This window comes from Rutidosis leptorrhynchoides, chromosome 7 (assembly GCF_046630445.1).
Source record: "Rutidosis leptorrhynchoides isolate AG116_Rl617_1_P2 chromosome 7, CSIRO_AGI_Rlap_v1, whole genome shotgun sequence".
Classification (NCBI taxonomy): domain Eukaryota; kingdom Viridiplantae; phylum Streptophyta; class Magnoliopsida; order Asterales; family Asteraceae; genus Rutidosis; species Rutidosis leptorrhynchoides.
Genome location: NC_092339.1, coordinates 292,038,863 through 292,110,951, shown reverse-complemented (window position 1 = coordinate 292,110,951; position 72,089 = coordinate 292,038,863). Strand labels below are relative to the sequence as shown.

Here is a 72,089-nt window from a genome sequence, read left to right as displayed (position 1 = left end):
TATCGTTATTTACTTTACGCTTTAATTTAAGTCTTGTATTTATTTTTAATATTTTACATTTGGTTTTAACTGCGACTAAAGTTTTAAAATCGACAAACCGGTCATTAAACGGTAAAAACCCCCTTTATAATAATAATATTACTTATATATATATTTGTATTTTTATAAAAGTAAACTAATATAGCGTTAAGCTTTGTTTAAAGATTTTCCCTGTGGAACGAACCGGACTTACTAAAAACTACACTACTGTACGATTAGGTACACTGCCTATAAGTGTTGTAGCAAGGTTTAAGTATATCCATTCTCTAAATAAATAAATATCTTGTGTAAAATTGTATCGTATGTAATAGTATTTCGTAGTAAATATATAACTATTTTGTACCCCTTTGCTTTAACATCATGTACACTCCGTACCTCCTAACCCATTTACAAGTGCAGATTAAATCCCTCAATTACACTAACTTTCCAACATGAGATTCCCCAATTTAGTGCAATTCGTTTCATGAGAATTAAACAAATTAAAACAAAAACTCATGCATAAATGAAAATATCTTGAAGATTGAATTTTCACCTTAGTACATTACACATTCCAAATATTCGAGAATCAGGGTGTTCTAAGAATTGAACCCTTCAACCCATTTGAATAACTGAAAATAATATACACATAAGTTTTCAAATACTCTAAAGCTATCCTGACACTTTACAAGCCATGTGTCCATATCCTTTCATGAATGTATCCAAAGCTAAAAGTCCAAGCTTTGTTGAAGCGGCAAAACTTCACATTCACATAGGTAGTTCACTTCAGTCATGCACCTGCTCTTGCACTTTTTCAAATGAACTGTTAAGAAGCTAGACTTCAACCTTACCTTCAGCAGGTCCAAGTACATACCTTACCTTGGGATGATATAAAATTTATGTACTCCAAATTTCTAAGTATAAGCCTTCTGCATTGAATTCAACTTCTAATTTTCATTGAAAGGGAATTGGGTATCTTATAATTAGACATTTATGTGGACTTTAAACCCATCCCCACAGCAGACTTGTCAACCAAGTCTCTTGCCAATCCCTTCGTCAAGTGATCAGCGAAATTCTGTTGTGACATCACGAACACTATAGAAATCACCCCATTCATGATGAGTTCACGAATCATGCTATGTCTGACACCTAAGTGTCTAGACTTTCCATTGTACATCTGGCTATAAGCCTTTGCCAATGTCACAGTACTATCACAATGGATAGACATGGGTGCTATAGGTTTAGGCCATAATGGTATCTCATGGATCAAGTTTCTAAGCCATTCTGCTTCTTTACCAGCAGCAGCTAAAGCAACAAACTCAGATTCCATCATTGAGTTGGTAATACATGTCTGCTTCTTAGAAGCCCATGAAATAGCACCTCCCCTAAGCAAGAACACCCAACCACTCGTTGAAGAATGATCTTCAATATTGGTTATCCAACTCGCATCAGAATATCCTTCTATTACTGAAGGAAACCCATTATAAGATAAACTATAGTCCATAGTTTTCTTCAAGTACTTCAGTACCCGCCTAATTGCTTGCCAGTGATGAGTACTAGGATTACTAGTATATCTACTCAGTTTTTCCATAGCAAAAGCAATATCCGGCCTTGTACAAGTCATGGCGTACATCAAACAGCCAATCACCTGAGAATACTCAAGTTGTGATACAGCTTCACCTTGATTAGGCATAAGCTTCTCACTTGGATCAACATGGGTACTCACAGGAGTACATTCAAAGTAATTGAACTTTTTCAACACCTTCTCAACATAATGAGATTGACAAATCGAAATTCCTTTGCTTTCACGTTTGATCCTAATGCCAAGGATAACGTCAGCCTCCCCCATATCTTTCATGGAGAATTTTGATGACAAAAATTCTTTTGTTAAATCAACCTGACTTTGGTCAGTCCCAAAGATTAACATGTCATCAACATATAGACAAATTATAACTCCTTTACCAGAATCACAAATTTGCTATATACATATTTATCTGCTTGGTTTAATTTAAAACCACTAGATAAAACCACTTCATCAAATTTCTGATGCCATTGCTTAGGTGCTTGTTTCAAACCATATAAGGACTTCACAAGTTTGTACACCTTGCCTTCATTACCTGGCATGACAAAGCCTTGAGGTTGGTTCATATAAACCTCCTCATCCAATTCACCATTCAAGAATGCTGTCTTCACATCCATCTGGTGAATAACCAGATTGTGAATTGTAGCCAAAGCAATCAACAGTCTAATGGTAGTGATACGTGCCACGGGAGCATAAGTATCAAAATAGTCAATTCCAGACTTTTGTCTAAAGCCTTGAATGACTAACCTTGCCTTGAACTTTTCAATAGTTCAATCTACCTTCATCTTCTTTTTGAAGATCCATTTGCAACCCAAAGGTTTGCAACCAGGAGGTAGATCAGCTAACACCCAAGTGTTATTGCCCATGATAGAATCCATCTCATCATTAATTGCCTCTTTCCAGAATGCAACATCCTGAGACCTCATTGCTTCATCATATGTTTTAGGATCATCATCAACATTGAAACAATACGAATATTGGGTAGAAACATCATCCCTAGAACCTTCAATTAAGTATAACTGAAAATCAGGTCCAAATGATTTAGGTTTCCCTTTTCTTTTGCTTTTTCGAATCTCAAGTGACTGATCAACAGCCTTTTCAGAGACTTCATCATTACAATCCTTATTGATTCCATTGTTACTTGGAATCATATCCTTTGGTCTAGGTATAGATGAAAATCGATTTTCATCAAAGATTGGATCCCTTGATTCAATCACAGAATTAATTGAGACAAACTCATTAGGCTCTATAACATAGAACCTATACGCCTTGGAATGTTCAACATATTCAATAAATATGCAATCTATACCTCTTTCACCCAAACTTTTCTTCTTGGGATCAGGCAGTCTTACAACAACCCTACAACCCCATACCCGAAGATAGTTCAAGTTAGGTTTTCTTTTATTCCAAAGTTCATAAGGTGTAATCTTGTTCCTTTTGTTAGGAACTCTATTAAGCAAATAACAAGCTGTTAATATAGCTTCTCCCCAAAATCTCTTACTTAAACCCGAATAGGATAACATGGAATTAACCATCTCTTTGAGGACCCTATTCTTCCTCTCAGATATACCATTTTGTTGTGGAGTATAAGGAGTTGTGGTCTCATGGATAATACCAACGGATTGGAAATACAATTGGTCAATGTATTCACCTTCCCTATCCGTTCTAAGTCTTTTAATCAATGCATTTTGTTGTAATTCTACTTCAATTTTAAATATTTTAAATTTATTTAATGTTTCATTCTTAGTATGTAACAAATAAACATAGCAAAACCTAGAAGCATCATCAATAAAAATCACAAAATATTTCTTGTTCCCTAAAGTAGGAGTTGCATACAAATCACATAAATCACTATGTATTAATTCCAAAATCTCAGTATCACGATGTATATTTTGAAAAGGTTTCTTAGTGATCTTTGTCAACATACATGTTTTACACTTTTCATTGTTCATATCAAAGGCCGGTATTAATCCATCTTTAGACATATCTTGCATTCTTTTAAAGTGTACATGTCCTAGTCTAGCATGCGAAAGAATACAAGCAATAATTATTTATGTTAGTAGTAGACATACAAGCAATATCAACACTTACATGTTCAATGTTTAGTCTAAACATTCCATTACTCAAATAACCAAATCCAACAAATAAACCATTTTTAGATAGAACAAACTTGTCAGATTCAATAACTTGCTTGTAACCACAATTATTCAACATACTACTTGAAACCAAATTTTTCCTAATTTGTGGTACATGCAAAACATTAAACAAAGAAACAATCTTTCCAGAGCTAAAACTTAAATCCACACGACCACATCCATGAATAGAGGCTGTTGACTCATTTTCCATATGAAGAATTGATCCATCAGTCACCGACTCGTAAGTCTTAAACCAACATCTATCCTTACATACATGAATAGTAGCTCCAGAGTCAACCCACCACGCAACATCATCATCCTGCACAAAACAAATCTCAGATATATACGAAACATAATAATTCTCAATTGAATTATTATATATATTCTGACCTTTCGGGGCTTGGTTGTTCGAACCATTGCCCGAACCAATTGTGCTAGATCCCTTAGCATTGTTAGTGCCAAAAATAACCTTGCAATCCTTCTTCAAGTGTCCAGATTTACCACACTTCCAACAAGTCAATTTAGACTTCTTATTAGGATCAACTTTGTTATTACCTTGATGTTTACGTTTTCCCTTTTTGTAATTATTACTAGTGAACTTTTTATGTTCCACTATATTGACAACAGACGTACCAGCAACTTCGTTGCTCTTTGGATTATCATTATCCTGCAACCTGAGGGATTCCTCAATACGCAGATGACTACCCAACTCAACAAGAGTTAACTCCTCCTTCTTATGTTTCAAAGAATGTTTAAATTATTTCCAAGATGGAGGTAGTTTATCAATTATGCTTGAGACTTGAATAGACTCATCCATGTTCATCTTATGTTGTGTGAATTGACCAAGTATACGAATGAGCTCATTGTATTGTTCCAAGACCGGTCTAGAATCGACCATCTTGTAATTATTAAAATTACTCACAAGGAACTTTTTACAAGAAGCATCCTCAGACATATACTTGATTTCTAAACAGTCCCATAGTTCTTTAGCAGATTCATCATTTAGGTAAATATCAAAAAGGGAATCAGCCATACCATTGAGGATTAAACCTCTAGCGATGTAGTCATCGTTCTCCCACTTGAACCTTTTCCGAATTTATTCAACAGTGGCATCATCACCATGATCTTCAGGAATTGGTGTGCTGAGTACGTACACCACACTCATGCTGCTCAGAAAGAAGTGCATCTTCTTTTGCCATCTCCTAAAATCAATTCCCTCAAACTTATCAAGTTTAGAGAAATTCGTCGTCATGTGTTTCATCGTAGCCGCCATCGATTATAACAAATAATTACTTTCGATTGTTGGAGGTTTTATTGAAATTTCGTGTAGGGTAAAATAATCGATAGCCGGATAAATCATTGAATCGTGGTATCACTTTCCAAAAGTAATTATTCGACCCTTATTGCCTGGGTTACACGAATATCACTTTGGGATAAGACAGAGATTAGTTCTTGTTATTGGCAGTAAACAAGAACTCTTTTGCATAAGAGTATTAAGGTATTTTTGTATCTATTTTTTCTCATGAATGATAGTCCTTATTTATAGGCACCCAAAAACAAGTATTATTCCACGATGGAGATGTTTCACTAACTAATTTCCTTTTCAAATCTAAAACAAATCCTTTTCATAAAGTTGTTTGTTTTATTTCCAACAACCAAATCAAGGAAATCGATTAAATCCTTTTCATAAAATTCAATTTCCTTTTCAAATCTAAAACAAATCCTTTTCATAAAGTTGTTTATTTTATTTCCAACAACCAAATCAAGGAAATCGATTAAATCCTTTTCATAAAGTTGTTTGTTTTATTTCCACGATGGAGATGTTTCACCTAGTGCAGGAATAATACTTCCGTAATCACTCAAATTTGTGATAATGGAAAACCACTTTCGGGTCCGGGTAATCTATCACTTAATGGGTGTACACTCCGTACCTCCTAACCCATTTACAAGTGTAGATTAAATCCCTCAATTACACTAAATTTCCAACATGAGATTCCCGATCGTATCAAAACAGGGACCTTATCAACCACTTTTAACCCATTCTACTACTTCCAAAAACAACGGTATAGATATAAAAGGCAGTTTTCCAATCTCGATTAAAAATCATGGTAATTAATCGTAACATCCTCATACTGTGATCATGAACTATTATCGTTATCAACCTTATGAATCTAACAAAGTATTTTTTTTTTTTTAATTGCAGCGATCTTAAGACCCAAACTAATTGTTATGACAACTTGCCCAACGCCCCACACTAGCGGAAGCGAGGATATAATTGTTTGAGACAAATTTGCAAAAAATAAAAGAAAGCAAAATAAAGTAACTGATAACACGACGATTTAACGTGGTTCGGCAAAACCCTGCCTACGTCCACCCCAAGAGTTCCCTTTATTCTTATAATATAAAATAACCCGATACAAGAAAAATACACTATGAGTTAAACCCAAACCCAAGCCCCTTAGATTTTAGTTTAAAATCTAAGTTTCCCGTACACTCTTTTACAATCCTTACAAGAATAAACTCTCGGCCTCACAAATAAACACACTCCGTTGATAAACCTATCAACTATGTTTTTCTTTCTCTCTTTGTGATCTTATTTTTGTGGATGTTCTTTCTATCCTTTGCAATATCACATATATATATACTTGAGCATATTCATGCATGCATGGAACTTGGACAAATATCAACCAAAGTCCTAAGATAATTTTACTTTGTCCACTCCTACCTCCATGTGAAAAAAATAAATAAGTCATAGCCACCTTATTTTTCCAATGCAAAAATCAAACTTTTCCTTTTCTTTGAAATTTTCATGTAAATGTAACTAGCAAATTTAACTTTGCTAACAACATGAAAAATTCAATTTGACAACATAAATGTTTTCAACAATTTGGACTCTGTCCAACAATCTCCACCTTGACGAACATTTATCTTCTTCTTCACCAAAAATACTATCACCTAGTACTTTCACCATTGGCCTCCTTATCACCGCTGCACACACCTTGAATCACCTCGGTCCTGAACCCCGATTCAAATAAAATGGCCAATAATCATGTGCAGCTAACCATGTCAACTTACATAGTTGACTCCGGAGAGGAGTCTCGAATCACCTCTCCTTCCGTAGGATTTTCTTTCTCACCATCGTCTAACTTGATCAAACATGTCGTCACATGTTCCCGATCAATTTCCCGTGTGCACACTTTCCAAACCTTCAAGACACGAGTATATTTGGTACTCGCCACCAGACGATATAAACCCTCATACTTCTTTCCCTTCATCGGGACCTTCCTGCCACGTGTGATTTTCATAACTCCACCTATGGCCGAATAGCCATATCCTTGAGAATCCAACTGGCTTAAGGAAATTAGATTCTTTCACATCTTTGGTACGTATGCCACGCCACCAAGAGTGTAAGCAGCTCCGTGAATTAATTTTATTTTCACCATGCCACCACCCTCAACATCACATGTTGAACCATCACCTAAAGTCAGCACCCCCGCTTTCTTTAATATTAGCTTATCAAAATAAGCTTTCGTGGAACACACATGCATCGTACAACCAGAATCTAAAATACATTCATCTTGAACAGAAGTAGAACTTTTGGAGATTGTGAGAACATCTCCTAAATTAACCGACTCATTAACTGCTACTGCAGCTGATGAACCCCCAGATTTATCTTCTCCATTCTTCCAGAGTGGACAATCCTTCTTGTAATGACCCCACTCTTGACATTTGAAGCACTGGACACCCTTCACACCGTCTTTTGATCTGAACCTACTTTTATTACCAGATCTCTTTTCGGCAAACCTTCCCTTTCCATGACCAACCATAGCAAATTCATGCTCAAAACGGTCATCGGATCTTCGTCTCTTATCCTGAGGTAAGAGTGCCGGTACTACCTCATCCATCTTTACAGTAGCTTTTCCGTAAAGAACAGTAGTAACCAAAGTATCATACGAACTAGGAAGAGAGGTAAGAAGAATAAGGGCTTTATCTTCTTGCTCAATTTTAACCTCAACTTTTGCAAGTTGATCCAGTAGACCATTAAACACGTTCATGTGTTCAATGATATTCCCGCCTTCCTCCATCTTCAACCGATAAAGATCACGCTTCAAGTTCAGCTTTGTGGTCATATTCTTCCCGAGATATAACTTCTCGAGGGCTACCCACAACCCCGTTGCGGTTGTCTCGCCACTGACATTATTAATGATCTTATCACTGATGGATAGGCGAATGGTACTGACACATCTTTCTTTGATGTCATTCCAATCGTCATCCGTCATCTTTTCTGGCTTTTCGTCCTTTTTACCCTTCAACGGCTTTGCCAAGCCCTGTTGAACCAGGACATCCTTCACCCTTGCTTGCCACAAGGTGAAATTCCCGGTTCCATCAAATGGCTCCACCTTAAACTGCATACCGCTATTTCCCGCCATCTCAAACCAAAAAATATCCGATAAACCTGGATACGCTCTGATACCACTTGTTATGACAACTTGCCCAACGCACCCACACTAGCGGAAGCGAGGATATAATTGTTTGAGACAAATTTGCGAGAAATAAAAGAAAGCAAAATAAAGTAACTGATAACACGACGATTTAACGTGGTTCGGCAAAACCCTGCCTACGTCCACCCCAAGAGTTCCCTTTATTCTTATAATATAAAAGAACCCGATACAAGAAAAAGTACACTATGAGTTAAACCCAAACCCAAGTCCCTTAGATTTTAGTTTAGAATCTAAGTTTCCCATACACTCTTTTACAATCCTTACAAGAATAAACTCTCGGCCTCACAAATAAACACACTCCGTTGATAAACCTATCAACTATGTTTTTCTTTCTCTCTTTGTGATCTTATTTTTGTGGATGTTCTTTCTATCCTTTGCAATATCACATATATATACTTGAGCATATTCATGCATGCATGGAACTTGGACAAATATCAACCAAGGTCCTAAGATAATTTTACTTTGTCCACTCCTACCTCCATGTGAAAACAAATAAATAAGTCATAGCCACCTTATTTTTCCAATGCAAAAATCAAACTTTTCCTTCTCTTTGAAATTTCCATGTAAATGTAACTAGCAAATTTAACTTTGCTAACAACATGAAAAATTCAATTTGACAACATAAATGTTTGTCAACAATTTGGACTCTGTCCAACAATCTCCACCTTGACGAACATTTATCTTCTTCTTCACCGAAAATACTATCACCTAGTACTTTCACCATTGGCCTCCTTATCACCGCTGCACACACCTTGAATCACCTCGGTCCTGAACCCCGATTCAAATAAAACGGCCAATAATCATGTGCAGTTAACCATGTCAACTTACATAGTTGACTCCGGAGAGGAGTCTCGAATCACCTCTCCTTCCGTAGGATTTTCTTTCTCACCATCGTCTAACTTGATCAAACATGTCGTCACATGTTCCCAATCAATTTCCCGTGTGCACACTTTCCAAACCTTCGAGACACGAGTATATTTGGTACTCGCCACCCGACGATATAAACCCTCATACTTCTTCCCCTTCATCAGGACCTTCTTGCCACGTGTGATTTTCATAACTCCACCTATGGCCGAATAGCCGTATCCTTGAGAATCCAACTGGCTTAAGGAAATTAGATTCTTACACATCTTTGGTACGTATGCCACGCCACCAAGAGTGTAAGCAGCTCTGTGAATTAATTTTATTTTCACCATGCCAACACCCTCAACATCACATGTTGAACCATCCCCTAAAGTCAGCACCCCCGCTTTCTTTAATATTAGCTTATCAAAATAAGCTTTTGTGGAACACACATGGTAATTAATCGTAACTCCTCATACTGTGATCACGAACAATTATCGTTATCAACCTTATGAATCTAACAAAGTATTTTTTTTTTAATTATTTATAGTTACAGCGAGCTTAAGACCCAAACTCATAGAGATCATGAAGAACAAGTTAAGTTACGGTGCCAAAATCCTTCCAATTGCTCGCGAAGGAAGAATCTTTAGTAAAAGGTTTAGTACTTCTGAATCTGAGGAATTGTTGCACGCTACGAAATGTAGTATATACACTACAGCAGGTGCAATTTCAGGAAGCCTATTCGTTTCAACTGAAAGGGTTGGATTTTGCAGCGATAAGTCGCTCAAAACGTATTCTGCAACAGGTGAGATGTTAAAGTTCCAATATAAAGTATCGATTCCGTTGGGAAAGATAAAAGGTGTAGAAGAAAATATGAATATGAAGAAGCCGAATGTTGAGTTTGTGACGGTGGATGATTTCAGCTTCTGGTTTTTGGGCTTTTCAAACTATAAGAAAACTTTGAGATATCTCCGTCAGACAATCGGTCACAACTGCCTGAGCAACTGATAAAGATTGATCGTTTGTTCTAATTTTCATGTAAATAGGTACTGGACAAGAGATAACACTACAACAATATGTTGTACAAAGATCATGTATGTGGTAAAAAAGATGTATATATATATATATTTGTTAATTTAAAAGTTAATTCTAATCTACTCGGTCATCTTGTGTTGAAGCATCACAAAACATTAAAATTTGAAAATTTATGGTGTGTAAAATGTGTTAGTGTGTATATTGTATTAGATAGTCCATTATAATTTGTATAGTCCATTATACTTAAGCCCATGAAGGCCCACAATGTATCTATATATTTGTGTATCGCTAATGAGAAGACAGACACTTCATTCCTTAACATGGTATCAGATGATTAAACTCCTAGACCTTTTCCATCTTTACTCCCTCAAATTTCTCTTCAATTTCACCATTCTTTCCCTTTTATTTTGGTTGACCAAATTTCATCTAAAAATATCCCACCTACTCCGGTCATCGATTGCCAAAAATCACCATCCGTGACCAACTTCCCACTCTCTTTGTTTCTTTCTATTCTAATAAAAAAAAAACAAATATTCTACGATCTTCCATTTTCTTTTCTTCCTTTGTGATATTTTAACATCACCATCTCTATTTTCTTTAATCCTTACGGCCATCCTTTGTGATATTCTAGTCTTGTTTTTGCCACTCATCAACAAATTGGAAAAATCCATATTTCATCTTATTCTCTTCTTTACTCAATTAAATTATTAAAAATACATACCATCTGTTTATCGATATACTTATTTATTTCACTCAATTTCTTCACAACCTATCTATTATCCACCATGAATATAAACCGTACCAACCGTCGTGGTGACTACCAGGATGAATTTCGTCAACCACCCATTGGTCAATATAGACAGGTTTACATCGCACCGCCGCAGGTGTCGCTGCCGTTACAGTCTCCGCCTCCCCAATTGATGTTGTGGCAGTCGCATGCTCCTGGAACTTCAACGCTTACTAATGGATTGTCGAATGCTATTCCTTTAGGCCCTCAAGCTAACTATGTGTCAAAACTCAGTCCAGTACCACAGGCCCAACTGGCCCATGAAGGACTCTTATTCAATTCTGGAAAAATATTTGGGCCTACATCTAATGGACAGCCTACATTATATTTAGTTACAGTTTCAAGCCCAATACTTTTCCTTATTTACGTAATACTATGGCTTCGCAGAAACACGAAAGTTCAGGTTGGATCATGGATACAGGAGCTACAGATCACGTTCACTTAGATGCAGGTATACTTAAGTCCATTTCTAATAATCATGATACTCATTCTATTTATGTTGGTGATGGTTCCTCAATTCCTGTAATGACCGCCGGTAACACCGACCTTCCTAACCCGTATCGCCCATTACATTTACATAACGTACTCATCACACCTCAAATCATTAAAAACCTTATCTCTGTTAGAAAATTTACAACTGATAACCAATGCTCTATTGACTTTGATCCTTTCAGTTTTACTGTGAAGGATTATCGTACCCGTCAACCTCTAATCCGATGTGATAGCACGGGACCCCTTTACCCCGTGACACAATCCTCCTCACAAGTCTTTACTGCATCTAGCTCATCACTTTGGCACTAATGTCTTGGTCATCCTGGTGATCAAGCACTTCAACATTTAATTTCTCGTCAATTTATTTCTTGATATAAAGAAAAGTCTCGTGTTTTGTGTCAACCATGTCAGCTTGGCAAACATGTCCGACTTTCATTTTATACTTCTGATTCTTTTGTGAGTTTCTCATTTAATATTATCCATTCAGATATTTGGACTTCACCTATTGCTAGATTGAGTGGTTTAAAATACTACGTTATCTTTCTTGATCACTTTACTCATTACTTGTGGGTTTATCCATTACGACACAAATATGATGTTTTTCAAAAATATTTACATTTCACGGCCTACGTTCAAAATCAATTTAAATGTACAATAAAGTCTTTTCAATGTGACAATGGCGGTGAATACAATAATATGGAATTTCATGACTTCTTTGCCAAGAATGGTATCCGTTTCTTTTTTTCTTGCCCACACACGTCTCAACAAAATGGTAAATTCGAGAGAATGCTTCACACAATCAACAACACTATCCGTACTCTCTTAGTCCATGCACGTCTTCCTCCTACGTATTGGGTAGAAGCCCTTTTTATGGCAACCCATCTCCTTAACATTCTACCATCCTCAACCATTCAAAACGACCCACCTCACTTTCGACTTTTAAAACAACACCCAACTTATAGCCACTTACGTGTTTTTGGTTGTTTATGTTTTCCTCATCTCACTACCCCTAACAAACTTGCACCACGCTCCACACCCTGTGTATTTCTCGGATATCCGTCAAATCATCGTGGTTTTCGTTGCCTTGACCTTTCGACACATAAGATCATCATCTCACGTCATGTTGTCTTTGACGAAACTGTCTTTCCCTTTGGTTCTGTTACTCCTACACAACCTCCATCATATGACTTTCTTGACTCTATTTCTCCATTATTTCGCCCAGCCTTCCAAACTGCCTCTCCATTGTTGTCCTCAGATGTTGACCACCCATCACCGGGTGATTTACCACACCTACTACTTCACGTTCCGCTACCTCAACATCTGACTCAAACACTACCACCCCAACCACCTCTCCATCACCTCCCCCAACACACCCTATGATGACTCGTAGCAAACACGGCATTACTAAACCCATCACTCGCCTTAACTTACACACTACCTCCACTACCACTTCACCTGTGCCACGGTCATATTTACTGTAGTGACACGAACTTTTCCATGTTTATATATATTAAATGAAATTGATATTTATATGATTAAGTGTTTCCAACATGTTAAGCAATCAAACTTGTTAAGACTTGATTAATTGAAATAGGTTTTATATAGACAATTGACCACCCAAGTTGACCGGTGATTCACGAATGTTAAAACTTGTAAAAACTACATGATGTCATATATATGGATATATATATATATATATATATATATATATATATATATATATATATATATATATATATATATATATATATATATATATATATATATATATATATATATATATATATATATATATATAGTTAACATGGTATTATGATAAGTAAACATATCATTAAGTATATTAACAATGAACTACATATGTAAAAACAAGACTACTAACTTAATGATTTCGAAACGAGACATATATGTAACGATTATCGTTGTAACGACATTTAATTTATATATATCATATTAAGATATATTAATATATCATAATATCATGATAATGTAATAATTTAACATCTCATTTGATATAATAAACAATGGGTTAACAACACTTAACAGGATCGTTAACCTAAAGGCTTCAAAACAACATTTACATGTAACGACTAACGATGACTTAACGACTCAGTTAAAATGTATATACATGTAGTGTTTTAATATGTATTCATACACTTTTAAAAGACTTCAAGACACTTATCAAAATACTTCTACTTAACAAAAATGCTTACAATTACATCCTCGTTCAGTTTCATCAACAATTCTACTCGTATGCACCCGTATTCGTACTCGTACAATACACAGCTTTTAGATGTATGTACTATTGGTATATACACTCCAATGATCAGCTCTTAGCAGCCCATGTGAGTCACCTACCACATGTGGGAACCATCATTTGGCAACTAGCATGAAATATCTCATAAAATTACAAAAATATTAGTAATCATTCATGACTTATTTACATGTAAACAAAATTACACATCCTTTATATCTAATCCATATACCAACGACCAAAAACACCTAAAAATACTTTCATTCTTCAATTTTCTTCATCAAATTGATCTCTCTCAAGTTCTATCTTCAAGTTCTAAGTGTTTTTCATAAATTCTATAAGTTCTAGTTTTATAAAATCAAGAATACTTCCAAGTTTGCTAGCTTACTTCCAATCTTGTAAAGTGATCATCCAACCTCAAGAAATCTTTCTTATTTACAGTAAGATATATTTCTAATACAAGGTAATACTCATATTCAAACTTTGATTCAATTTTTATAACTATAACAATCTTATTTCGAGTAGAAATCTTACTTGAACTTGTTTTCGTGTCATGATTCTGCTTCAAGAACTTTCAAGTCATCCAAGGATCCTTTGAACTATTTTGCTCATTTCCAGTAGGTTTATCCACAAAACCTGAGGTAGTAATGATGTTCATAACATCATTCGATTCATATATATAAAACTACCTTATTCGAAGGTTTAAACTTGAAATCACTAGAATATAGTTTAGTTAATTCTAAACTTGTTCGCAAACAAAAGTTAATCCTTCTAAATTGAATTTTAAAATCAACTAGACACATGTTCTATATCTATATGATATGCTAACTTAATGATTTAAAACCTGAAAACACGAAAAACACCGTAAAACTGGATAAACGCCGTCGTAGTAACACCACGAGCTGTTTTGGGTTAGTTAATTAAAAACTATGTTAAACTTTGATTTAAAAGTTGTTCTTCTGGGAAAATGATTTTTCTTATGAACATGAAACTATATCCAAAAATCATGGTTAAACTCAAAGTGGAAGTATGTTTTCCAAAATGGTCATCTAGACGTCGTTCTTTCGACTGAAATGACTACCTTTACAAAAATGACTTGTAACCTGTATTTTCGACTATAAACCTATACTTTTTCTGTATAGATTCATAAACTTAAGTTCAATATGAAACCATAGCAATTGGATTCACTCAAAACGGATTTAAAACGAAGAAGTTATGGGTAAAACAAGATTGGATATTTTTACTTGTTGTAGCTACGTGAAAATTGGTAACAAATCTATATAGATCATATCCTAGCTAACTTATATTGTATAATACATATATTCTAATATATTATGTAATCTTGGGATACCATAGACACGTATACAAATGTTTTAACATATCATATCGACCCATCTATATATATTATTTGGAACAACCATAGACACTCTATATGCAGTAATGTTGGAGTTAGCTATACAGGGTTGAGGTTGATTTCAAAAATATATATACTTTGAGTTATGATCTAGCCTGAGACGTGTATACATTGGGTCGTGAATTGGGTCAAGATAATATATCAATTTATTTCTGTACATCTAACTATGGACAACTAGTTGTAGGTTACTAACGAGGACAGCTGACTTAATAAACTTAAAACATTAAAACGTATTAGAAATGTTGTAAATATATTTTGAACATACGTTGATATATATGTACATATTTGTTATAGGTTCGTGAATCGACCAGTTATGACGACCCTCATTTTTCCATTTCTATTTCTACTATTTTACTTTTAGGACTTTTGTGCTCGTAAACTTTATTTAACAACCCGTTGATTAAATAGTAATTTTTGTTCAACACTCTCTGTCAAATATAAGTTTATGTATTATGAGGTATATTATAAATAATCTCAATGTAATAATTTAAATGTGACAATTATATAACATTTATAAATAATGAGAAGTAAATTAAAATTTGATAAAAGACATGGACTAAAAAAATAATAATAAAAGAAACATTTAATAAATAAAAAAAATATATATAAATTATATAAATAAAATAAGTGCCGAAAAAAAAAATATATGTATAAAAAATATATCGGCCATGTTAAAAAAAAAAAGAGACTTGATGTCAAAGTAATGTAATCCTAACTCCAATCCAATTTTATCCCTTCCTTTTAGCCAAATTCTAATCCCATTCAAACTCCAAGTTTATCATAATCCAATTGTGATTTCTAAAATAATCATTAAGGAATTAGTGTTTGATCATGACTCTTGCTAATATTCTATAAAAAGATCCATTAGTTTTAGATTTCTCAATCAAAATTGCATCATAAAATTACAACAAATCTTTCTCCTCTTTGTTTCTTTGGTTCGGCAGTTTTTACCTCCTGCACCACCACCTTAGTCGATACTCCAACTCACCAAAACAGCCCACTAGTTGCACTCCTGCTGCGTTTTTTTTTTGGGCACCTCATACGACACCCAAAACAGCCACTTGCAGCTGCGTTTTTGCAGCCATAACCACCGCCACCTAAAGCCCTTTTTCTGCTGTCAAACCGCCACCCAAACAGCTCCTGTCGCCACCCTTTTACAGCCCACAATAGCCGCCACTTGATGCTGTTGCAGCCCTCCAAAACTGCCATTTAAAGCAGCCTTTTTACTGTCTTTTTGGAGCCAAAACAGGCTGCTCTTGTGCAGCTGTAACCCGCCACCAAAACACCCATCTTCCTGCTACTTCTCTGCTGTAATTCGCCATCAAAAACAGCCCTCAAAGTCAATTTGTTGCTGCATTTTTCCTGCTTGTTTCCTGCCGTTCTTACGTAACAAAAACAGGCCAAAAACCCATCTGTTGGGTCGTTGTTGCTGCTGGAGTTTCTGTTTCTGTTTGGGTCTTCCTTGCCACATTTTTCTTGATCTTAAACACCTAAGGTATCCCTAAAGTCTATAACTAATCATACTCTTAATTTGTTTTATTAGTTATAGTTATTGATTATGAATATGATCAAAAATTAAGATATTGAACTGATGAAGAATTAATAAATTTATAAGGTTAATATAATCAAAGTAACTTGAATAATGATAAAAAGGTTTGGAATAAGATGAATAATTAAAGATGTGAACTAGATAATAAGATTAAGTATGAATTATGATTATGGATTTTGTACTTGATATAGTTAATAAGATTAAGAATTACGATGAATCTAGTTCGTGGTTAGGATTAGTTGTTATGATTAACAAGATTTAACATGATAGGGTTGTAAGTATCATCTTAATAATATGGTAAATACAATTAAAAGGATCGTGATTTTATGTAATTGAAAAAGATAGGAGATTAATTAGTTGTTATAATGAAAGATTAGTGTTTTGATTAATAAGCTAGATAATAATAATAGTTGTAAGAATGTGACTAAAAGATATATTGAAGGTTATGAATAATCATTAAGCTTATGATTTTATGCGAATATTGTTAAGGTTTGATTATGATAAAAAGGGGGTATGAACTAGTTAAAGGATTATGGTTTAATAAGTTAAGGTTGATTGAATGATTATGATATAGATTATGAAAAAGAATTGCTTATGAATGTTAAGATTAGGGTTGATGAATAAGGTATGATTTTATGTGCATGAGGGTAATTAATAAGTAATAAAGAAGATGATATACGTGCATGCATGCATGCATACGTATGTATGTACATATGTATAGGTAGGTATATGCTTGTGTATATATGTAAATATATACATACGCGTATATGTATGTGTATATATGTATGTATATGTACGTGTGTATGTATGTATGAATGTGTATCGTGTAAGTTATATAAGTTAGTAAACATAATAATAAAAAGTAATAAGTATATATGTAGTGACCCGGAAATTTCCGATCAAATTTAAACTTTAATCTTTATATGTATCCGACACGATAAGCAAAATCTGTAATGTTGAGTCTCGAAAAGTTTGAAAACTATATTCATGTAATCAATTACCCTTTGACCATGTCTGACGATTCACGAACAAAAATGTGTAAATAGAAATGTATGTGTATGTACATATGTGTATTTTTTTTTAAGCTAAGAAATATTGATAAAACATTTAAGAGCTTGGTGATACAAAAATAGATTATGAGATTATTATGTGACTTGAAAGCATTGAACGAATTAGTTGATATGAATATAAGCTACGAGATCTATTTTATGAACATAGAAATGCTATCACAGTAGTTAGTGAATAATACTTTACTTGAACGTATTTGTTCGATGTAAGTTTATCAATGAGATTAAAAGATAATATCAAGTGATTGATTTATCAGGTACATTGAATTATAATTACGAGTCTTTGTTATGAGGTCCACTTGAATTAGAAAACTCTTACTTTTAACGGTATTCGGAATATTTAGTAAAGTGATTCCATGTAAGAACAAAAGTGTTATTATTGAGGATTAGACAGAGGTTAGCGGAGAGTCTCGTTTAATTATCAAAAGCGTACCTTGCAATGATTGACTTGTGTCACTTGGTAGGTTAATTATTTAGTTTTCTTAATATTGAAGACGTTTTACGATATAGATGAAACCTTTTAAAGAATGATTTTGAATATAACTAATTCTGGAAAACTAAATTATATTTATTCAATTTAGTACAAACACATTTTTTTTCGATATAATAGAATTTGATTATAAAATATTTTTATGGATTTTCAATGATATAAAAATAAAAATAAATATAAAATAAAGATTTCTAATGAGCACCAAAAGACTACAACATTTCATCACAAGATTGAAAGTTAAAATGTTGGAAATCACTAAACCTGCGCACTTGCACGAGAAAAATCATAACTAAATCATACTGACTCGAAAAAGGGTGATTCCGGTGTCCAAACGACCGTAACTCAAAAATCTACAACTTTCATGAAGACACCATACACGAATCGTGTACCTATCTACACGAAACGTGTAATCTTGTGCCGACATATTTTGGTGGCGGCTCACTATGCAACATGTTTTTAATTTTTATTAATATTATATTATATTATTATATTATTTATAAATCTATATATATAGGATCGATCATAATTGTTTTCTAACTATCTATCTCTCACACTCTCTCTATAATTATATTTATTATTATTATTGTTAGTGTTATTATTATTATTATTATTAGTATTATTATACATAAAATACTATGACGAGGTCATGGGCGAGTTATTTCAAAACGGGTTTTATGAGCGGGATAGATCTAAGGAAATTATGAGTTATGGTTATGGAGGGGATGGGTATTGTTCATGGGTATGCTTGTGAGGTTAAACTAGTGTTTGTCACCTCCATTGCGTCTACGTACCTTTCCTACAATATTGAACCTCAATATTGATACGTGAGTACTCCTAATTTAATTTTTACATACTAATAGTGTATCCCTGACTAGTGCTCGAGAAAATAGGATTATGCATGCTTGTAAATTTGATAGTGCCCTTAGATAGGTTATGCCGAATCTTAAAGGTTGTTATATTATAGTTGAAGGAAGATATAAGATTTGCATGTCCTTAAAAAGCTAGAAAAAAATTAAGAACTTTTCCTTTAGATGCCAAATAGATTTGATGAACGGATTAAAAGTTATAGTCAATTAAAATTTCGTAAAAATGATTATTATCGTCGTTAATATCGTTGTCTTAATTTTTTTATCAAATTGTTATTATTCCAAAATAACACGACTGTTACTTATTATTATTATCAATACTATATTATTAACTAGAAATGTAATACAAATTATATAACTACCTTAATAGAATCTATCGCAGTATTTTTATGATATTAAATGAACTTTATAAGTTTTATTACTTAAGATATATAAAAGTATATTTTAATATAAAATTTTATTTATAAACGAATTATATTATTTACTTTATTAAATCTTTAAAAAAAAAAATATTTTAAAAATATAAAACGACGATATTTAAATTATATAATAAAACATTTATAAAGTTTTGAAATCATTTGGAGTTAAACTAATTTTTGTCGACCTTTGCATACTAGACTCGAGCATTAGGATTGTGGTACACTATGACTTAACTTAATGTATTAGACAAATATTGACAAATACATAATTATATATAAATAATTTAGGTTCGTGAATCCAAGGTCAACCTTACACTTGTTCAATGATGTTATATGTATTTTTACTACAAAATACAGTATGGTGAGTTTCATTTGCCTTTTTACCCTTTATATTTTTGGGCTGAGAATACATGCGCAATTTTTATAAATGTTTTACGAAATGGACACAAGTAATCGAAACTACATTATATGGTTGAATTATCGAAATCGAATATGCCCCTTTTTATTAAAGTCTGGTAATCTAAGAATTAGGGAACAGACACCCTAATTGACGCGAATCCTAAAGATAGATCTATTGGGCCTAACAAACCCCATCCAAAGTACCGGATGCTTTAGTACTTCGAAATTTATATCATGTCCGAAGGAGGATCCCGGAATGATAGGGGATATTCTTATATGTATCTAGTTAATGTCGGTTACCAGGTGTTCACCATATGAATGATTATTTTTGTCTCTATGCATGGGACGTATATTTATGAGAACTGAAAATGAAATTCTTGTGGTCTATTAAAATGATGGAAATAAATGATTATGATAAACTAATGAACTCACCAACCTTTTGGTTGACACTTTAAAGCATGTTTATTCTCAGGTGTTAAAGAAATCTTCCGCTGTGCATTTGCTCATTTTAAAGATATTACTTGGAGTCTTTCATAGCATATTTCGAAGAACGTTGCATTCGAGTCATTGAGTTCATCAAAGATTATTATTAAATCAATTTATAGTTGGATAGTGGATATTATGAAATGGTATGCATGCCTGTCAATTTTCGATGTAAAGAAAGTTTGTCTTTTAAAAACGAATGCAATGTTTGTAAAATGTATCATATAGAGGTCAAATACCTCGCAATGTAATCAACTATTGTGAATCGTTTATAATGTATATGAACGGGTCCTTTCAGTTGGTATCAGAGCGGTGGTCTTAGCGAACCAGGTCTGCATTAGTGTGTCTAATTGATAAGTCGTTAGGATACATTAGTGAGTCTGGACTTCGACCGTGTCTGCATGTCAAAAGTTTTGCTTATCATTTCGTGTCGAAAATTACCTGCTTATCATTTTTAAGTCTAGACGCGCTTTCCTGCATTTATTGCATAATAGTGTATAGACGAATTCTTATCTTAGCATATCTGATACTGTGAACTTTGACTGACATTTTTCAAAGATTCTCCGTAATTTATGGGATTTTGGTATTATATATACATATGTAAATTATGTATAGAAAGATATCAAATCTAACTCCTATAATCTATTTCATATCAAAAATTCATTCCCTTGATCATACGAGATGGATCCCTCAACCAGTTCGAATTCCTCAGATTACGACAGCTATTCCGATATGGAGTCTCATTCCAGCTCCGAAAGCAGTATGACCGGAATAGATCAACCAATCAGTCATCACCTATTCTGGATGAAATGGGGATGGGTTCGTAGCCTCCTCAATTATTGGAGACAAGAAGAAGGTGATCCTTTCCATCCACCAAATTGCCCTATTGACAATGAACCTGAAGCACTTACCGGCGAACCTGTTCGAGAAACCATTTTCTCTCTCATCTCCAGAGTATCTCGTCACGATTATATACTACACCAAATTCTTGATTATATTTATCCGCTCGTCCGAACCGACGATCACCCCGGTGTAATAGAAGAAGTTAACGAGCTTCGCGCTCGGGTAGTGGCTTTGGAGAATACGGTGCGAAGGTTACAAACACCATCAGCAGCACCAGCAGCGTAACCAGTACCGCCAGTAACATCCACATCGCAAGTCTCAATACTAAAAGCACCAGCAGCATCACCGACATCAACATCAACCACCATTATTAACATCAACAGGATCATTACCACCACCAACAATCACATCCGCATCACACACCTCAATATCCCAATCTGTATATCGGATATCAACGTCACACGCACCAAAGATACCAAGGAGTACCAACAACAACAAACGATGAAGTATTGATTCATAACTTCATCGGAGAAACATTCTGTGGTGATTAGGTAATCTCTAAAGTTTTAGAGATTATCTATCTCAGCCTTAACCGTAAACCAGATGAGTGGACAGAGATGATAGAGAGAAGAACCGAAACCCTAACAAGACTGGTGCGTAAGGTACAAGCTAGACTTGTTTTACCAACATCATCAGCAGTACCAATAGCCTCACCAACACAGTCAATGCTGTCAACATTGTTAGAATCGTCAGCACCTCTAACCTCACAAGTTTCGCCAATTCAAGAATCACTGTGGAAACCATTACAAATTAATAACAAGTATATTGTATCAACGAGTTATGAAGTATTAACTTAGTTCCTCCGAAGAATTTATATGTATATTCTATAAAAAAATTTTTTACCATAATAAATCTTTCTGTACTAAGCTATTATGTATGGAACTTAACTATCTGGTTAATTCATATTACTAATTTGCTATGATGTACATTCTTCGTTAACAATTTAATCATTGTTAACTACAATCTCTGCTTCAACTCAATGAATTTTATTTCATAATAAATCAAGTGTATCATTCAATAACATGTTTGATTATACACTTTCATCTTTGATATACCCGAAATTTACGGGAAAACAATATTCGTATCTTGCGAAGTTAGCAAGAGTTCCATGAGCATCAGCATGATTCACTAAGGAAATACATATAAATATTGAAGCATTGATTACATTAGTGAAATACTCCGCAAAGTTTATGTAATCTCTAATGTTTTAGAGAAAATTCATTTCTAATTCAATCCGAAAATCAAATGAGCTTAGTATGATATTAACTCATTGAATCTGTACTACATCTGAAGAAAATATACCCACATATATTTTCATAAAGATTGTAATGAGAATTCTTGTTCAAAATATTATTTGTGAAATTTTTTTAACGGGTAGGTAATACCCGAGAGATATATAAAATCACAATTAATATGTTACATTCTTCAATTCTGATTCAATAATCATCAACTAAACCAATATACATTCTTCTATAGAAATCAAAACAATCCTACTCATTCGAATCTAATTACATATTCTGATTTTGGGAATTTCAGAATTCAACTCGAGATACAACCAAAATCATCACTCTTAGATCCTTATATTTTTCAAAGCTATACTTTGACTTCAAAACTGTGATAGCACATCACTTTTAATCGTAACACACAAGATGGATATGAGAAATCATTCGGGATTTAGGACGATTTCATCATTTGGATATTGACTATGACAATCTGCAATCAAAACCCTCCGAAATTCTAGAAGACACTTCAAATAATAAACAATTGAGATGATGATCCAACCGCACGTTACCCGAAGTTTTGTACCTGAAAAACTCTCGAAACCAAAGTCATAATCTAACATGTACCTGCGTCGAATTCTTCTAGCAAGAACAACATTTCGATTCCTTTTCAAAGTAGCCAATTTTGTCACGGATCCAGCAAGTCAACTTCGATTTTTTCAGTCGGACCAGTCTTATTATAACCCTGATAGATACGTTGCCCTTTCGTCATTATTACTGGGGAACCTTTCATATTCCACCATATTACCACCAGCGTTTAATCATCTAAAACACGATTCTTCTGAACCCACCTCAGATTGATAACCAGAGATTCAGATATTATTGCATTAAATGCAGAGGAAACATAAAAATGGTAGATGGTTTAAACGGTCAAAAGTTTGATGATAAAAGATAGTGAGTTGGTAAAGCTCAGAAAAAGAAAGGATTTGGTACTGAAAAATGGATTGAGCAAAGTATGAAGGAAGCCATGGACAAATCACAGAGACTGAATCTGCCTTCAAAGGATCTAAATGATTCAGTGCCTGCTGAACTCGTTAGCGAACACCTTATTTCTTATTCTAAATCTCCACAGACAAATATTCTTCATCATCATCATATCTTGAATATTCTAAGATATCATAGTATCTTTCATTATAAATATCCTTGATAATTCTGAAGATATTTTCATAAGTATTCTCATTTGAAATCAATTATCTCTCTGTAATATCTGCAACATAAAAAGAAACTGTGTTAGTTTCTAAATACTGAAAAATTCGAATATGAATGTTTTTGAAGTAGTGTTGGGAACTGATACATGAGTTAATATAATATAATGACACTTGATCAACGTCATTATATTACAGTAGGTCATGTTAAGTTTCTAATGGGATGTGATGATTCACAGCACCATCATCATGTGCCATTTACACGACTCTTACATTCGATCTAATCCTTAAACATAGCAAGAAAATATTTCTTGATGATTCGATCTTTTACAGGATATTCTGGTAATTTGACAAGTCAAAATCGCATCATTAAGATTTCCTTCTTAGAACATTAACTATGTTCATTCCGAAATTCATAACTGCAAATTCTGGACCATTACTCGCTTGACTCGAGGACGGGAAGAGGAAACGAAAGAATGAAGCTCCAAACTAGAAATTGGAGCATAAACCGCAGCAAATAAAAGAGAATATTAATTATGGGTGACAATGATTATAGAAGACAGATGCAGGGGCATCGAAATATAAGGGAAGATATAAAACTCAACAACCACCCTGAAGCTACAAACCGTGCATATCAATACGTATTGCCACGTAAAGGCACGGAAAAATTAATAACACTATAACCCCAAGATAATAGTAGAAGTAAATAAAATCTTCCGGTGGTAGATGAAAGAGAAGGATGACAGATGTAAAAATTAAGAGTATATCAAGGATCAAAATGGGATGGAGCATATTGACGAATGTTTTAAAGTATGAACTGAGGAGAAAGAATAGAAGGTGTGAGTTGTAAGGAAACAAAGAGGGTGGATTTATAGAAAAATATCCGACAGAGCAATCGGAACAGATTATTACATTTACTCAAAGAAGATCCTGATTTCCTAAGTCGCCGAAGAACCAAATCTTATTACGAAAATTTTCTTTAAATCCCTTAAATTCCGGAAATCAATCATAGCTACGTCATCAGTTAAAACAAATCTACATTTACTCATTTCGCTCTTTTACGATAGCTTCACTCATACGCTTCGAGAAATCGAATTATTTTATCCGTACTTCTTAATCATGATAAAACTCTATGTATCAGCTTATATTCGTCATAATAACATTCTTACTATTAGCTATGACGACCTCTATCAAATTTCGGGACGAAATTTCTTTTAACGGGTAGGTACTGTAGTGACCCGGAAATTTCCGATCAAATTTAAACTTTAATCTTTATATGTATCCGACACGATAAGCAAAATCTGTAATGTTGAGTCTCGAAAAGTTTGAAAACTATATTCATGTAATCAATTACCCTTTGACCATGTCTGACGATTCACGAACAAAAATGTGTAAATAGAAATGTATGTGTATGTACATATGTGTATTTTTTTTTAAGCTAAGAAATATTGATAAAACATTTAAGAGCTTGGTGATACAAAAATAGATTATGAGATTATTATGTGACTTGAAAGCATTGAACGAATTAGTTGATATGAATATAAGCTACGAGATCTATTTTATGAACATAGAAATGCTATCACAGTAGTTAGTGAATAATACTTTACTTGAACGTATTTGTTCGATGTAAGTTTATCAATGAGATTAAAAGATAATATCAAGTGATTGATTTATCAGGTACATTGAATTATAATTACGAGTCTTTGTTATGAGGTCCACTTGAATTAGAAAACTCTTACTTTTAACGGTATTCGGAATATTTAGTAAAGTGATTCCATGTAAGAACAAAAGTGTTATTATTGAGGATTAGACAGAGGTTAGCGGAGAGTCTCGTTTAATTATCAAAAGCGTACCTTGCAATGATTGACTTGTGTCACTTGGTAGGTTAATTATTTAGTTTTCTTAATATTGAAGACGTTTTACGATATAGATGAAACCTTTTAAAGAATGATTTTGAATATAACTAATTCTGGAAAACTAAATTATATTTATTCAATTTAGTACAAACACATTTTTTTTCGATATAATAGAATTTGATTATAAAATATTTTTATGGATTTTCAATGATATAAAAATAAAAATAAATATAAAATAAAGATTTCTAATGAGCACCAAAAGACTACAACATTTCATCACAAGATTGAAAGTTAAAATGTTGGAAATCACTAAACCTGCGCACTTGCACGAGAAAAATCATAACTAAATCATACTGACTCGAAAAAGGGTGATTCCGGTGTCCAAACGACCGTAACTCAAAAATCTACAACTTTCATGAAGACACCATACACGAATCGTGTACCTATCTACACGAAACGTGTAATCTTGTGCCGACATATTTTGGTGGCGGCTCACTATGCAACATGTTTTTAATTTTTATTAATATTATATTATATTATTATATTATTTATAAATCTATATATATAGGATCGATCATAATTGTTTTCTAACTATCTATCTCTCACACTCTCTCTATAATTATATTTATTATTATTATTGTTAGTGTTATTATTATTATTATTATTAGTATTATTATACATAAAATACTATGACGAGGTCATGGGCGAGTTATTTCAAAACGGGTTTTATGAGCGGGATAGATCTAAGGAAATTATGAGTTATGGTTATGGAGGGGATGGGTATTGTTCATGGGTATGCTTGTGAGGTTAAACTAGTGTTTGTCACCTCCATTGCGTCTACGTACCTTTCCTACAATATTGAACCTCAATATTGATACGTGAGTACTCCTAATTTAATTTTTACATACTAATAGTGTATCCCTGACTAGTGCTCGAGAAAATAGGATTATGCATGCTTGTAAATTTGATAGTGCCCTTAGATAGGTTATGCCGAATCTTAAAGGTTGTTATATTATAGTTGAAGGAAGATATAAGATTTGCATGTCCTTAAAAAGCTAGAAAAAAATTAAGAACTTTTCCTTTAGATGCCAAATAGATTTGATGAACGGATTAAAAGTTATAGTCAATTAAAATTTCGTAAAAATGATTATTATCGTCGTTAATATCGTTGTCTTAATTTTTTTATCAAATTGTTATTATTCCAAAATAACACGACTGTTACTTATTATTATTATCAATACTATATTATTAACTAGAAATGTAATACAAATTATATAACTACCTTAATAGAATCTATCGCAGTATTTTTATGATATTAAATGAACTTTATAAGTTTTATTACTTAAGATATATAAAAGTATATTTTAATATAAAATTTTATTTATAAACGAATTATATTATTTACTTTATTAAATCTTTAAAAAAAAAAATATTTTAAAAATATAAAACGACGATATTTAAATTATATAATAAAACATTTATAAAGTTTTGAAATCATTTGGAGTTAAACTAATTTTTGTCGACCTTTGCATACTAGACTCGAGCATTAGGATTGTGGTACACTATGACTTAACTTAATGTATTAGACAAATATTGACAAATACATAATTATATATAAATAATTTAGGTTCGTGAATCCAAGGTCAACCTTACACTTGTTCAATGATGTTATATGTATTTTTACTACAAAATACAGTATGGTGAGTTTCATTTGCCTTTTTACCCTTTATATTTTTGGGCTGAGAATACATGCGCAATTTTTATAAATGTTTTACGAAATGGACACAAGTAATCGAAACTACATTATATGGTTGAATTATCGAAATCGAATATGCCCCTTTTTATTAAAGTCTGGTAATCTAAGAATTAGGGAACAGACACCCTAATTGACGCGAATCCTAAAGATAGATCTATTGGGCCTAACAAACCCCATCCAAAGTACCGGATGCTTTAGTACTTCAAAATTTATATCATGTCCGAAGGAGGATCCCGGAATGATAGGGGATATTCTTATATGTATCTAGTTAATGTCGGTTACCAGGTGTTCACCATATGAATGATTATTTTTGTCTCTATGCATGGGACGTATATTTATGAGAACTGAAAATGAAATTCTTGTGGTCTATTAAAATGATGGAAATAAATGATTATGATAAACTAATGAACTCACCAACCTTTTGGTTGACACTTTAAAGCATGTTTATTCTCAGGTGTTAAAGAAATCTTCCGCTGTGCATTTGCTCATTTTAAAGATATTACTTGGAGTCTTTCATAGCATATTTCGAAGAACGTTGCATTCGAGTCATTGAGTTCATCAAAGATTATTATTAAATCAATTTATAGTTGGATAGTGGATATTATGAAATGGTATGCATGCCTGTCAATTTTCGATGTAAAGAAAGTTTGTCTTTTAAAAACGAATGCAATGTTTGTAAAATGTATCATATAGAGGTCAAATACCTCGCAATGTAATCAACTATTGTGAATCGTTTATAATGTATATGAACGGGTCCTTTCAATATATATGTATCATCTTACACTTATGTATATGTAACACCTACACCTAATATATATATATATATATACCATATAGTTATGAACACATACATGTATAATAATAAATAAAGAGTATATATGTATGTGTCACATAGGTATAATTATATACGTAACATATAATAATAAGTTACATAATTAAAGACTAATAATACTATTATTAGTATAATTTATACACTTATCTATATAGTAACACTTAAGTACACTAAGTATATTATCACTTATATAAATATAACTTTCTCGAAAACGGTCACTGTTAATATAGTTTGCTATATTAATAAACAAACTTTATGTCTATTAGACATTAACTAATCGAACATAATATCTCTAGGTTGAGATCTCCGTGTTCAACCCTCCGATCATATAACTAGCGTGGAATATCTACCTACTATTAAGGTGAACTTCATAGCCCCTCTTTTTACTATTTCTTAACTGTTTTATAACCTTGGGGTGAGACACATGCTTGCTTTTAAACTATTTTACGCTTAGACACAAGTACTCAAAATTTATTTTGATCAATTCAAACTGTTGCTAACATGCTTTGATTCATGCTAAATCCCTACCATGATATCGTTAATTACTAGAATAATGGTAAGCTTAGTTATTGTGAATAGCGCTATTGAGAGTGACGTCTCTATCCGGATGACCGCTGGTCAATGGATACATAATAATGATTCAACGACACGAACGTGATGTGTTTAGGGTAACTTTTGGTTAGTTTCGATATCATATACACCAGCACTACTACCGAACTGATTAAACCTCATAATTAAATCTTGTGGTCTAAAAACTTGTTATGATTATTAAACCTATGTTGTTCACTCAACCATTTTGGTTGACACTTTTAAGCATGTTTTGTCTCAGGTACTTAGATACTTTGCTTCCGCTGTAGAACTCTGCTGTTACTTAGAAGTCAAGTCGAGCACTGGGACCAGAGTTAACATCCGCGTCAATGCCAATTTTGGCGGGGTGTTACACCAGTGGCCAAGTCTTACTTCCCGACGAAGTAAAAATATGTGAAAGTGAGTTATAGTCCCACTTTTAAAATCTAATATTTTTGGGATGAGAATACATGCAGCTTTATAAATGTTTTACAAAATAGACACAAGTACATGAAACTACTTTCTATGGTTGAACGATCGAAGCCGAATATGCCCCTTTTACTTGGTAACCTAAGAATTAGTAAACCAGTCTACTAATTGACGTGAATCCTAAAGATAGATCTATTGGGCCCAACAAACCCCATCCGTTGTAGCGGATGCTTTAGTACTTCGAGTTTTTATATCATGTTCGATGGATGTCCCGGAATGATGGGGATATTCTTATATGCATCTTTTTAATGTCGGTTACCAGGTGTTCACCGTATGAATGATTTTTATCTCTATGTATGGGATGTATTGAAATATGAAATCTTGTGGTCTATTATTATGATTTGATAATATATAGGTTAAACCTATAACTCACCAACATTTTTGTTGACGTTTTAAGCATGTTTATTCTCAAGTGATTATTAAGAGCTTCCGCTGTTGCATACTAAAATAAGGACAAGATTTGGAGTCCATGCTTGTATGATATTATGTAAAACTGCATTCAAGAAACTTATTTTTGATGTAATATATTCATATTGTAAACCATTATGTAATGGTCGTGTGTAAACGGTATATTTTAGATTATCATTATTTGATAATCTACGTAATGCTTTTTAAACCTTTATCGATAAAATAAAGGTTATGGTTGTTTTAAAAATGATTGCAGTCTTTGAAAAACGTCTCATATAGAGGTCAAAACCTCGCGACGAAATCAATTAATATGGAACGTTTATAATCAATATGAACGGGACATTTCATTTACAGGCTTTTGAGGATCCTCATTGGCGTAGTGCCATGGATGAGGAATATCATGCTCTTATTTCTAATGGCACTTGGGTACTCGTTCCACGCCCTCCTGGGGCTAATGTGGTTCGATCTATGTGGTTATTTAAGCAAAAGTTTCATGCTGATGGCTCTTTGGCTAGGTACAAGCCCAGGTTGGTTGCTAATGGTAAGAGTCAACAGGTTGGCATTGATTGTTATGAGACTTTCAGCCCAGTTGTCAAACCGGCAACAATTCGTACAGTTTTGAGTTTGGCTGTCTCTCGTCATTGGCCCATTCATCAACTTGACATGAAGAACGCCTTTCTTCACGGTGACTTACATGAGACTGTTTACATGCATCAGCCACCTGGATACCGAGATACTAGATTTCCTGATTATGTTTGCCGCTTGCAGCGCTCTCTATACGGCCTAAAACAAGCACCACGTGCTTGGTACCGGTGGTTTGCTGATTTTGTTCTAACAAAGGGTTTTCAGCGCAGTCGATGTGACTCTTCTTTATTTGTATATCATCACGGGTCCTCTATAGCATACCTTCTTCTATACGTCGATGACATTATCCTCACTACATCATCCACTTCGTTGCTAAACACCATTATTGGTCAACTTAGTAAAGAGTTTTCTATGACTGATTTGGGGCCCTTAACTATTTTCTTGGCATTTCTGCAACTCGCAGCTCTACCGACATGTTTCTATCCCAGCGGAACTATGCTATTGACATCTTACAGCGTGCAGACATGATGGAGGGCAAACCTTGTCGCACGCCTGCCGACACACAGTCTAAACTGGACCACACTGGTCCACCCGTTGCAGATCCTACCTTATATAGGAGTCTTGCGGGTGCTCTACAGTATCTCACATTCACTCGCCCTGACATTTCCTACGCGGTTCAGAAGATATATCTGTTCATGCATGATCCACGCGAGCCACATTTTCTTGCTCTTAAGCGCATTTTACGGTATCTTCGTGGCACACTTGATTATGGGTTACAGATACACGTCTCATCCACAGCTGGCCTTGTTGGATATTCTGATGCTGATTGGGGTGGATGCCCAACTACACGTCGTTCGACATCGAGCTATTGTGTTTTTCTTGGTGACAATCTGTTATCATGGTTATCGAAGCGTTAGCAGGTTATATCTAGATCTAGTGCTGAGGCCGAATATCGTGGCGTTGCCAATGCTGTTGCTGAGACATGTTGGCAACGCAATTTTCTCAGAGAGCTTCACACTTCTCCCCAAAAGGCCACCATTGTTTATTGTGACAACATTAGCTCTGTATACATGACATCTAATCCAGTACAACATCAATGAACGAAGCATATTGAGATTGACATTCATTTTGTTCGTGACCAGGTTGCTTTAGGGAACATTCGTGTTCTTCATGTCCCCTCACTCTCAATATGCTGATATCTTCACCAAGGGACTTCCGACTTCGTTATTCAGCGATTTTCGGTCCAGTTTGAACGTTCGGGTTTCCCCTCCCGATAAAATTGCGGAGGGATGTTAGTGTGTATATTGTATTAGATAGTCCATTATAATTTGTATAGTCCATTATACTTAAGCCCATGAAGGCCCACAATGTATCTATATATTTGTGTATTACTAATGAGAAGACAGACACTTCATTCCTTAACAAAATGTACACACTTTCCTTCTTATTAGATAAATCATACTCCGTATTAAACAAGCATGACCACAGCCATTTGGTCTGTCATGTTTTCTCTTCTTTATGTGATTTTTCCTTCATCGATATCCCTTTAAGATATCCCTTTAAGTGTAAACCGAACACACTAATGATATATTATTTTTCATGTTTTGGATAGCAAGATCCCCAAATGGGCACCTTATGCCCACATACTAAAAACCGTTGTCACATATAATAAGTTAATAATCCTGTTATGCCGAACCCACTTAAATAGTGTTGGTTTTATTTTTTGATAGAAAAAATTGATATGTTACTTTGTGAAGGATGTTATCCCACATAGGTGGGAGGAGAAAGTTGGAGGTAGGTGACTTGGTTATAAAAGGAGGGCTAAGTCTTCATTCCAATTTGCACCAATCAATACACTTTAAGTATTTGATTATTTCTTTCTTTCTTACCCTTGTTTGAGAGTTGTATTAGTTAAATATTTTGGAGAGTGTAGTTAGCTTAAGAAATTCGTCTATATCATTGTAACAATTTGTGATATAGTGTATTTCTCTCTTTGGGGGCCGGTGGTTTTTCTCCTGTTTTGGAGTTTCCACGTTAAATCTTGTGTTGTGTATTGTTCTTATTTCTTTACTATTTTTCATTGGGCGTTTGTTGGGAATTAGTAAGGCTGTAATTTCCCAACAACTGGTATCAGAGTGTCAGGTTTGACGGGGGTCTCGGTTATAGGAGTCGGAGTATGCTCTGTGGTTGCCACGGGAGTGGATCGGCCACATCAGAAACGAGTTTTATTGATCGTATAGGGTATCTAGTTAGACAATATTTTTTCTGATTCGTAGTAAAAGTTGGCTTTGTTAGTGGCGAGTTGTGGATTTCTGATTTAAAGGGTCCTGGCTACCTGTTGCATCTTTTGGCTATTCGAAACGTGAGCAAAATCAGAGAAAGTGTTGTTTATAGGATACGGATACAATGTCGAAGTTCAGTCCAATGAGGTTTGATGTAGAGAAATTTGATGGGATGATCAATTTTGGCTTATGGCAGGTTCAAGTCAAGGATGTGTTAATTCAGTCCGGGTTACACAAGGCATTGAAAGGTAAACCCACCTTTGTTCCCGGCAGTGATTCTAGCAGTAAGTTCGATGAAGAAGAATGTGATGATATGAATTTGAGGGCAGCAAGTGCGATTCGTTTGTGTCTTGCAAAGAATGTGCTTGCAAATGTGCACGGGTTATCAACGGCAAAGGAGTTTTGGGTTAAACTAGAGCAGTTGTACCAGGGCAAGGGCATCTCAAATTGGTTGTGTCTTAAAGAACAATTTTATACTCTGCGTATGGATAGGGGTTCAAAGATTTCAGATCATCTAAGTATTCTTAACGGTATTGTTTCAGAACTGGAGACTATTGGAGTTAAAACGGATGATGAAGATAAAGCTTCGAGGTTGATATTATCTTTATCATTGTCTTATGAACACATGAAACCTATTTTGATGTATGGGAAGAAAACTCTGAAGTTTGAAGACGTTACTAGCAAGCTCCTATCCGAGGAGAAAAGACTGGAAGGTAACGGGGTCTCGTCATCAGGAGATACGATAGTGTTGTGTTCGGATAGGCGAAAGAGAAACTCTGGGAAGAATCTGGTATGCTGGAGGTGCGGAAAGACTGGGCATGTAAGGGTTAATTGTCCAGGTAGAGCTAATCCGGCAAATGGCTCCAAAGATGCTAACATTATCTCCGTTGTTACGGAGAGTGACGAATTCCTCTAAAGTCACACCATCCTCATGGTGTGTCCGCGCCACCATGGAAAGGGATGTTCGTTAGCGGTTCCACAATTACACATGGGCATTGGTTTGGCGTTGATGCAGGTTGTGTGGTGGAAACTGATGTTGTAGCTGATGGGACTTTCGGGAAAGCCAAACAGGGAAGTTGCACCATAAAGTTTCAGCTGGTTGTTCAACAACATGTGCCGAGGTGAAATGCTTGGAATGTGATATTCTAAGTGCTATACTCTTAATGGTGGAGTATGATAATTCTTGTTAAGAGTTATGATTGTCTGTGATGACAATGATTGTTGGTTTAGACAATGTTCGATGAAGATGCAAGTTTTGTCTTTTGGGAGATAATGTCATCGGCATGAAGACGGGGATCTTGAAGTTGTCGTCGAGGAAGCATCTATATCGGTTATCCTTATAATGTTGAAGTATGGTTATCTTTTTCTATCAAAAAGGTGGAGATTTGTTGGTTTTATTTTTTGATAGAAAAAATTGATATGGTTACTTTGTGAAGGATGTTATCCCACATAGGTGGGAGGAGAAAGTTGGAGGTAGGTGACTTGGTTATAAAAGGAGGGATAAGTCTTCATTCCAATTTGCACCAGTCAATACACTTTAAGTATTTGATTATTTCTTTCTTTCTTACCCTTGTTTGAGAGTTGTATTAGTTAAATATTTTGGAGAGTGTAGTTGGCTTAAGAGAGTCGTCTATATCATTGTAACAATTTGTGATATAGTGTATTTCTCTCTTTGGGGGCCGGTGGTTTTTCTCCTGTTTTGGAGTTTCCACGTTAAATCTTGAGTTGTGTATTGTTCTTATTTCTTTACTGTTTTTCATTGGGCGTATGTTGGGAATTAGTGAGGCCGTAATTTCCCAACAAATAGTACTCTTGGCATGCTATATTGTAGCATCTTTTTCAACACTAGATATGAGCTTCTATTTCCATCCGGTTAGTCATATAATCAATGAATATGATGTCATCAGTAGTCCGTTAGTCATATACTCTTTTCTGTAGTTGTAAAATTAGAAGAGTTTCTTCATTAGAAACAAAGGGTAGCTTTCAGTAGACTAACTAGGAAATATAAGATAAAAAGACTATCTTCTTTACACATCAATCTGATTAAGCAAAATTTAGGCCATCTCCCCACTTACATTTCTGTTTGTGTTACGAGCATGAATCCTAATCATAGGTTGTACGTGGGTGATATAAACAATCGGGCAGTTAGTCAAGTATTATTGCAAGCAGATGAATAAAGATGTTGTATGTGTGATTGTGGGATGTGTTCATATTCCATGTATCATGTGCCATACATCATGCATTTAGTTTTATGATTTCCCATGTTCTCCTTTTATTTAGGCACTAGTAGAAGCATTAAGTATGTAGTCGTAGAAGTTAGTTTTATTATAGTATAAATATGTATGTAGCTTTTGTTTTGATATGATGAATGAATTATTTGGTTTAGCCAAAGTCTCTTTTCCACAAGACTATTTTCTTTGGAGATTAGCCATCTCGAATCGGCCTCTATCTTTGGAGTTCCGTATCAGTTTGCTTTAGCTTATGTAATATGCACATGACTTGTTTCCATGTTGTTAAAATTAATGCAAACTTTAATCATTTTGGAGCAAGTAGCACAACTACTCCATGTGCCTAGTGTGTTAAGTTGCTTTATGGTGGGCAACTTTTTGTCCATGTTTTATGACTTTATTCCATGTGTGTATTAGGTTAACTCATCAATGATTGATGACTTTATTAGGTGTGTTTATGATTATGTCTTTGCTTTATTTAATATTTAAGCATGTAAGTTGTAACCATTTTGATTCAACGTGAGACAATCCATTACACAAATCAGTTTTCATTCTTATTGTTTCATAATTGTTTACAACACTTCTCATTACTAGCAAGATATCTAGTAATTTTATGGTATCAAGAGCTTGGTTATAAACTTGGTTATAAGTTTAGTTCTAAGTTAAACTTTGTGTGCAATTACTCAAAGTCTAAACTAGTTTCTCGCTAATAAAAAATGGAAGTCTCAAATGTAAACAATGGTGGTATGGTCAATGGAATGGAGAAACTTGTAGGCAACAACTACAAGTATTAGAAGATGTGTATGGAGGCTTTTCTTCAAGGTCATGATCTATGGGAACTTGTGTCCGGAGGTGAAGCCATAATTCCCATAGAAACTCTAGAGAATGTAGAGTCAAGAAGAAAATGGAAGGTACGATGTGGAAAGGCTCTCCTTGCATTGAGAACTTCAATTAGCAAAGAGTTCATTGAACACCTTCGTGATATTACTTCTCTAAAAGAAGTATGAGATACTCTTGAGAAACTCTTTTCTAAGAAAACCACAGCAAGGTTGCAATTCTTGGAAAACGAGTTAGCAATCTCAAGACAAGAAGGTATGAGTGTTTCCGAATATTTCTTACGGGTCAAAAATTTATGTTCTGAAATTTCAGAGATTGATGACAAAGAGAAAATTAGTGAAGCTCGTTTGCGAAGATATCTAATTCGCGGTTTGAAGAAAGAGTATGTCCCATTCATAACCTCTATTCAGGGGTGGGCTACTCAACCTTCGGTTGAAGAATTGGAGAATTTACTCTCTAATCAAGAAGCTTTGGCCAAGCAAATGGCTAAAGGATTTGAAAATGACGCAGTTTTGTTTTCAAAGGGAAAGAATCACAAGAAAGGTTCTTCAAGTAAAGAAAAAGAAGAAGATCAAACTAGTTACAATGGTAACTATGAGAAGAAACCTCCTACATGTTACAAATGTGGGAAGGTTGGTCACACCAAGAGATATTGTCATTCCAAAGTCACAAAAGCAAACGTGGCTTGTTCAAGCAACGATGGTGATGAAGTCAAATGGGAGCAATATTTTACCGTTGATACAGTTGTCAAGAAGAATCAATGGATTGTTGATTCGGGTTGTTCTCATCTTGTGAGCGGTGATGGAACTCTTCTTCATGACGTTAGAGATCACAATCAAAATCGAGTTGTAATCACGGTCGACAACTCAACTCATCCGGTGAAAAGGAAGGTAATGCTATTATTGATGTTAATAATGATACATTTACTTTGAAAGATGTTTATCTTGTTCCTAAATTGACCAAGAACTTAGTTTCGGTACCTCAAATTACCGAATTCGGAAAGTATGTTCTTTTTGGTCCAACGGATGTGAAAGTCCTTGAGAATGTCAAGGAGATTGTGGGTGATGTTCTTTTCACGGGAGAAAAGAAAGGTTCTTTGTTTGTGTTGTCCGCAGGTGAAGCTTATGTGAAGAAAACAAGCCAAATCGACAACGGAGCTATTTGTCATGCAAGACTAGGCCATGTGGGATATCGAATGTTGCAAAAGATATTCTCACATAAACTAGTTGATGGAATTCCTCAACTCAAGAACGTTCGTGAAGAGGTGATATGCCAAGGATGTCAATATGGAAAGTCGTACCGGCTTCCATATAAGAAGTCAACAAACTGAAAACAAGGTTTGCTTGACTTGATTCATACGGATTTGATGGGGCCAACAAGAACACCAAGCTATAGCGGTCATTGCTATGTCATGGTGCTAATTGATGACTATTCTCGTTACACTTGGGTGAAGTTTTTAAAGGAGAAGAGTGAAGCCTTATCAAAGTTCATAGAGTTCAAAGAAGCGGTCGAATCCGAATTTGGGAGAAAGGTAAAAGCTCTTAGGAGTGATAATGGTGTAGAATTCATGTCAAATGATTTCTTTACTTATTGTAAAACAAATGGTATTTCTCGCCAAATGACTTGTCCGGATACACCACAACAAAATGGTGTTTCGGAAAGAAAGATTGCTTACCTCGTTTCTATATGCTTATCATGGTTACATGACAAATGGTTGCCTTGGGAGTTATGGGCGAAAGCACTTCAATGTGGTTGTCATGTGACAAATCGGTTACCATCTTGGCCAGGTACACAAAAATCATCTTTTGAGCTAGCTTATGGTTCAAAACCTAATGTAAGCTATTATAGGGTGTTTGGTTCTATTTGTTATGTTCATGTTCCAAAAGCTAATCGAACCAAACTTGACCCAAAAGCTCAAAAGTGTATTTTTTTGTTGGTTATGATTCTCACAGGAAAGGTTGGAGGTGCATGGATCTAGAAACAAAGAAGTATGCCACTTCAAGAGATGTTGTATTTGATGAAGTATCTTCTCAATTTTATGAATCAAGCAAAAGTGATGATGAAAATAGAGATTACAAGTTCATGTTTCCTAGTTTTGAAAATCAAGAAGAAAGTGAGAATGAAGGTGTTTCTCAAACTCAAGAAGAGGCACCCAGTGAAGAAGCACTAACTCAAGTTAGAAGGTCAACAAGAGAAAAGAGACAACCAAGGCATCTAAGTGACTATGAGGTGAACACGGTCACAAGTTGTTTCTTTTCAGGTGGTCTAACCAAAGAACCAACATGTTATGAAGAAGTTAGAGATTCTCCGGATTGGAGAAATGCAATGCAAGAAGAAATAGATGCATTGGATAAAAATGAAACTTGGGAACTCGTCAAGAAGCCGGAAGGATGTAATCCGGTTACTTGCAAATGGGTGTACCATTTGAAGAAGAACTCGAATGGAACCATTAATAGGTTCAAGGATCGTTTGGTGGCTCGTGGCTTTTGTCAAAGTTATGGGCTTGATTATGAAGAAACTTTTAGCCCCGTGGCTAAAATGGTGATGGTGAGAACAATAATCTTACTAGCGGCTTACAAAGGGTGGAAGTTGTGGCAACTTGATGTAAAGAATGCTTTTCTATATGGGGAGCTTGATCGTGAGGTGTTCATGGAACAACCTATTGGGTTCACTTCAAATCAATTTCCAGAATATGTATGCTAGTTGAAGAAAGCTCTTTATGCTTGAAACAAGCTCCAAGAGCTTGGTATGGTAAGGTTGCACAATACCTTGTCTTTTGTGGTTTTGAGATTTCTAACGCGGATTCTAGCTTGTTTGTAAAGAAAAAATCAGGTTTTCATGTTTTGGTGCTATTATATGTTGATGACATGATAATCACCGGAGGAAACAAGTCAGAAATCTCTCGTTTAAGTGATGATCTTTCGGTTCGTTTTGAAATGAAAAATCTGGGGGAGATTGGATGTTTTCTTGGCTTGGAAGTTGATAAATTAGAAAACGGGTACTTTATCTCTTAAAGAGGTTATGCGAGAAGTCTCTTGGAACGTTTCAACATGGGGGAGTCAAAACCTATGACTACTCCAATGGAACCAAACCTCAAAATGAAGAAAGATCAAGGAAAAGGGCTCAAGGATGTGAAGTTGTTCCAATAAATGGTTGGAAGTTTAATCTATCTAACCATCACAAGACCGAAAATTGCTTACTCGGTTGGCATTGTTTCACAATTTATGCAATGTCCAACTAATGTTCATCTTGATGCAACAAAAAGGATCCTTCGTTATGTGAAAGGATCAGTAGGCCACGGCTTGTGGTATAAGAAGTGTGATAATGTTTTGTTAAATGGTTTTGTGGATGCAGATTGGATGGGAGACGCAAATGATCGCCATTCAACTTCGGGTTACTGTTTTAACATGGGTTCCGCGGTTATTTCATGGTGTAGCAAGAAGCAAGATGTTGTTGCTTTGTCTAGCACGGAAGCGGAATACATAGCTGCAACAATGGCGGCTCAAGAATGTACTTGGTTAAGAAGATTGATTGGTGACATACTTGAAAAGGTAGATTATGTTGTCAAATTGAAATGTGACAACGAAAGTGTAATCAAGCTTGCTTCGAATCCTGTGTTTCATGCCCGTACTAAGCATATAGAAATGAGATATCATTTTATTAGTGAAAAGGTTCTTAGCGGGGAGATCGAGCTAGCAAACGTAAGGACAAATGCTCAAGTAGCCGACATCTTTACTAAAGCTCTAATGAAAGTCAAGTTCATGGAATTTCGAGAGGCGTTGGGGATTGTTGATCGGGAGTTTTCACTAAGGGGGAGTGTTAAAATTAATGCAAACTTTAATCATTTTGGAGCAAGTAGCACAACTACTCCATGTGCCTAGTGTGTTTAGTTGCTTTATGGTGGGCAACTTTTTGTCCATGTTTTATGACTTTATTCCATGTGTGTATTAGGTGTAACTCATCAATGATTGATGACTTTATTAGGCGTGTTTATGATTATGTCTTTGCTTTATTTAATATTTAAGCATGTAAGTTGTAACCATTTTGATTCAACGTGAGACAATCCATTACACAAATCAGTTTTCATTCTTATTGTTTCATAATTGTTTACAACACTTCTCATTACTAGCAAGATATCTAGTAATTTTATATGTCGATTCTGATATGCTTTCTAACACCTTTTTATATATACCTGTTGGAGTTAATTGGTTCATTGTGTCCCACATCGAAAAGTGAAAGAAACAAATATGCATATATAAGCTTATGAGAACCTTTTTCTATCACCAATTAGTTTTAGAGTAATGGTAGTGGAGGTAGGGGTGTTCATCAGTACGGTTTTTGGTTTTTCGGTTAATCGGTTCGGTTTTTTTCGATTTTGAAAATTATAAAATCAAAACCGAAAACCAAACCAAAACCGAATTTAAATATCATAACCAAAACCAAAACCGAACTGAAAACCAAATTTTATTTCGGTTTGGTTTCGGTTAAACCAAAAATCACTAAAAATTATATTCTAACCAACATAATTACTTACATATAAACATCAAAATACTACAAATTACATAGATTACACCATTCACATTACATATATTGTAGCCAATATAGGTAGAGTTTATGATGCTTAAATACCAAAACAGATATCATTCTATTACTAAACTAGCTAAGTTAAATTTGTTAAAGGTCTTACATCTTCAAGTCATTATAAATAATACGTATAATATAGTATAAATAACATGTTTATTGTTTAATAATAATAAAATAATACATTAAATATAAAATAAATATAAATATTATAAATATAAACATGTTTTAATATGTTATTAATTTGAATTTGGTTTTTAATTCGATTTTCAGTTAACCAAATATAAAATTTTCAAAACCAAAAACGAAACCGAAAACCGAATTACGAATTCGGTTTTGGTTTCGATCGATCCGAAAACCGTTTAAAAAATTCGGTTTGGTTATTTTTGGTTTGGATTCTATTCGATATTCGAATTATTCGGTTTCAAACCATATGGTGCACACTCCTAAGTGGAGGTTCAAACTATAAGAAAAGAAAAGGTAGCGCAAAAAATGGTTAAACACTAAGTCTTCTCAATTAAGCTAACCAGTCAAAATTGGGTGTTTTTTTTCATGCTTTATTTTATGCCCCCACATTCAAACCACCTTCAATAATGACACATATAAGACTCAGCCAACTAAAAACTGTTTATGCAATCTTTATCAGCTTATATAAATATCATGATCCAGAATAAATAACCAGGAATATACAGCGTTAACTACTACTACAGTGGGTCCCATCACAGGCACACTCTTTCTACGTAAAGGGCTGGACATTGCAGCGGTAGGCCCCTCAAAACGTTTACTATAACAGGGGAGCTGTTAAGCTTTAATATAAGGTAAGGAACATCCTAGGTTGTTAGAGCTTGTGCAAAAGTTTTATATCATTATAATGTACAATATTGACATGATTGTTTTGCACCTTTATGTACCGTTGGAAAAGTTAAACTGAGTAGGAGAGAGCGTAAATACGAATAGTTCATCTAACAAGTATGTGGAGTTAGTAAACATGGTTGATTTTAGCTTCTAGTTTTTGGGACTTTTGAATTACAAAAGGGCCTTCAGATACCTTCGCCAGACAATTAATCCCGACTGCTTAAGCGATTCATGTCAAATAATGTTATCATATCCATGTAAATATGTAACAGAACTGGTAGTGCTACAGGAGGACAATAGATTACATGTATACTATGGCTAACATAATGGCTGATCAAACATATAATGTGTTTCAAATGTACTGAAATAATGTGCTACGAGGCAAATTGCTCATCTTTTAAACAGTTTATCAAGAGGGGAATATTCCAAAATCTATAACCATAAACAAACTTGACAAACGGGTAGGTTTGGGTAACATGTTAAAACAGTTTGTTGATGCGGGTCAATAGCACAGATAGAGAGAGGAGTGAGGATGGTCCTGTGTTTCGGTGGAAAGGGATAGAAGAAAAAAGAGGATGGCCAGATGTGCGAGTGAAGCGGTGATCGGTAGGCGGACTTAAGTGTTGCGGCAGCCAGAGTTCAGTTGGAGAGGGAATTGGGAGGTTCTAAAGTTTGGTTTGTATTAAGAGGATAAAGTAAATATACGAACCTATATATTGAAAAGACCTGTATCAATATAAAAGGTAAAGTAGCCGTGAAATGTCAATACAACAACCATTTAAATAACCTCAAGGTGTTGATGTATCGGTAATGAGCTGACTCCTCACAAGGGTGGAAGAGGTTCGATCCCATGAGCTGCTAAATATTAACCGACCAAGTATCAAAGTTGTTGAAATAAAAGGATCAGAACTGTTTTCAGCTCATCATTTCCTGTAAAGAGAAGACCAACGGCTATTTCCTTTTTTAGTCAAAAAATAGATTCATTTGAAAGTATCAAAGCTCCATTCCAATAAAGGAATTAGCTGTTACATTTTTGTTTTATAAATAGTTTAGCTTTTTATTGTAAAGAATGCAATACAATCTGTAATCAATATCAGAATCAATACAGAGATCAAATTCATACATTTAGCATATCAAATTCTTATTTTAACATGGTATCAGAGCTAATGGTGTAGATTTGAGGGATCAACGCAACCGTTTTTTTAGCTTCAATCATTTACCAGAAAATTATTCAAGCTGCCATGTCAAGAATCGACGGTAGCTCAAAAAAACAGAAGCAAGAAAATAGCCTCTTAAACACAGCTGCCATGTCAAGGAGTGACGGTAGCTCAATCAATCAAAGCAATTGCAATGATTTCAACATACAAGCCAAGCAATTAAAGGCCATAAAAAATAGTTACCTGAATGCTTTGTGTCGGTCACCACCGGTCACCATCAAAACCCAAAAATTCATAGCCTACCAAGAAAGTAAAAGGTTGAATACGGCGGAGATGGCGGCAACGGCGGCAACGACGGCAGCAATGGCAACTGGAATGGCGGCCAGAGATGAATGTGAAGGTACCAGCAAAGGCACTTCAGTAATCAAACGGAAAAGCCACACGACATCAACAAGAGGTAAAGAGTTGAGATTAAAAACCTCAAACCCTGATAAAAACTCTCTTCCTTTTAATTCATTTATATCGGCCAAAGGGGTTAGGTACAAAACCTCAAACCCTAAATTACAACAGCCAATCGAATTAAAAGGGGAATCGATTGTAGCAGTGAACCCTAATCGATACTTTTGTCTTCAAGACAAAGAAGAAGAATTAAACACTAATTTTATAATAACGGTAAAGGGAATGAATGTAAAGGGAAAAAGAAGCCAGTGGGTTGGTGAGAAAAGAAATCCCATCGACCATAAGCTTGATCCTAGGTCCCTTGTTGACCAAATTTTGCAAAAAAGCTCCTCCATCCCTACATCCTTTTAAATAAACCCATAGTTAATAAACAATTGCAAAACAGTACCAAAGTTTTAAAAACTCATATTTTAGACACTAAAATTTTAAATAATAAAGCCCAAAATCATATTATTAATATGAAAAATGAACAAGCCCAAAAATCTATTTTTTATAAAAATAAATATTTAAATAACTCTTTTATTACCGGAAAAGCTAATATTGTTTCAAATAACACCAAAAATAACGAATGGATTTTTGACTGCGGTGCTACTCACACCATGACTTTTGAAAAATCCGACTTTTATTCCGAATCACAACCCCAGGTTAATAAAATTCAAACGGCTAACGGAGGGATTGTACGAGTTGAAGGGGGTGGGAGAATTGAAGTCACTCCGACTATGAAACTATCAAATTGTTTATATATTCCAACCCTATCTCATAAACTTCTATCCGTTAGCCACGTTACGAAAGAACTGAATTGTTCTGTTTTATTACACCTTACTTTTTGTATCCTACAAGATATCAACTAGGGTGATTATTGGGCGGGGCACTGAACGGGGTGGGTTATACTATGTAGACGAAGTAACCCAACAAGGTTCTGTGATGCTTGCACATGGAACACCCGATAGAGAGGCGTGGTTATGGCATAAGAGATTGGGTCACCCTTCTGCCGGATACTTACATGCTTTATTTCCTAGCCTTTTAAAATCCAATGTTAATTTAAACTGTGAGACGTGTATTTTGGCCAAAAGTTATCGAAGTACATTTAAACCTAGTAATACTAGGAAAGATGTACCTTTTGCTCTAATTCACTCTGATGTGTGGGGTCCTGCACCGTGTTATTGAGGGGAGAAATTTCCGGTACTTTGTCTTGTTTATTGATGACCATTCACGCATGACTTGGATTTATTTTTTGACTCACAAATCTGAAGTGTTTGAAAAGTTTTCCCATTTTTATAAAATGATAAAAACTCAATTTAACAAAAATATACAAATTTTGAGATCCGATAATGGGGGTGAATTTGTCAATACTTCAATTAAACAATTTTGCGAAGAAAACGGGATTATTCACCAAACATCTTGCGCTCACACTCCCGAACAAAATGGAGTAGCCGAACGAACAAATCGACTACTCTTAGAAATGACAAAAGCTTTATTAATTGAATCTAAAGTTCCGAAGAGTTTTTGGCCAGAAGCTCTTGCTTCCGCTACCTATCTTATCAACCGTTTACCTACTAAAGTTTTGGGCACAAAAACCCCTAAAGATACCCTTTCCCAATTCCATAACCTCCCGACTTCATTTAGCATTGAACCTCGAATATTCGGGTGCTCGGTCTTTGTCCATATTCCAAAACATGAGCGTACCAAACTTGACCCTTGTGCGGAAAAATGTGTCATGGTTGGCTATGGAATAAACCAAAAAGGATATCGGTGCTATAGTCCAAAAAGACGTCATGTCTTTACTACAATGAACTGTGACTTTGTCGAAACCGAATATTTTTATGATACCCAACTCACGAGTGAGGGGGAGAAAGAGGATAATGACACTCTCAATTGGATAACCTGGATACCTAAACCTGGTAACATTCAAACACCAACACCAAATTCTAATCCAGAGTCATCAAATCCTGATCCAGAATCACCAAATCCCAATCCCGAATCACCAAATCCTAATCTCGAATCACCAAATCCTTGCCCCGAATCACCTAAACCTGGTAACATTCAAACACCAACACCGAATTCTAATCCAGAATCATCAAATCCTGATCCAGAATCACCAAATCCCAATCCCGAATCACCAAATCCTAATCCCGAATCACCAAATCCTTGTCCCGAATCACCTAACATTGAACCAAATGAAGTCCCCTCAAGTAATGAAGTTCAAGAGGAACAAAACAGACAAACTCAAGATATACCACTTGACAACAATTCCACTTCTCCTGAAACCACAGAAAGATATGTTCTACCACAAAGATCCAACAGAGGAGTACCACCAAAGAGATACTCTCCAGAAAAAGAAGCTCAAAGATCTAGATACCCAATTGCTAATATTGCACACGGGAATCTATCAAATGAAGCACAAAAATTCAATTCAACTTTATGCTCTGAAGAAATTCCAGCTACAGTTGATCAAGCAATGAAATCTGACAAATGGAGAAAGGCCATGGATGAAGAAATGGAAGCACTCAAGAAAAGTGACACATGGGAAAAATGTGTCGTTCCTTAAGGAAAAAGAACAGTAGGAAATCGATGGGTGTTTACAATAAAATACAAACCAGATGGTACCATTGAAAGATACAAAGCCCGGCTGGTTGCCAAGGGATATACTCAAACATATGGAATAGATTATTCCGAGACTTTCTCACCAGTTGCGAAGATTGATACCATCAGGGTTCTTTTCTCAGTTGCTGCAAATGAAGAATGGTCACTTCACCAATTTGATGTGAAGAATGCCTTCCTACATGTTGAACTAAAAGAAGAAGTCTATATGGAAGCTCCTCCAGGATTCTCCGAAAACTTCAAAAATGGGGAAGCTTGTCGACTTAAAAAATCTTTATATGGGTTAAAACAATCCCCATGGGCTTGGTTTGGGAGATTTACTTTATTTATGAAAAAATATGATTTCAAACAAAGTAACTCGGATCATACTCTATTTTTTAAACGAAGAGGAAAATTAATTACATGCTTAATAATTTATGTTGATGATATGATAATAACAGGAAATGATAGAGAGGAAATTTCTAACTTAAAAATAAACTTATTTAAAGAATTTGAAATGAAAGACTTGGGCAGACTTAAATATTTTTTGGGGTTTGAGGTATTACTATCTCAACAGGGAATATTTATCTGTCAAAAGAAGTATGTTCTTGATTTTCTTGCAGAAACAGGTATGATTGATTGCAAACCAGCTGACACTCCAATGATTCCAAACCAGAAGCTATACATGGAAGATGAAGCCGATCTCGCTGATAAAGGGCAATACCAAAGGATGGTGGGAAAACTCATCTATCTTGCTCACACTCGACCTGATATAGCAAATGCAGTTGGAGTTGTGAGCCAATTCATGCATCAACCACAAGTTCACCATATGGAAGCTGTAATGAGAATCATCAGATATTTGAAGAAAACAGCGGATCATGGAGTTGTTTTTAAAAGACATGGACACTTAAAGACTCAAATATATACAGATGCAAGCTGGGGTGGAGAAAAAGGGGATAGAAAATCTACATCCGGATTCTTCACACTTGTCGGGGGTAATTTAGTTGCATGGAGAAGTAAGAAACAAAAGGTCGTCTCCCTTTCAAGTGCCGAATCAGAATTTAGAGGAATAGCTAAAGGAGTAGTCGAAGCCCTATGGATCAAGAAATTGTTAACAGAGATTGGTTTCCCTCCAAATGAAGCAATTCAAATCTTCTGCGACAATGAAGCAGCCATTGCCATCTCAGAAAATCCCGTTCAGCACGACCGTACTAAACATGTGGAAATAGATCGACATTTTATTCGAGAAAAGCTAGATGGTGAAATCATTTCTCTCCCGTCTATTAGATCAGAAGACCAATTAGCTGATATTCTCACCAAGTCAGTCAACGGGAGATTATTCAGTGAAGTTCTTGGCAAGTTGAATATTGGAAACCCCACTATTCAACTTGAGGGGGAGTGTTGAAATAAAAGGATCAGAACTGTTTTCAGCTCATCATTTCCTGTAAAGAGAAGACCAACGGCTATTTCCTTTTTTAGTCAAAAAATAGATTCCTTTGAAAGTAACAAAGCTCCATTCCAATAAAAGAATTAGCTGTTACATTTTTGTTTTATAAATAGTTTAGCTTTTCATTGTAAGGAATGCAATACAATCTGTAATCAATATCAGAATCAATACAGAGATCAAATTCATACATTTAGCATATCAAATTCTTATTTTAACAAAAGTTGTCACAGAATATTAACCGACCAAGAATCAAAGTTGTCAACATTAGTCCCTGAACTCTAGTGAGAATTGCTCATTACCCCAGAACTATATAACTTGATTAATATAGCCAAGTTTGGTTAATAGGTTTGTAAAAAAATTTCAGGGTGTTAGGTAGGCCCGGTTATAGATGTTTTTTTTTGTTTAGTTGGTTGATTTTTAGTCGCGAGCCTTTCCGTTTTCCCCATAGTCCTTTTTATTCTCCTTTGAGGACGTTTTCTTTTGGAAAGCGTCCTCGTTTCTATACGAGTATTCGTTTCTTCGAAAAAAACCCTAACTGCTAAACATGGGCAGAACAAACTAAGAAGAAACTGAACACACCGTAAAAATATCAATAAAACTAACAAACTAAACAAACCATAAAAACAAACAAAACCATCAAACAAACCAAACAGGAATAAATTGGAACCGAACTATTCAGCTTCGGAAGATACATTCTGACTCTTCGGACCCAACTTAACTAATTTACCGTTAACCTTATCGCGATGAAGCTCCTTACCCGACCTTGACCTAAGAGAATATGACAACAAATGTGATCTGTGTTTAGTAAAAAAAAGGGCATTTAACTACTTTCATGTTATATTTTGGTGTTACAATCAGCAACTAACTTCATAACAATATCTTAGCACTTAACGTTATGTTGGCTGCCATCTATAGCAATTTGTTACTAATCTTCGTGTGATTTGAATCCCATATCTATATGTTATTTTAAGCAAGCCCCAACATCTTCAACGTACCGAAAGTATGTGTTTCCCCAACTTTGAGAACACATGTCAGCATGGCAATAAAAGGTTAACATATATACAGTCAAAAGCAACAACATAAAGGATGTAAAGATTGCATTATCAAAGACTCAACTACCAACTACCAGTAACCATGACTTGTGGATGACTCATCCAACTTAAAATTGTCAACTTTTTCCATCTATTCATTCCTATAAATCTCCTCATTCATAACACATTCACAACCAAATTCAACATTCATCTTCATAATAACAACTTTCAGCAACCGAATCACATTAAAGAATGGATCAAATGTTATCCAAATGTGTTGTTGGAGTTCCAATTAAATCAACAGGAAGACTATTAACATCTAAACCTCATAACGAACCCCATTACCCTGTAACTGCAACTTCATCTAATGGTAAAGGTAACTACTTTTCGATTATCTTCCAATCACAAACAATTATAGTTTTGTCATTAATCTAATATTATTCAAAATTTTGTAATAAGCAGGGAGATTAGGACCGAAACTATTTGAAATCATGAAACACAAGTTGACTAACGGAACGAAAATCGTTCAATTTGGTAGCCAAAGTAAAATCTTCAGGAAAAATTTTAGTTCGAACGAGGGCGAGAAACTATTACAGGCTTCTCAATGCAACTTATACACTACAGCTGGTGCTATCGCAGGTCTTCTCTTTGTGTCTACAGAGCGGGTTGCGTTTTTGAGTATCAAGTCCATTGAAATGTATTCCTCAACAGGCAAGCTGTTAAAGTTCCAATATAAGGTAAGCGAATTATTAAAATTTTTATGTGGTTTGTGTTTCATCGGTTTATTGAGAATGTAATTGATGTAAAAATATGGTTGTGTTTAGGTATCGATCCCTTTAGGGAAGATAAAAGGCCTACAAGAAAGCATCAGCATGAAGAGGTCGTCTAACAACTACTTGGAGCTAGTGACTGTCGATGATTTCAGCTTCTGGTTTACGGGATTTAAAAGTTACAAAAAAATGTTAGGATACCTCCATCGATCAATCGGTGACTATGTGTTGTTGTATTACACGGATCTTGATTAAACACAACGACCTATAGGCGGAAACTATGATCTTTTGATTCGAATACTTGAAATCCTAAGGTTTCGATAACCTAGATGATTAAACCTAGATATTCAATAGCCTAGAACAAGTGTATTCGGTTGTGGGTTGTGAGGGAGTGCTGGAATCGACAGGAACCAAGAAACCAAGTGAAAAATACGTAACCTCAATTAGTTCCCGTCATCTCATATTTATATAAGACCCAGCTACCATCGGCTCGATGGTCTTAACCATCGGTCCGATGGTCTTCTCCCTCGGGCCGAGGGTCCCTGACCCTCGGCTGTGTTTCGATCGTCCAACCAATTAAACAATCGTTACACTAGACATTCATTCAATAACATAATCATAAACAAACCATAATAAGGCAAACATAATAATGTATCAATGTTCATTACAACTCGATAATAAAAAGAACAATAAGAACTAGGGATTATGCACCAACAAACTCCCCCTAAGACCTAGTTCGACAAACGCACAAACAAACTCTAAAGTAGGTCTTCAGTTCTTCATTCTTTACTCTACAGGGAACGGATCAGTCACCAAATTCCTCAACCAGCACAACTCGGCCACTCTTACGTACTGTTCTGCTTGTACACGATTTTCCCTGCGATACATCATTTTATTCAGGTACAACGTGCATATATCTTCTTCACAACAATTACGTAGCCAAATTGGATCCAAAACCCTGATTGTATCATTGTCATCACCATGTTCCTTTTCCAACACAATTACGGCTTCCTCCGAACGATCATCATAATACCACCAACGGAATCTCTGGCTGAAGTGCTGCGGCATTCGTTTAACCCTAATCGTACGCATGTACTTCACCGGAGCATACCTTGCAATCCTACGAACAACACCTGTTCTCTTGTTCGTTCGGTATTTGATCGTCGGGAACTGCGGTCTCCAGACCCTGTCTCCTTTAAAACTCTTAGCAAGGAAGGATCGTCGCACAAAACCCGCGACCATGGACGCAGTCGGATCATCCTCTTGATACATCATCCTGAGCCTGCCAATCTGAAGAAATTCAAAATACGGTAATGACTTAAGTTCCCAGCCATACTTGATATAGTCCACCCCGTACTCTTTCTTGATCGCATAAGCATTAAACTCCTTTATGTAGGCCCAGGCTATGATCTTGCCCTTGCTCAGCTGGTCTTTCCTCTTAGAAATTGAATCTAACCAGTTCGGTTCCAGGTCCGGCTTCTTAAACCACTTTCTATCTTTAGTAGTCTCTGCCCATTCCTTCTCTAAACCAGCCTTCTCTTCCTCACTTAAAATCTTTGTACCCATCGGTATCTTACCCTCAGCCATCTTCTCTTTACACACACGGTTAATCAATTCTTCACCTTCCCGGAAGTACTCAGCAAACGATGGAAAATCCTCAAAACCCTCGTACTTAGGATAATCCTCTTCCGGTTCATCCTCAATAATCACATCATCAATTCCATTCAGATTATCCTGATCACTAGCCACAGTCTCTACATACTCGTCATCCGATTCACGTCTTGCGGACGACGTTGCTGGTGTAGCGTCAGCAGGTGTAGCGGTTTCTTGCTCTTGACGCACCAGCCATTCAACCGCTTCACTTGTCGGCTCCGGAGGGATTTCCCCCTCCTCTAGATCATCATAAACAGATAAAACGTTCAGCTGATCCTGTGCAGACAAAAAATCAGATAAACGAAAAGCACTAATAGGTACAGCATACAGCGGTTTATCTTTGTCAAAGACTTCCAACGCTTTAGAGTTGTCCGTCTGAGCATCGTCATCATCACCAGATTCACCGTCGTTAACCTCGAGAATCTCACAGTCTTTAAACTTTTCATCCCAACCTTTAACTATCGCCTTCAGATTATCTAACTCAGTGTTCGAGCTAGTAACCTTGTTCTTATACTCAACCAGTTCTTTACCCTGACTGTCAACCTTTTGCTGTAGAGCGTTGACCTGAACTGTTAAATTCTCAATCAACTTATCCTTCTTCTCATTCTCCAACCTCATCGCCTCAATCTCCTTCTGACTCTCTTGCTTCACACTCTCAATCTCTTTCTTCATCTCTTCCTTTACCGACGATTTAAACAGCACTTGCTGAGCCATAGTCTCATTGATCAGAATTCTCAAGGAGTTCACCTGATCCAGTGTGACAGATGAACTTCCTCCAACATCTGCAGCTGCCGCTGGACTCGAAGTACCAACTTGTTCTTCAAAGTTGAGTGATGGAGGTGTGTTCAGTTGAGTGAAATGTTGTTCTGTGTGAGTTGGTTGTACTGGTGGACGGATGGTTGTTTGAGTAGGTGGTGGTTGTTGTGGTTGTTGTGGTGGCTGTTGTGGTTGTTGTGGTGGCTGGGTAGTCCTCCTTACCAAAATGATCTTCTTCGGTTTCTTACGTTGCTTAGATCCCCCTGCAACAGCTTTTCTTTTCGAGGCAGTACCAGTTACCTCACCTTCATCTACTAGCCTCTGAGTACTGCTCTCAACAGATTGATTTTGGGTCACATTAATCGGTTGATTGACCTCATCATCACTATTCGTCACTTTGAACTCTGGCTCAACCGCCGACTTGCTATTCTCATTCCTCCACTCCTTTCCTGGAGGACACACGTAATCTGCCCTAGCGATATGACAAATAAACTTAACCGGTACTACACACTTCAGCTGATCAAGCCGGTTAAGAGTATGATCATTCATGTGATGCAGATTGATTCGATCATTCTTCTTAAATATCAACTCGGGACACTGTTTATTGATGAGCGCCTGTAAAAATCTAGGATAGATCAGAAACAGTGTAACATTCACATTCTTCAGCAGAAGATCAAAGATAACCCCCGAGAAGTTGAACTCAGCATTCAATACCAACGCAGCAAACATACTAGCGAAGGTCTCATTCAACTCATCCCATCCGCCTTGCAAATTGCTCAAACACTTCAGGATTACCAAGCCTAAATATCTGTAGGGACGGGAGAACCCGCTTCGCTTAATCCTAACTTCCACTGAGTGACTATATCCACATCTCAGTACACAGCCCGTCACTTTCTTCTTCGATAGCCTCTTTGGCATATTCTCGGAATCACCAAACTTCCATTCCTCTCGGATCATTTGTTCGGTCACTAGAACTTCCTTGCCGAACACACTGCTAACTATAACCTTCTTTCCGTCAACAGTCTCGATCTTAGCATGTTTCCAGAATTCACGCTGATGAGAGTAATAGGCTTTGCAATCGGTGTCTATTGCATGGAGGATTCGAGAACGTTTCAAGAATTGAATCATCTCGATATAATTCTTAGACCAAGGTCCACTCTCATTCAGGTTAGCCAAGATGTTCGAGCTATCATTGGCTTTCAATCCCTCCATCTCTTCTCCAGTGGGTCCACTGGAATCTGTCTCAGTCTCGGAGTCAGTGTCATGCCTCTGAGGTTCAGCTGAAGTAGACATTCTGTAAAAATAAGCTGAAACAAACACACATGTACCAATAACGATCAGTCAAATACGCAAAACTTAGTCTATCTGGCCAAAAGTCTGACCATCGGGTCAAATTACAGACCATCGAGTCGAGGGTCAAGTCCCTCGGGTCGAGGGTCAAGTCCCTCGGGTCGAAGGTCAAGCCCCTCGGGTCAATATCACTCGAAGGTCAGAAAAGGTCAATCGGGTCGATGGAGTAGTCCATCGGGTCGAAGGTGTGGACCCTCGGTCCGGAGGTCAAAGACCATCGGTCCGAGGGTAGTTCATCAGAAATCAAACCCAAGGATCATCAAATCGATCAAAAATTGGGGGTTTTCAACGGGAATGGTTGGAAACCCTCCTAAGCACACCGATTAAAAGCTTGCAATCATCAATTTCAACAAACTAACTCAAATTGAGTTCCAATTGGAACCCACCATTAACGAACCAAAAAAACATAAAAAAACTAAAGATTTAGAGCACGAAAAGATACCTGGTTTGCAGCAACGTGATCACCGGACAAAAGTAGATAATAAACTAGGAGAAAAACAGCGATCGGTTTGATTGCAAATACTCGATAAAAATCTCAAAATTTTCAAAGTGTGAGAACCGGAGGTCGTTCTGACCCTTTTATATCCTTCAGAGACCATCGGGCCGATGGTCTACTCCCTCGGGCCGATGGTGAGTACCATCGATCCGAAGGTCCCACACTTAACCGACTTAAAATGGAGTTTTCCCTCGGGCCGATTGTCATGTCCTTCGGACCGATGGTCTGCACCATCGAGCCGAGGGTCAAACAACAGGGCCGATGGTCAACTTTTTCAAAACTCATAGAAAATTTTCGGTTTTTCCTCATTATAACCTTACTACCTTACCCAGGGCTGATCCTTTAAGTACGAAAACAGTTTATAAGATCTTGTTCAAGCTTGATTAACAAATTCAGAAAATAAATTCCCGCTTCGACAAAGAGAAAAGATCATTTACAGCCAGAAACAGACATACACGAAAAGCAATGACATATTTTTGTATTTTTCCGAAATATGGAAACATGAAAACAAATAAGTAAAAGAACAGATAATCAAAACTCAGTATATTTCACGATAACAGAACGATTCCAAGTTAACGAATTTTAACGAAATATGTTCGGTTTCTAAACAGTTTAAGACACAGTTTAAGTCACTTAGCATGTTCAGATCTGTACATATCGTATCAATCATTCAGAAATCATTATAAAACAGAATTTGTCATATCTCAATAACCAGTATTTTTGTGAAACGAAAACCTTAAGGGATCAGAACTTGGCCATAGTTGCAGTAATCATTTATGTCCATAATCCACATAGTCATTAGCAATCTAAATGTCTGATTACAGGTATAAATTTTCATTAAGCTTAATCAGATTAATTCTTACAGACCATATTGGCATTACTTAGCATTTAAAACACATTTAACGTGTTACTGCTCGTTAGGCAAGGCGGTCACGGAAGATCGCACGATGTTTCAGGTAACCAATTCTCATTACTTTCTGTAACAGATAATTAGCAACTTTCCTGTTACCACACACTTGTACCGTTGGCCCAACTGATCAGAAAATCTGAGCAAACGTATTTTGCGACATCCCTGTCGATCATGAATCTCCACCATCAAGAATCATTTGACTCGGCTGATCTCATAGATATCGAACATTCCGAACATGCATATCTTTCGATTAACCAGCCGCTATAAGTCCCAAATGCTTCGATTATTATTAAAGTTATGGTTGGAAACGGAAAGTGCAAGTCATGAAATTCCTTGCTGTCACAGGTTATCCCTCGGGGAATACAGTGCCTAACAGTTACAGACTTTCATCACAGACATCTTCAGAGATTACACGAACATTCTTCTTGAAATATTTGAGATCCCTTCAATTCTTGACTTCACCGACTTTCAGACTTTAATGTCTCGCATTTCAATGACATGATTTACTCGACATGTGGTGCACCTACTTATTTTCACATTTTTTTTTTTTTTTTTTTTTTTTCAGTGCACCACAATCTTCAATTCAGTTTGTTTAGGAACTGATTTCTCTCGCATACTTTGTATGGTTCTTTCACAAGATATTCTTTCTGGACATTCTTCTCGCTGGAGTTCTTTCTTGCAATTGTCTGTGAATCAGTCTGTGATTTTGGATGAAAGGCAAGATATTCCCCAGAGACATCCTAGAGATGTATTTGTGAGTGAATTTTGGGGGTTTAGTTTCGATTCAAGCATTTAAGAACGAATAGAAACCTGGTGTACACACTTATCAGAACATCCTCACTAAGTATTGATCTCACACTTGTCCCCGGCATGCTCGCGAGAGCGTATGATACCCTTACGACTGGGATGGGGGCAAGGATTGTCAAAATCTCCAACACAGTGGGGGATATCCTCACCGTCTACCATTTTCTCACCAATCTTTTATCGATACAATGCAAGTGGTAATATAGGTGATTACCTTCAACCGCTTTAGATCAATCGTGACAACTATGTCTGGTTGTGTAATGCCTCATTCTGGGAATTAATCAGTTTAAGCCTACCCATAGTCAGATAAATAGCGTACTTTATATCTATTTACTTCTGTGGACATTTACATGCAGGCTCAAGTAACTTCTTCATCTCCCCCTAAACAGGTAAACAATTCTTTTCTATTTTTCAATTTTTAGAGTTTTTCTGATGATGCAATATTCTCCCCCTAAAATTCTAAAAACAAAAATATTTTTGGCTTTTTGGATTTTAAGATGCATGCAGAAGTAAAAACAAAAGTAAATCTACCTAAGAAAACAGCACATAGCAGAAAAACACACTAAAGCAGGCATAAACGAGAAGAAAACATGCAAAGACACACCTTATAATACAAATGAACACATAAAGCATACAGGGCTATATCACATTCTCTTTGTCTGGGACCACGTCTTTTAAGTCTTTAATACCCAATTCATTTATTAAGTAGTCAAAACGCGGTTTATCAAAAGCTTTTGTGAAAAGATCAGCCCTCTGTTCAAGTGATTCCACCCTCTGTACGTCAATCAATTTCTTTTCATAACAATCTCTAATGAAGTGAAATTTAATCCCTATGTGTTTAGTTTTAGAATGATTTACGGGATTTTTAGTCACAGATATAGCAGCATTATTATCTATGAAAAGAGGAGTGTTAGTGAAATTCAAACCGTAGTCTCGAAGCTGCTGTTGGATCCAGACGACCTGAGATGTACAGCTAGCTGCGGCAATGTACTCAGCTTCACACGTTGACAGAGCCACCGCATTCTGCTTCTTGCATTGCCATGAAACCAAACGGCTACCTAAAAACTGACAACCTCCTGAAGTAGACTTGAAGTCTTTCTTGCAACCACCATAATCTGAATCACTGTAGGCGATCAACTTGAAATCCTTATCACAAGGATACCACAATCCCAAACTCGGCGTTTCCTTCAGATACCTCATTATACGTTTAACCACCAACATATGATGCACGTTCGGATTTGCCTGATAACGAGCACACAAGCAAACCGCAAACATAATGTCGGGTCTCGACGCCGTCAAATACATCAAAGAGCCAATAATTGCTCTGTACAATGTCTGGTCCACCCTTGTTCCTTCTAACTGGGGTGACAGACCGTGATTCACAGCTAACGGAGTTTTAGCAGGCCTTTCATCTTCCATCTGAAACCTACTCAAAATATCGGCAACATACTTTGTCTGATGCAGGAAGATACCCTTATCAGTCTGAGCAACCTGGAGACCGAGAAAGAACTTGATAGTTCCCATGGAACTCATCTTGAACTTATTCTGCATAACCGTCTCGAACTCTTTAACCATACTATGATCAGTCGCCCCGAAGATAATATCATCAACATATACCTGCACCAACATGATGTGCCCCCCTTTCTCTTTAATGAAGAGAGTCTGATCAATAACTCCTCTTCTAAAACCGTTTTCTATCATGTAGTTTGACAAGGTGGCGTACCATGCTCTAGGAGCTTGATGTAACCCGTACAGCGCCTTGTCAAGACGATAAACCTTCTCAGGGAAGTGAGGATCCTCAAACCCTGGAGGCTGTTCAACATACACGGTATCGTTTAAAACTCCATACAAAAACGCGCTCTTCACATCCATCTGATACACCTGAAATCCCATGTAGGATGCGAATGCCAAAAACAATCTTATTGCCTCCAGTCTAGCTACTGGAGCAAACACTTCATCATAATCAACATCAGGTATCTGCTGATATCCCTTTACAACTAAACGAGCTTTATTCCGGATCACGATACCTTGTTCATCTTTCTTGTTTTTCAAAACCCACTTTAGACCGTACGGCACACACCCGTGAGGTGGATTTACTAACTTCCAAACCTCCAAATGCTTAAACTGCAATAACTCTTCTTGCATCGCATTAACCCAATCACCATAATGCAAAGCCTCTTGAACATCTTTCGGTTCTATCTGACACACAAAACAAGAATGAGCGTGTCGAAAAATTCTCCCCGATCGATTAACCTTAGAGTAAAAAGCAGCAGCTACATTTGCAGTCTCAGTGGGGTCATCATTAAGAGAACTATAACGCTGTCTTGTCGGCAATCCCTTATCATCTACCAGAAAATCGTCTAACTTTCTAGGACGAATTACTTGACGATTCGATCTACGGACACCCCCAGCACTTAGAGGCTCCTCATCGGAGGATTCAGAATCCTGGACTTGAACGTTATGAAACGGGTTAACCTCATCGTCAGATCGAATAGGTTGTTCATCACCCGAAACACTACTATCATCTTGCGCACCCTCATAGTCACTAGTAACTTCAGGATTCAATTGTACTGTTCGGCTAGAGGTCGACGGGACCTCTGGTGTCGTAGTCGTAGTTCTTGTAACTTTACTTGTAGAAGCAGAAGAAGTGGAAGCTTCATTTGTAGGGCCCCTAGAAGTAGAAACCTCTGTTGTCGAAGGGACTCTTTCAGCTGTAACATGTCTAACATCACTGCCAGACTCATACAAATATTGGAGTGCCACATCTTCATCTGTAATCTCAGGTGGGATACCAAACGAATCGAATAATTCTTCATAATTAAAATGCCATGAAAACCCCTTAACTGTAATAGCTCTGGAGTCAGTGCGCGGCACCTCAACCTCGAAGTGAACTTCTACCCTCTTCGTCTCAGTGTTGTAAACCCTCTTGTTCGGATTCCCATACCCAAGAAAAATACCAGTCACCGCTTTGGGATTGAACTTACCTCCTTGCTCTCTAACCATAATGGTGCACGGTGCCCCAAATGGTTCGAAATGCTTAACATTTGGCTTCCTCTTCTGTAATAACTCATAACAGGTTTTATCAAACCGTTTAACTATCAGAACCCTGTTCATCACATAACAAGCAGTATTAACCGCTTCACCCCAGAAAGCAACTGGCAAACCGGAGTCGGCCAACATAGTGCGAGCAGCCTCAATCAACGTACGATTCTTTCTTTCGGCTACCCCATTTGCTTGAGGAGTATACACGGGACTAAACTGCTGTTGAATCCCTCTTTCTTTGCAAAACAGCTCCATCTCTTTATTCTTAAACTCGGTACCATTATCCGTTCGTATTTTTCTCACCTTCAGCTTATACAAACTCTCTAATTTGATAATCAGCAACCTGATTTGCTCGAACGTCTCAGACTTTGCTTTTAACATCACTACCCAAGAGAAACGAGAATATTCATTAGTAACAACCAAACAGTACGATTCCCCAGCAATAGTTTTACGACTAATAGGACCAAAGAGATCCATATGTAAAAGTTCAAGCGGAATATCGATTGAATGATACTTCTTGGGCAGATGAGCTTTCTTTGTTTGTTTACACTTCGTACACGGAAGACAACCATCTGGTATCTGAAACGTTTTAACGTTTACCCCGTCAATTAATCCTTTATGCACCAGATGATTCATGTTTCTCAAACTCAGATGACCCATGCGCTTATGCCACAACATTGACTCTTGTTCAGTAGCTTTCGATACAAAAGCTTGATGCTCAAGATTCTCTTTAATTACCGGCTTTTCCATATTCAAAACGTACAAATCCTTATACCTCGGCGCTTTCAGTAGGATCATATCTTCCGGTATCACAAACTCTTTCTTCAAAATATAACAGTTCTTCCCATCAAAAGCAACGGGAAAATCTTTTTCAGCAACTTGTGAGACAGACAACAGATTGTGAGTCATCTGTTCCACGTAGCGAACCCCCTCAAAGCTTACATTACCATTCGTTAAAGTACCTTCAGCAGTAATTTTACCCCCTTCATCTCCTGCAAAGGAAACCGGTCCACCATCTATTGTTTTCACTTTAGAAAGTAGCGACAAGTTCCCTGTCATGTGCCGGGACGCCCCACTATCAACGATCCATGTACTGCGTCTAGGATCGTAGGCGACCTGCACAAATAAGTAAGAGATTAGTTAGAAAGGGGTACCCACGCCCTGACGGCAGTGGGTTTCCCATTAACATCTACCACAGGCAACTCAACCCAGTTGCCCTTTGCACCCGACGGACCTTCATTTACCAAAACCTGTTTAACATTTGACTTTGGTTTCCACATTTTCTTTGGTGACACAGGTTTCCTATAATAGTCTTCCGTTTCAAACGTTTTAGATTCAGAAGACACTGATTTGGAAGAGCTAGACACAGGAGAGACTGATCTCATAGGGTAAAAACGTTTGGGGCTGAGATCATTCCTCCTTCGTGGTGTCTGCCTGTTATACCCACACCAACCCGCCTTGTGTCCTGACAACCCGCAGGTGTAACAATAGACACGTTTATCAGCACAGTAGCTATCATCAGAGTTGACGAAAGCTGGTCCCTTATCCTTAGATCTAAACTCCTGTTTATGTGGAACGGGGGGTTGTCTAACATTAACGTTGGGTCTTGACGGACTAGTGGTCTTTAGGTCAGGTCTCTGGGTCTGTCTACGCGCAGGCGGCACGTATTTCCCGACACTACCACTAATTTCCTCTTCCACTTTGGGTGGAGAAGGAAACGTTGGACCGGAGATGACCTCCTTATCCAGACTGGGTCCCGTAAGGAACTTAGTCTGTGGTGCCGGTGTCGACTTCTTTTTGTTCCGTTTATGCTTAGCCGCCTTTTTCTCTTTGGGTTTCTCAGCATCACTCGCTTTGCGAGCATTTATCGGGTTCTTCAAAATTGTGACCTGTTTGACGGTAGGGGTCGGTTCAGCAATGGGTTCGATAACATTGTCACAATCACTATCAGTTTCAGTAGAGCATTCCTCTACTAACCCTTCTTCCCGCCCAGCAAACTCACCATCTTTTATGATCTTATCATTTACAACTACCTTAGGTGCTACGTCCTCAGCCCTAAGTCCAAACACTTCCTCCTTAGTTCTACTGGTCGGGGTTTTCACATATTCTCCCAAGAGGGGAGGAGCCATATCATTATAGCTAAGACCCCTTTTTCCCGGGTTTTCCTTAGTCTGAGTTTGGTTTAACACGTAGGACATTCTATTCCAGTTGTCATGTAAAGCCTTCTCCTTTTCATACTTAGTTTGGTAGGAGTCTCTCTCAGTCTTAAGGCTTTCTATCTGATTAATGTACATATTAATGGCCTTATTGTTATCTATGATGGTGGCCTTCATTGTACCTACCTGGAATTCTAAGGACTTAATTTTCTTCTCATAGTCCTTCTGCTTGTTCAAGATAAAAACTACCTCGTCATAGTCCTTCTTCTTTTCTCCTAATGTCTTTCTACTCAGGGCAAGGTCTGCTTCTAACTTAGCACAACTATCACAACTAGTAGGACTCTTGCTTAAGGTATCAACAATGGCTTCTAACCTAGTAATTTCTGACTTATGTCTAGCACAATCAGAACAAATAAAAGAAGAAGAATCAGTGTCAGTACATACCTTATCATCATTGGAGACATTAGCCATGAACGCGAAATTCTCGGTCTGCTTCTCCAAGGTTTGATACTCAGACTCGGACTCCAACTCCGATTCTGAACTTGAGTAGTCAGAATCATCTGCAACAACCTTTACTTCAGCCACCTTAGCCTTATCAATTCCTTGAGCAACCTTCTCCTCGGAACATTCACCCGAGCTGTTCTTAGCAAACCAATCACCACTGTTGAAATCTAAACCGAGCGGTTCATCATCTGACTCGTCAGAAGACATCTCATACAAATCTCTCACATTTTTAAACTTTTCAGCCAGATGATCACTAACTTTCTTTCTGAAACAGGACTTAACGATCTCATCACACCGTTTAATACGAGCTTCACACTTACACACATAGCATTTACACTCAGAGGTACCTAAACAACCAGCCTTTTCTCTCTCAACCCTAGCAGCTTCTAACTCAGCCTCAGTCTTGCCAACAAACACTACATTAGCATGTTCTCCGTCCAAACCAATCGACCATTCATAGCCCTCGTCAGAATAGGAATTCGAGTTGAGAGCGGCCTCTGACGATGAATCACTCTGTTTCTCATTAGACTTCCCATTAACCGGAACTATCCTACTCTCATCATCTGCCTTGTGACCAGCGAATGGATTGAAGTGACCAGTCTTAGCAGGCCTGGTACACGTCTTCTTGAAGTGACCCATCTCACCACAATTAAAACAGCGAACTTTAGCTATATCGAACCCAAACTTGGAGCGTTTATTCAACGTCAGATTCTTCTGACCAGATCTCCTCAGGTAACTTCTTGCTCTCCGCACAACTATACCCATTGCAGCCATGATATCCATTCTCTCCAACTCATCTGGGTCAATCTGCTCCATATCCTCATTGTCTAGATGTTCATTAATCGAACCTCCCAATAACGTCTCGTTGTACGAGTTCACAACCAAAGCAGCCAACTGCATATCCTCCTGAATACCCTCTTTTGACCTCTTACGAATGTTATCAAGCTTCATAACCGGTTCCTGAATTGGAGGTGAACTGTAACTATCGGTATAACCAATTTGAGGTGACTTCGGTGGCAACTTGCTAGATGAGGAATTTGTAGACACATAAGCTGTCTCAATAGGTGCATGTTGCGTTGATGAACTTCCCGAGACATTCTCAGACCCTGCGGCATTACTCAATATCTTATTCTTAGCCTCTCTCTCAATGTCTTTTTCCATCAGCTTTGAAGTAAATGAAGTCAAGGTAAGCGTTTCTCCTGACGCTTTCCTGGTCTCAATTTGATCAACTATGTAATCCCACTTTTCTGGTAACCCATCTTTCAAATGCTTAATGGACTTAGCATCGGTAACTTCAACTCCATAGCTTTGACACTTACTAACTATCAGTCTATACCTGATTAGAGTCTCACTCAGGCTTTCGTTGGGCTTAGCAGCAAACTGTTTCCATTCTGCCTTCAACGACTTAGCTTTAGCTTTGCGGTAGACATCTGTACCTTCCACAGCGGACACTAGTGCCTGCCAGAGAGAATAAGCCGTCTTATTGCTCTCAAACTGACAGTAGATAGCCTCATCTAGAGCTTGAGATAGATGTGCATACGCTTTGCACTGTAAATCATACGCTTCCCTCTCTTCTGGAGTGAACTCAAACACTTCTTTCTTGACTCCATCAGCACCTACCGGAGCATTATACTCAGTTTCAATGCATTCCCAGAGTCTGGTGTTAACTCCATTCAAGTAATTAATAAATCGAGATTTCCATGTCATAAAGTCATTAAGATTGGACAACCTCGGAGCTCTAGTAGCCGAACCAATCGTTTGTTCGGTCAATAGGAGATTCTGTACCCCTGTGCTAAGTGAAAGGGCATACTCACGACTAACTTGACTACTTGAAGAAGACATATTCGCAAAAATTTCAAGAAAATAAAAGGTTACTGTTCTGGTTCACAATCGGTTCGATGGTCTGACAATCGGTTCGATAGTCAACGAAGATCGGATCGATGGTCTTTGAAGATCGAGTCGACGGTAAAACACTATCGGGTGAGGAGACTATCGGGTCAAATGCTCACTATCGGATCGAAGGGGAGACACTCGGGTCGATGGTCTATGACGATCGGCCCGATGGTAGTTCTTAACAGATGCAGACTCAACTAGGGTTTTTTAAGGCCGTTTCAATGGTAGATCGCTAGAAATCGATAGAACCTTAGATCTAATGCTTAACGAAGGTTGCTAGGCACTAGATTAACACAAACCCACTAACAAAACAAACTTCTAACGTGCAAAAATTGAGATTTTTGACCAAAAACTTGAAAACCTAACAAACCCTAAACCTTTAAAAAAACGAATCAAACAGTTTAATCCGGCAACCAACAGCTCTGATACCAATTTGTTGTTGTATTACACGGATCTTGATTAAACACAACGACCTATAGGCGGAAACTATGATCTTTTGATTCGAATACTTGAAATCCTAAGGTTTCGATAACCTAGATGATTAAACCTAGATATTCAATAGCCTAGAACAAGTGTATTCGGTTGTGGGTTGTGAGGGAGTGCTGGAATCGACAGGAACCAAGAAACCAAGTGAAAAATACGTAACCTCAATTAGTTCCCGTCATCTCATATTTATATAAGACCCAGCTACCATCGGCTCGATGGTCTTAACCATCGGTCCGATGGTCTTCTCCCTCGGGCCGAGGGTCCCTGACCCTCGGCTGTGTTTCGATCGTCCAACCAATTAAACAATCGTTACACTAGACATTCATTCAATAACATAATCATAAACAAACCATAATAAGGCAAACATAATAATGTATCAATGTTCATTACAACTCGATAATAAAAAGAACAATAAGAACTAGGGATTATGCACCAACACTATGTGAACAGTTAATGTTGATCAGCATTGATAATTAATGTAATGTAAATGTAAATTTCTTATGTAAATTCAAATTTCGGCAGAATAGATGAGAAAAATATGTATATATAGATTGAGATATGATATGATTTAGTGTCTCATGAATCATGATTCATGACCATTTTGGAGTTTTCAGTTTAGATTAGTGTTTAAACCATGAAAGTGGTTTATTTCATCTACAAGTTGTTGTTCTGTACTACTTGTACTTAATATACTATATGAACAGTTTATAATCTAGGTTAACAATATCTGGTGTATTGGATATATATACAGCTTGTTTCTCCTTTTATCGAATATGGTGAATAACTTAAGACGACATGTAGAAGAGCAAAAATGGGTCCGGAGACAACAAATATGCGCAGGTCATGAAAATGCGTAAATATATCAAACATTGTTCGCATTCGTAAACGTATATGCATAAACGGGTAAACGGATAACATGTTTCTGTTCTGGCTCGGGAAGAGGAATATTTTTATGTAACATCCGTTTTTGTTCAGCATGTGGGACGCCGTCCAAAGGCCTGGGACGCCGTCCAAGTTTTAAGGGCTGGACGCCGTCCGGATTTTGGGACGCCGTCCAGAAGCACTGACGGGCCAGTTTGGGTTTTTTTTAGATATTTTAAAGAGCATTTTGGTATTTTCACTCTTGGAACGAATTGAAGGCCTTTAGGTCAGTTTTGGGGGAGTCATTACTCCACTTACACCAACCTCATCTTCTTCACTTCATTAGAGAGAGAGAGAGTGATTCCTAGAGTGAGAGAGCTCAAGCAAAGGAGGAAGAAGTTATTTTCGGGTCTTAGCTCGCGTTGTAAAGTTGTTCATCCAGTCGCTAGCTACACGGTGATAGTGGTGGTAAGTCCTAATCTCCATTTTCTTACTTAATTAGTGTTAAATGGTTAGGGTTTGGGTTAGGGTTGAACATAAAACCCATATGTGATGATTTTGGGGATTTTGGGTAAAGATGGTTCATGAAAGACTCAAGACTTACTAACCTAGGGTTTCAAAGTCATAATTGGTGTTAAGGAGTCTTAAAGGTTTAATAAATCACTAGCTCACTTGTGTTGTTAGTTGATAGTGTTATTAGGGTTCATGGTTGGCTTGAAATGGGTCAAATGGGTGAGTTTGACCTAGCGGGTTAAAATGGGTATGAAAACACCCTAGTTATGTATGATGAGAGTCTTAGAACCTTAATTATTAGTCTTTAGTGATTTGTTGATGTGTTGGACCTTTAATTGGCGATTTTAGGGCAAATGGGTCATAAATACCCATTTGGGTCATAAATGCACTAGTTAGGCTAATTGGTGGAAAGTCCGACTTACTATGTGTATTAATTGAGAGTTAATTGTGTTAGGTGACTCGCTTTGATGGATTCAAGTTGTTATTGGAAATCTCACCTAGATGACAAGGTGAGTGGAATGATTATATATGTGTGTGTATATAATGTATTTACTTGTATGAGATTCGATGTGGGTTTAAGTTCGGACGGTCGATACCACATCGGGTCAATATATGATATGGATTTAAGTTCGGGCGTTCGATGCCATGTCATGTATGTGTGTGGGCGTGTAGCGTGGGTTTAAAGTTCGGGCGTTCGATACCACATTACACGTGACGGGTGGGTTTAAAGTTCGGGCGATCGATACCACTCCGGGGTTAGTGTTATAATTCGTTGTACGCTAACGGTTGTTGGGAACACCGATGGGAAATTCGAAGTACCATTCCTTTGTACTATTGGTTAACCATGGTTATGTGTTTGTTGTGTGGCATTTATATTATTCGGGTTATATATGCTATTGTTCGTGCTAGCTTGTGGTCTTGGGGATTTAGCGTTGTACCTTGCGTTGGTATGTTATTTATATTGCTTGTATGTATGAGGTAATTGTGTACGTGATTGCAAGTAAGTAGGTTATATATGTATATGTATAATTATTGCATTCACTAAGCGTAAGTTTACCCTCTCGTTGTTTACCTTTTTAGGATCCGGCTTGGATAAGGGCAAAGGTATTCGCTTGGACTAGTGGCTCTCGGGGGTTCTAGCTTTTGGGGAAAGTTCGGCCAAGATTTGGGTAGTTTAACCCCAAACACCATGCTCTAAGTGTCGTTTGGTATTTAAACTTTTGTGGTCGAAACTTTTATTTTTGAACGAAATTGTAAAACGGGTCGTTGTGGGCCCGGTGATGTAAACTTGGTTTTTATTGTGGGAATCTCTTAGTTTTACATATATTGATGTGATGTGATAATTGGTTTCGCTGAAAAGTGTCGGGAGTCGTTTTTTTTGCACACGTGTAAAACGGGACAGATCAGTCCCTGGCAGTTCATTGGGACGCCGTCCCAAATCCTTGGACGCCGTCCCAGTATTAAAGGCTGGAAGCCGTCCAGAATTCTGGACGCCGTCCAGATGGTCTGTCCAGGAAATTTATTTTTTTTTGTGTAGTGTTTTTGGTATAATGAGGGTTGGGTTGTTACATTTTACTCAGATGTACGCGGACGAATATTTTTTACTCAAATGTACGTGGTCTAACGGGTTATCCGGTGGCCGTTTCATTTCCAAACACTTTCAATTGCCATCATTATGCTACCTCTTGCGAGGATATCTGAAACCCAACCACCTTGGTGTATTAGTGACAGACTGGTAAAAGTACAAATTTAGGGGCCATGTTTATTGTGTAGATGATCAATCAACAAATTAGGAGCAAATTTATCAGAATATATTAATTAGAGGGTGTTTGAAATTGTGTTTTTAAAAGTGATTATGAATTATGATATCAATTGATCAAAATTTATATCATGAAAAGTATGATAAAGTGGATCAACTGAATTTAAATAGTTTATGAAGAGTGAAATATTCCAAAATATATACCCATAAAAAAGAACTAGCCAACATCAGATGAACTACTTTACACATCAATCTGATTAAGTTAGGTAAAAAGCTTCTAACCACTTTCTTATTAGTTTTCTTAACTTGGTGTAACAATCTGCAACTGTTTTCAAAAGTGACGTAACACATGTCATGTATAATTCACCTTTTCAAGTCATCAAGAATCTTCATTTACCTTTTGTGCATGAGCAACCGATGAAGAAACTTTAAAAGAGTCGTCAGCATGAGAAAAAAAAGTTAAACAATTAAAGCAACGATACAAGAAGGCTAAGTAGTGCCTCAGAATAGATTCAACTACCAACTACCAACAGGATGAAATGGGGATGACTCATTTAGGATGTCTCCATCATGCAGCGGGTGTGGACTACTTCTGATTCTGCAGTTAGGAAATGATTTGTATGATCATGTAAATGTTAAATGTAAATTCTCGTAGTTATTTCTTATAACGGTAAAACCCCTGTAAGAAAAAATGTTGTATATGGATATATAAGATTTTTCAATGCCAGAATGCCTCATTATTATAATCATTTTTAGTGTTATTTGTTTATAAATTAACCAGATTTAATCTTATTAGTATACTAACACTATTAGTTGTGAAGCTAATGGGTTGTTTACTTTTATTATATATTAAATGTTGTTTCCATATGGCTCTGTAGAGTCTCTATTTCTATGACTCCTGTCTTATTAGATTAAGTGACAAACGATATAGCAATTTTACTTACTGAATTAAGAGTTGTTTAGAAACAGATCATTAAGTGAAAAGCAAAATAGGCCTAAGAGACTTATATGAAAAGAAAACTAACTTCCAGACACTTCACACATCAATATGAGTAGGAAAAATAAAGGTCATACCACTACTTTTATATGTCTGTTTGCTTAGCTAGATGCTGATGTAATTTGCATGTTACATGTTGCCATGTTGATTTTATCATGCTTTCTGATTTGAGGTTGTTTACATCACCAACTTGTGAATTTGTGCTACCAAGTCAAAATGAGTCATATATGTGTCATCTTGGATATATTTTTGTAATCACCTCTTCTCGATCAGTAGAACAGAATGCAATAAACATTGTTGATTGAAATGTATAAACTGAGTTCAGTGGGGATATATGCGTATCATTACCCATATTGACACCCCTGGAACACAAGATCTGACTACACTAATAAGATTGGGTAGTATAGGCATAATCAATATGTATGCCATGTGCTATTTGTACTCTCATGACATGGCAGTCATGGTCTATTTTGGGTCCTGCAGAGGGAAAACAATAGATCAAAAAGATCATATATTCTATAATCACGAATTACGGTTATAGGATAAGAAAACTAAATTTAACCACTTTACACGTCTATCTTATCGATTAGGAAACATTAAAGGTATCATCATCTCACCTTTCAATTGGTTTTGCTTACTGATGTCATTTACATGTGAGTTGTTGCCATGTTGATTATAATTAATATTCTTTTTCCAAATTTTGTGTATTAACAAATAATGGACATGTATGAAAGTAATACTCAGCATGACCCTAAAAGGTAAATTTATAGGTCTTAATTAAAAAGGACAATATCAATAAGCAAAAGTAGCCCATAACATTCTTCTAAAATGAGCAGACAAGTCAAAAGGGATTATAAAGCTATTAAATCATCCTTTATTTCATGCCCTGACATTCAACTTACAATAGATCATGACATATATATGACTCAACTAAGTAAAAGTTGTTACTTTTTCTCATCTATATAAGCTTATATAAATACAGTGATTCGTAACACATTACCCAGCAACTTCAGCCTTAACGACAACCAAAACCGCAATAATTGAACGTCAAAAAATGGATAGCAGATTCTCAAGCAAAGTTATGAGATTCCCGATCGTATCAAAACAGGGACCTTATCAACCACTTTTAACCCATTCTACTACTTCCAAAAACAACGGTGTAGATATAAAAGGAAGTTTTCCAATCTCGATTAAAAATCACGGTAATTAATCGTAACATTCTCATACTGTGATCATGAACAAATATCTTTATCAACCTCATGAATTTAACAAAGTATTTTATTTTTTATTTTTTATGATTGCAGCGAGCTTAAGACCCAAACTCATAGAGATCATGAAGAACAAGTTAAATTACGGTGCCAAAATCCTTCCAATTGGTCGCGAAGGTAGAATCTTTTGTAAAAGGTTTAGTACTACGGATTGTGAAAATTTGTTGCACACTTCAAAATGTAGTATATACACTACAGCCGGTGCAATTTCAGGAAGCCTATTCGTTACGACCGAAAGGGTTGCGTTTTGCAGCGATAAGTCACTCAAAACGTATTCTGCAACTGGTGAGTCGTTAAAGTTTCAATATAAAGTATCGATTCCGTTAGGAAAGATAAAAGGCGTAGAAGAAAACATGAACATGAAGAAGCCGAATGTTGAGGTTGTGACGGTGGATGATTTCAGCTTCTGGTTTTTGGGGGTTTCAAACTATAACAAAACTTTAAGATATCTTCGTCAGACAGTCGGTCACAACTGCTTGAGCAACTGATAAATATTATCGATCGTTAGTCTTAATTTTTATGTAGATATGTTACTAGACAAGAGACAACAGTAAGTTGTACAGAGATCATTCATGTAGTAAAGTGATGTGTAAAAACTTCATTTTGTTATAATATCTTCCATAGTTGTAAAATTAGAGGAGCGAACAGTACTAATGACACTTGCGTCGTCTACCTTCATTTTGAATGGGTTAATTAAGAAATATAAGATAAAAAAGCTACCTTCTTTACACATCAATCTGATTAAGAAAAATTAAGTCCATCTTCCCACTTGCATTTTCTGTTTGCTTTTCTTGCTTATGTAATATGTGTTAAGAATTGGTAGCGGAAATCCAATTTGTTGATGCATATTGTTAATTCCTAGTTCGATATTCCTTGTGATGTAATTTAGTCTTATACGTTAATCATGTAATAACATTTGTGACTATTGAATGTTTGATATTGTGGGTAAATGAATTAATCAATAGTTAAATTGACATGTTTCTTACAAGTACACCCAACAACCCACTTGAGCAATTTTTCATTCTCCCATTGATTCCTATGAAGATAGGAAACTTGTATTTCTCATTCACAAATTCATCTTTGTTTATGCTGCTAACTCTCAGTTTGGTGTCCTACTTCTGATTCATTTTGTTACTAAAAAAAGGAGGAGGAAACTTATTACCAAATGTTTGGCAATCTTTGTAGAGCTTATTTATGATACAATCATTTTACGTGCTAAAACCCTTATTAAAAAGGGTTTTTGTCACAGTCGATCGACTGTGTGAGACAATCGACCGACTGAAGACATTGTCGGTCGACAGTGTGAGGTCGGTGTAAGTTGATCAACGATCGACTAAACAAGACAGTTGACCGACTGACGGAGTCAGTCGATCGGCTGTCACTGCATACAGTATATATACGGGTTTCGTGTTTCAGTCCAGGTTACACATTCTTAGAACCCTAATCGACCCAAGCTATTGTAATTGTCTCCTACCTCCTACCCACCGATTTACAACGTTCAGGCACCGTTCTAATCTAGCTAGAAGTCTAGGTTCGGCTATTTCAGTCCCGAAAATGACCCGTAACTCGATTAACCCTCGTTCTATTGTATTCCGCCTTTAGATTGAGTCCAGACCATTCTAAGATCCTTGCTAAAGCGACTACACATTTCACACAAGTCAGACTTGTGTAATCGAATTATACGCACATACAACAAACGAATAAAGCAAAAACGATAAACTACACAAGGAATTATCGTGGTTATATCCCAACTCCATGGGCTTAGAAAAGGGTTTAGTCCAGGGATGGAAACCAGAGGTTATTAGTTTTCATGCACACAATTACAGGAGCCTAGGGTTACATTATACAGAAGTAAACAGAAAAGGAAACGTCTTGCTGGCCAAGGAATGTTCGCGTTTGGCGACTCCTATGTCATGTTCCGTGGCATGCTCAATTCCAGAATCTTCAAACAGCTCGACCTTCTTTCTCGCGTCTTGACCATCTTGCTCGCGTCTGGTGATCTTACCTCGCCAAACGCGAGGTTCTCCAGCCTTTTTTTTTTTTCCATTTGTTCACACGTCTACAACCTAAACAATATGCACGTGACTTGTTTCCATGTCGATTCTGGTATGCTTTTTAACGACTTTTCCCTATACCAACTGTCAAATATCACTGAAAGGTGTCAGCTTGAGAATGAAGACAATATGTACAAACCTTATCGCAAGTCGACCAATATCAAGAAAGAAAAAGGTGAACCACTAACCATTCTCTAATAAAGCTAACCAGTCAAATTGGGTGCATCTATTCAATTATGCTTTATTTTATGTACCCACATTAATAGATATGTTGGGAAATTACGGTCTCACTAATTCCCACCACCCAGCCCAACAATAATAGTAAAGAAATAAGAACAATACACAACACAAGATTTAACGTGGAAACTCCAAAACAGGAGAAAAACCACCGGCCCCCAAAGAGAGAAATACACTATATCATAAATTGTTACAATGATATAGACGACTCTCTTAAGCCAACTACACTCTCCAAAATATTTAACTAATACAACTCTCAAACAAGGGTAAGAAAGAAAGAAATAATCAAATACTTAAAGTGTATTGATTGGTGCGATTTGGAATGAAGACTTAGCCCCTCTTATATAACCAAGTCACTCACCCCTCACATCTTCCTCCCACCAATGTGGGATAAACATATCTTCTACTAGCCAAAATAAACCAACAAATCTCCACCTTTAGGATAGAAGAAGATAACCATGCTTCCACATTGCAAGGATAACCGATGTAGACGCTTCCTCGACGACAACTTCAAGATCCTCATCTTCATGCCGTTGACATTATCTCCCAAGAGACAAAACTTGCATCTTCATCGAACATTGTCTAAACCGACAATCATTGTCATCACAGACAATCATAACTCTTAACAAGAATTATCATACTCCACCATAAAGAGTATAGCACTTAGAATATCGCATTCCAAGCATTTCACCTCGGCACATGTTGTTGAACAACCAGCTGAAACTTTATGGTGCAACTTCCCTGTTTGGCTTTCCCGAAAGTCCCATCAGCTACAACATCAGTTTCCACCACACAACCTGCATCAACGCCAAACCAATGCCCATGTGTAATTGTGGAACCGCTAACGAACATCCCTTTCCACGGTGGCGCGGACACACCATGAGGATGACGTGACTTCAGAGGAATTCGTCACTCTCCGTAACAACGGAGACGATGTTAGCGTCTTTGGAGCAATTTGCCGGATTAGCTCCACCTGGACAATTAACCCTTACATGCCCAGTCTTCCAGCATGTCAGATTCTTTCTAGAGTTTCTCTTCTGCCTATCCGAACACAACACTATCGTATCTCCTGATGACGAGACCCCGTTACCTTCCAGTCTTTTCTCCTCGGATAGGAGCTTGCTAGTAACGTCTTCAAACTTCAGAGTTTTCTTCCCATACATCAAAATAGGTTTCATGTGTTCATAAGACGATGATAAAGATAATATCAACCTCAAAGCTTTATCTTCATCATCCGTTTTAACTCCAATAGCCTCCAGTTCTGAAACAATACCGTTAAGAATACTTAGATGATCTGAAATCTTTGAACCCCCATCCATACGCAGAGTATGAAATTGTTCTTTAAGACACAACCGATTTGAGATGCCCTTGCCCTGGTACAACTGCTCTAGTTTAACCCAAAGCTCCTTTGTCGTTGATAACCCGTGCACATTTGCAAGCACGTTCTTTGCAAGACACAAACGAATCGCACTTGCTGCCCTCAAATCCATATCATCCCATTCTTCTTCATCGAACTTACTGCTAGAATCACTGCCAGGAACAAGGGTGGGTTTACCCTTCAAAGCCTTGTGTAAACCGGACTGAATCAACACATCCTTGACTTGAACCTGCCATAAGCCAAAATTGATCATCCCATCAAATTTCTCTACATCAAACCTCATTGGACTGAACTTCGACATCGTATCCGTATCCTATAGACAACAACTTTCTCTGATTTTGCTCACGTTTCGAATAGCCAAAAGATGTAGCAGGTAGCCAGGACCCTTTAAATCGGAAATCCACAACTAGGCCACTAACAAATCCAACTATTACTACGAATCAGAAAAAATATTGTCTAACCAGATACCCTATACGATCAATAGAACTCGTTTCTGATGTGGACGATCCACTCACGTGGCAACCACAGAGCATACTCCGACTCCCATAACCGAGACCCCCGTCAAACCTGACGCTCTGATACCAGTTGTTGGGAA

General features: G+C 36.6%; 5 protein-coding genes across 6 annotated transcripts; all 5 read left to right on the top strand.

Moving 5' to 3' along the window:
- The first annotated feature begins 5,719 nt into the window (after positions 1-5,719).
- Positions 5,720-10,085, top strand: LOC139860081 (putative GEM-like protein 8). Its single transcript, XM_071848853.1, has 2 exons — positions 5,720-5,840; positions 9,634-10,085. The coding sequence occupies exons 1-2, from the start codon at positions 5,720-5,722 to the stop codon at positions 10,083-10,085; spliced, it is 573 nt and encodes a 190-aa protein (XP_071704954.1).
- A 20,589-nt stretch (positions 10,086-30,674) lies between these two features.
- Positions 30,675-31,446, top strand: LOC139860079 (secreted RxLR effector protein 161-like). Its single transcript, XM_071848852.1, has 3 exons — positions 30,675-31,022; positions 31,071-31,214; positions 31,303-31,446. Exons 1-3 carry the CDS (start codon positions 30,675-30,677, stop codon positions 31,444-31,446), a joined length of 636 nt encoding a protein of 211 aa, XP_071704953.1.
- A 7,200-nt stretch (positions 31,447-38,646) lies between these two features.
- Positions 38,647-39,378, top strand: LOC139860078 (secreted RxLR effector protein 161-like). Its single transcript, XM_071848851.1, has one exon. It carries the CDS (start codon positions 38,647-38,649, stop codon positions 39,376-39,378), a length of 732 nt encoding a protein of 243 aa, XP_071704952.1.
- An 8,439-nt stretch (positions 39,379-47,817) lies between these two features.
- On the top strand, positions 47,818-63,012 carry LOC139858848 (GEM-like protein 6). Of its 2 annotated transcripts, none has more exons than XM_071847684.1 (4): positions 47,818-47,977; positions 48,070-48,344; positions 48,432-48,605; positions 62,873-63,012. In XM_071847684.1, exons 1-4 carry the CDS (start codon positions 47,860-47,862, stop codon positions 62,879-62,881), a joined length of 576 nt encoding a protein of 191 aa, XP_071703785.1. In that variant the 5' UTR covers positions 47,818-47,859; the 3' UTR covers positions 62,882-63,012. The 2 variants fall into 2 exon arrangements, with proteins under 2 accessions (XP_071703785.1, XP_071703784.1); XM_071847683.1 differs by having other exon boundaries at positions 47,818-47,983; positions 62,873-62,999.
- A 4,550-nt stretch (positions 63,013-67,562) lies between these two features.
- Positions 67,563-68,600, top strand: LOC139858718 (putative GEM-like protein 8). Its single transcript, XM_071847553.1, has 2 exons — positions 67,563-67,759; positions 67,862-68,600. The coding sequence occupies exons 1-2, from the start codon at positions 67,612-67,614 to the stop codon at positions 68,311-68,313; spliced, it is 600 nt and encodes a 199-aa protein (XP_071703654.1). The 5' UTR covers positions 67,563-67,611; the 3' UTR covers positions 68,314-68,600.
- Positions 68,601-72,089: the final 3,489 nt, after the last annotated feature.

Coding starts and splice junctions, on each gene's coding strand:
- LOC139860081 (XM_071848853.1), top strand. CDS start 5,720: ATGAGATTCCCGATCGTATCAAAACAGGGACCTTATCAACCACTTTTA. Junction 5,841..9,633: donor AATCTCGATTAAAAATCATG/GTAATTAATCGT, acceptor TTATAGTTACAG/CGAGCTTAAGACCCAAACTC.
- LOC139860079 (XM_071848852.1), top strand. CDS start 30,675: ATGATGGAGGGCAAACCTTGTCGCACGCCTGCCGACACACAGTCTAAA. Junction 31,023..31,070: donor GTTCGACATCGAGCTATTGT/GTTTTTCTTGGT, acceptor AAGCGTTAGCAG/GTTATATCTAGATCTAGTGC. Junction 31,215..31,302: donor ATTGTGACAACATTAGCTCT/GTATACATGACA, acceptor AGGTTGCTTTAG/GGAACATTCGTGTTCTTCAT.
- LOC139858718 (XM_071847553.1), top strand. CDS start 67,612: ATGGATAGCAGATTCTCAAGCAAAGTTATGAGATTCCCGATCGTATCA. Junction 67,760..67,861: donor AATCTCGATTAAAAATCACG/GTAATTAATCGT, acceptor TTATGATTGCAG/CGAGCTTAAGACCCAAACTC.
- LOC139858848 (XM_071847683.1), top strand. CDS start 47,860: ATGGATCAAATGTTATCCAAATGTGTTGTTGGAGTTCCAATTAAATCA. Junction 47,984..48,069: donor AACTTCATCTAATGGTAAAG/GTAACTACTTTT, acceptor TGTAATAAGCAG/GGAGATTAGGACCGAAACTA. Junction 48,345..48,431: donor TGTTAAAGTTCCAATATAAG/GTAAGCGAATTA, acceptor GGTTGTGTTTAG/GTATCGATCCCTTTAGGGAA.
- LOC139860078 (XM_071848851.1), top strand. CDS start 38,647: ATGGTTGGAAGTTTAATCTATCTAACCATCACAAGACCGAAAATTGCT.